The 72089-nt window shown below is 37.2% G+C and overlaps 5 protein-coding genes and 1 long non-coding RNA gene across 6 annotated transcripts; 4 read left to right on the forward strand and 2 right to left on the reverse strand.

Moving 5' to 3' along the window:
• Positions 1 to 7944: 7944 nt before the first annotated feature.
• LOC116128349 lies at positions 7945 to 10575 on the forward strand. The gene is made up of 3 exons (XR_004127748.1): positions 7945 to 8156; positions 8665 to 8803; positions 10536 to 10575. It is a non-coding gene; the product is annotated as an uncharacterized LOC116128349 (long non-coding RNA).
• Positions 10576 to 16826: 6251 nt separating this feature from the next.
• LOC116128413 (UDP-glycosyltransferase 43-like) lies at positions 16827 to 18726 on the forward strand. The gene has a single exon (XM_031414139.1). It carries the CDS (start codon positions 16901 to 16903, stop codon positions 18401 to 18403), a length of 1503 nt encoding a protein of 500 aa, XP_031269999.1. The 5' UTR covers positions 16827 to 16900; the 3' UTR covers positions 18404 to 18726.
• A 12365-nt stretch (positions 18727 to 31091) lies between these two features.
• Positions 31092 to 32417, forward strand: LOC116128327 (protein UNUSUAL FLORAL ORGANS-like). Its single transcript, XM_031414033.1, has one exon. The coding sequence runs from the start codon at positions 31092 to 31094 to the stop codon at positions 32415 to 32417; it is 1326 nt and encodes a 441-aa protein (XP_031269893.1).
• A 2785-nt stretch (positions 32418 to 35202) lies between these two features.
• Positions 35203 to 36528, forward strand: LOC116128329 (protein UNUSUAL FLORAL ORGANS-like). The gene has a single exon (XM_031414035.1). The coding sequence runs from the start codon at positions 35203 to 35205 to the stop codon at positions 36526 to 36528; it is 1326 nt and encodes a 441-aa protein (XP_031269895.1).
• A 1107-nt stretch (positions 36529 to 37635) lies between these two features.
• LOC116128379 (GTP-binding protein ERG) lies at positions 37636 to 42011 on the reverse strand. Its single transcript, XM_031414087.1, has 8 exons — positions 41452 to 42011; positions 40632 to 40721; positions 40040 to 40185; positions 39697 to 39855; positions 39532 to 39598; positions 38840 to 38947; positions 38595 to 38734; positions 37636 to 38091 (listed from the first exon to the last, which is right to left on the reverse strand). Exons 1-8 carry the CDS (start codon positions 41902 to 41904, stop codon positions 38007 to 38009), a joined length of 1248 nt encoding a protein of 415 aa, XP_031269947.1. The 5' UTR covers positions 41905 to 42011; the 3' UTR covers positions 37636 to 38006.
• A 3460-nt stretch (positions 42012 to 45471) lies between these two features.
• LOC116128389 (protein SUPPRESSOR OF FRI 4) lies at positions 45472 to 50296 on the reverse strand. The gene is made up of 7 exons (XM_031414098.1): positions 49954 to 50296; positions 48953 to 49053; positions 47990 to 48113; positions 47051 to 47466; positions 46668 to 46822; positions 46522 to 46575; positions 45472 to 45800 (listed from the first exon to the last, which is right to left on the reverse strand). Exons 1-7 carry the CDS (start codon positions 50145 to 50147, stop codon positions 45729 to 45731), a joined length of 1116 nt encoding a protein of 371 aa, XP_031269958.1. The 5' UTR covers positions 50148 to 50296; the 3' UTR covers positions 45472 to 45728.
• Positions 50297 to 72089: the final 21793 nt, after the last annotated feature.

Here is a 72089-nt window from a genome sequence, read left to right on the forward strand (position 1 = left end):
CCGCCGTCCTAGTCACAAAGTCGCCACCTGCAGAGAAAAATATAACACCCAATTTGTGCCACCTCCCCCAAACCAATTACAATATAATACCCTCAAACCTATTATCTTAATACTCAAGCCCAAAATCAACAGCCCACAAACTATCCACAAGCCCATTATTTCTTCAATCCATATACTCAAGCCCACAACCAACAACCCACACACTACAACTCACCACCGCAAGCCTATTAGACCTCTTTCCAACAACCTATAGCTCCTTCTACAACAATTCCTCCTCCGCCGTCCGCTCTTGCTGCTGATAATTGGTTCATGGACTCGGGTGCTTCTCACCATGTCATTGACCATCCTACTGCACTATGCAATGTGTCTCCCTATGTGGGCCCCCAACAACTCATTGTGGGTGATGGTGTTTCCCTTCCCATCACTCACATAGGTACAATCGAACCCAATCCTAGTTCTCCATATCGTCTTTCTAATGTTTTAGTTGTTCCCTCAATTGCTAAAAATTTATTATCTGTCTCTCAATTCACAAAAGACAATAACTATGTTTTTTTATTTTATCCTAACTATTTCTTTGTGATTTCTCTCCATACAGGTCAGACCCTCTTACACGGCAAATTTGATCGCAGACTATACCACATCTCGCCCTCAGAACTAGTGTCACCACCTTCAATTCTTACAGCTTCCTGCACCAGCCCAAGTAAATTAATCTATGGCATCATCGTGTAGGACATGCCGCTGCTAAAACTATAATTCGTCTATTGCATTCCACAAATAATGTTTCTTCCAAGGATCCTAAAATAAGTTGTACGGCCTGTGCTCTCAGTAAAAGCCACCGCCATCATCATCCTCCTACTCAATCAAGGGCTACTCGCCCACTTCAGGTAGTCCATTTTGATATTTAGGGCCCGTCTCTTGTAACATCTTTCAATAATTATAGATATTATGTATGTTTTATTGATGATTTTTCCCGATTTTCATGGTTTTATACCTTCACTAGTCGCACACAATTTCTTGATATTTTAATTTCTTTTCATAAATTTGTGGAGAATTAACTTCAACATAAGATACAGGCAATACAATGCGACGGTGCACCTGAGTTTCTTTCTTCAGGTTTTCGCGCTCACCTTATGGCGCATGCAATAGCAGATCCAGAAATTTCTATTAGGGTGGGCCAAAATAAAAATTAATTATACATTAATATTTTTGTCCATTAATATTTTTGTTAGGGTGGGCCAAAATCTAGAAATTATACATATTAGTATTTAAAAAAAAAAAAATTAAGGGTGGGCCAAAAGAGGCTGGATTCGCCCCTGGGCGTATGGGATACATCAGCGCATTTCATGTCCGTACACCCTATTCCAAAACGGAACAGCTGAATGCAAACATCGTCATATTGTCGAGACTGACCTTGCTCTCTTAACACAAGCTGGAATTCCCTTACACTTTTGGGAATTTGCATTTGAGACAACGATTTTTCTGATTAATTGATTTCCTTCCCCAGTCATCGGCAATATCACTCCTTGGCAGGCACTATTCCAACGCCCTCCTGACATTTCTCACTTAATAGTCTTTGGCTATGCAGTGTACCCATATCTCCAACCTTATGCTCTATACAAGTTGGCACCACGCTCTCAAGCATGCATTTTTCTTGGGTATTTTCCTGGTTATCGAGGCTATCGTTACCACTATCCCAGAAATCAAAAATTCTACATTGTTGCAGATGTTGTCTTTGATGAGACATCATTTCCTTTCAGCACTATGACATCATCCACACCAACCGCACCGGCCCCTACTTATGAAATCATGCTGCCTCTCCTTCCTCTGCTCGGTCAATGCTACAGTCTCATCTACTACTCCACCGACACAACCAGGCCCGCCAACTCCACCAAGTCCACATTTACCAAGTGAATCTCTCTCGGCCCCACCATCCTCAGCATCACCCCAAATGGATACCAACCTTTCACAACCTCAATCATCAACTGACCCAGAATTAGATCAGTCTCTACTTAGGCGTCCTTTATCCATAACCATCCCTTCCTCTGCTTTTGGCCACTCAATGGTTACCCGCCCAAAAGATGGTACTATATCTCACTAGACTCTCAGCCGTCAACATACCTACGCCTTAACAGTTTCAGCTCACCCATACACAAAGCCCTCATGTTGCACTCAAGCTTCTCATGACCCCAAGTGGCGTGCTGCTATGGCTGCAGAATATACAGCCTTGTTAAAAAATCGGACATGGGATCGTGTACCTCCTCCATCACATGCTCAACCAGTAGGATGCAAATGGGTGTATAAAGTAAAACTGCATGCAGACAGCTCTCTCGAACGGTACAAAGCCCGATTGGTAGTCGAGGGTTTCCATCGGCATCCAGGTATTGACTACACTGAAAATCTCAGTCCACTGGCCAAACCAGTCACCATTTGCACTGTCCTAGCCCTTGCTTATTCACGAGGATGTTAATTCACTAGCTTGATGTTTCCAATGCTTTTCTACATGGCCATCTGAACAATGAAGTTTTCATGGTACAACCTCAGGGGTTTGTAGACGCAACACGCCCCCATCATGTGTGTCGTCTCCAAGGATCACTTTCGGGCTCAAACAATCTCTTAGAGCCTGGTACCAAAGACTCAGTTTGTATCTTACAAGTCTCAAGTTCAAAATTTCTAGTGTAGACTCCTCACTGTTCATCCTTCACACTACTGAATACATTATCATCATTTTAGTCTATGTATATGACATCATTCTCACTGGATCACTTACAGCACCATTTTCCAATCTACTACAATCACTTCAACAAGAGTTCACTATCAAAGATCTAGGCCCTATCCATTATTTTCTTGGCATAGAAGTCCAACCCACCTCCGATGGACTTCTCCTACATCAAGCAAAATTCACTCATGAGATTTTGGTTCGTGCAAAGATGACAGAAGCTCGGGCTATTTCCACCCCCTACACCACGAATGAGCCTCTTTCTGTTCGACACGGTGAGCCACTTCCAGATCCCCGTTCTTTATCGGAGCATAGTTGGCACACTCCAATACTTAACACTAACTCGGCCAGACATTGCATACTCTGTTTACACTGCCTGTCAACTTCTCCATGCACCTACTACTTCACATTAGCAGTTTGTCAAGCGCATTCTACGCTACCTGGCTAAAGACTCCTTGCCTTGGTCTACGTCTTACTCGAAGTCTATCAACTGCTTTGCACGCCTTTTCTAATGCTAGTTGGGCAGGTGATCTTGATGATCGTAGATCGGTTGGTGCTTACTGTGTTTTTCTTAGTCGCAACCTTATCTCTTGGTGTTTCAGAAAACAACGCACAGTTGCTCGCTCAAGCACAAAGGCCAAGTACAAGTGCCTCGCTGACACCACAGCTGAACTCATGTGGATTGAATATCTCACGTGATCTCCATGCACTCCCTCCTCCTCCAGCTACGCTTTGGTGTGACATCTCTCGGCATTATACCTCACGGCAAATCTAGTTTTCCATGCTCGGACCAAACACATCGAGATTGACTATCATTTCATTTGAGAACGTCTAGCACAAGGACAACTCTCTGTTCACTTCATCTCTTCAGCTGATCAGTCAGCCGATATCTTTACTAAAGGTCTCTCGTCTACACGATTCAAGCTGTTAAGGTCCCAGCTGACAGTTTGTTCCACATCGTCAACTTGCGGGGGGATATTGACTGAGCTCAAAACTACCTAAAATGGAAGTGCAGATTTCTCTCCCCATAATCTTCAGAAGACCAGTTCAGCAGATTAATTCAAACCTGCAATCTGCATCCCACAATATCTGCAACTTTGATTGTACAAGATTACATTCTAAAGTGTATATAAACACAGTTATAATTAACACATAAAGTGAAAGGGAAAAATCATCAATACATTCATATTTCTTTCTGAATCTAACCTCTGTCTCTTCTTCCTTCCTTCATCTTTCATTCTGAATTTGTGCTTCCTTTTAGTTGTTTATTTTCTTTAATCGATCCTTAGCTCAAATTCATTTTAAGAACGACTGGCTTCCTCAAAAGTCCATATCCTGACAACGAAGACCCCTTTGTCCTCACAGAGTCTACTGTTTACGCCATCCAGCCCCTTGACGATGAAGCGTCTCAACCATGGATGGTCCAAGTCGAAGAGACAACTTCAGGAAAAGCCCAAATGAAGGATCCTCTCTCTGGATTTCGTTATAAAAGCTTGCCGAAGAAGTCTTTGAACTTGTTGGATTATCGAGTTAATGAAATAAGTAAATCTTACGTGTTTGAATCAGCTGTTATCCATAAAGGTAAAGCCAAAGTACTCTCTGATGATGACAACGATGGCAACGAAAGAGAGTCAAGAAAATCTTCTGTTGTTGCAAAACTGGTTATTTCTTCTTTTCTTGATGAGACTGATGATGGGTTTGCTGTTGTGGCGAAATTTATAGACAAAGGGCTATGTGTGTGGAGAAATGTAGACAAGAAATGGACTGAAATAGACAGTGCTGAGATTGAGTTTCCTGAGGTTCTTTTTGATATTGTTTATCGCAATCACAAGTTTTATACTTTTATCGGCACGGCTTCTACTGTAACTGTAGATACTATATCTTTGAATGTTGTGAAGGTTCCGTACCCAAAAGATCTGAAAATTTTGATGCTTCTATACTTGGTAGAGTCACCCAAGGATTTACTTTTGATTGCCTGGCACAAAGGTAGAACACTTACTGGGGATGACTGTATTTTGGTCTTCAAGCTTGATGAAGAGAATGGTGAGTGGGTACAGGTGACTGATGGGTTGGAGGATAGAGTTCTCTTTGTGAGTGGAAGAAGTTCATATTCGATTGTGGCTGAAGAGTTTTCTGGGTATAAAGGGAATTATATTTATTTCAGAAATTCATATCAGATTGTACCTAATTTGTCCGATGATGTTGACGATGAAACTCTTGATCCATATGATCTAGATGTTGGTATTTATAACTTAAAGGATCATTCTTATGAGATAATTGTAGATTTTCCTAACCCTTTCTGGCCTCCACCAGGTTGGGTACTTGGAAAGTGAGTGCCTGCTCAGGCTCAGCTGCAAATGTAAGTGTTTTTTGTTCGATTGGCTACGGTTTCAATTGAAAAATGCATGTTAATTTGTTCTATTTGATTCTCTTCTGTTGGTATAATGGATTCTGCATACCTGAAATTTTAATTCCAGGAGTTATGGAAGTTTTCTCTGAGCTTTATTTGGAAATGAATTCTAATGCAAGCTTTTGTCAATGGCCGAAATTCATAAAGGTGTTGCTCAAATTTATTCAAGAAGATTTTAAGAGTTAGATTAGTGTTGATGCTCGTTTTTGGCACCAACCAATTGTCACGTGGGTATTACTATTTGATGAATTAACACACGTGATAATGGATATATGAAGTGAAATAAATGCAAAGAAGACTTTTAAAGTGGTTCGGATGCTAAGGTAGCAAGTCCTACGTCCACAGATTTGTATTGATATTAGTGTGGGTCAGGTCGCGAAGCGGACTGACGTACATAAGAGTTATGAAAAGTAAGTGTTTTTTACAAGAGAGAGAGAGAGAGAGAGAGTTTTTTCATGTAAAGAATGGCCGAATCCCCTTAATGAAGGGGTCTTCTTCATTTTATATCAAACTGAAGCGTGTAATCATCATTAAATTCATGGGTTGGTGTGATTGTCAGGATATAATCCGGCTTTATGTCCCATTGCCCTCTTCCCAAGCTGACTTCGCACGATTTGCTGCAGGGAAACGGACGCGTGTGAGCTCCATATCATGTGGCAGGTCTGACGTGTGCGTGTTGCTCTGACGGGAGCAGGTCGCCCTTCACACGATTTTCCCACGTCAGCCCTTTATTTTCCCAGGCATAACAATTAGAAAAAGAATAAAATTTGTTAGTGAAAATCCGAAGGAGTAAAGTCTTTTAGAAATTCTCAAACATTCATTAAAAATCCAAAAAATAAAAAATATCAATAAATAGTTTTTAAAAGAGTGGTGTTATTTAAATGCCACCTAAATTCGTCGTCCTCCAAAAGCCCTTTTCCCAGAATCAATCTTAAGAACAACTGAATTCCTCAAAGGTCCAAATCCTAACGACGAAGACCCCTTTTGTCCTCACCGTGTCTACTGTTCACGCCATCCAACCCCTTGACAATGAAAATGTTGGGTTCAGGTTTTCCTCACGTGGAGGATGGTTTAAGCAAAATTGAGAAAGCCCATTTTTTGTTGAAACCATGGAGATTTCTCCACTAATTGTGACTATTTGTTTGTATTGCTAACTTTATAAGTCTAAAATCACCGTATATTAATTATTTAATCTCTCCGTTAACTAAGACTATTCGTATTATTACCATATAAGTGTTTGAATTGTGACAATTTTTATTATCTTCCTTTAAAATCATTTCAGTTCACTAGTTCATGGTTCGGAATTCCTCTTTCATTTCAGAGATAACCTTTTCTTTATTTTCTTGTTCTTCTAAGAGTTCTTCTTTGTGAATTTGCCAGCCATGGATCAGGTCATACCCGATTGGGCCAGTCTTCCTGAAGAGCTCCTTACTTTCACTGCAAAACGCCTCCACAAACGAATTTAAATGCTTTATTTTCGGGCCATTTGTCGCTCATTTCGATCTGCACTTCCTCCTCCCCCAAGGATCTTATTTCCACAGTCTATTTTGACGAGCATCGACTTCCTCAGAGGGCCAGAAATGGGTGATGACCTCATCGAGTTCGCTATTTACGCTATCCAACCCCTTAAAAAAATCTCTAATTGGCACGATGACACATCCCAGAGATGGTTAGTCAAAGTCGAAGAGACTGAACCTGGTAGACTTCAAATCATTGGTATCATATTCGGATGTCCTTTTGACAATTTGCCTGAGTTACCAAAGTATTTGAACTTGCTGCATTATCAGGTTACAGAAATAATCAAATCATACCAAAACTACGACAGTTCTCGCATATCCCAAAAGTGCAAGAAATCTCCCTCTTGTGGACCCAAATCTCTATTCTTATTCTGAAAGACGGAGTTTCACTACGTGTCTTGATGAAACTGATGAAGGGTTTGCTGCTATGTCGGCAGATGGAGGAAGGAAGCTTATTGTGTTGAGAAATGTTGACAATAAATGGACTTATATATATTGGAATTGAAAGATTTTTTTACTTAAAAAAGGTCATTCTGTTAAGAGAATTGCTGATTTTCCTAACCTTTTCTGGCCTCCAACACCTTGTAGGTTCGTGGACTTTGTTCGATTTGCTCCAATTTCAATTGGAAAAAAAGATATTTATTTGTTCTATTTGATTCTCTTCTGTTTGCATAATGGATTCTGCATACCTGAAAATTTAATTCCAGCACTTGTTGAAGTTTTCTCTTACCTTCATGCTTACGGTTCAATCAATACATACATGGCCGGACCCACGTTAAAATGAGTGGGGGCTAGTGACCCACTCAAATCTGTTTTTCGTTCATTTAATTTGATTTTTTACTTTTAACATTCTTGTATTTGTATTAATGTTTTGGCTTGATCCCCAATTTACTTCTATGTCGCCCCTGCCCCGAATACGTAATACTAATGCAAGCTTGTGTCAATGGCCAAAATCATGGTTTTAAAACCCAGCCCATTCCAGCCGGTTCAACTGGAAACCAATGGCTAGGCGAGGTTAGTTCATATAAAAAACCGAAAATAAAAATTGACCTGTGTTTATTTGCGGACCCGTGTTCACCCGCGGTTGAACCGATTTTTTTACGACGAATTGTTGATCCAACCTGTATAAACCCGGTCAAACTAAAGTAAAGTATAAAAAAATAATTAAAATTTTAAAATAATAAAATTAAAACTTTTCTCTACTCCCTTCCCAATTAAAACCCGCGGTTGAACCGATTTTTTTACGACGAATTGTTGATCTTTTCATTTTCAGCTTTTCTCTACTCCCTTCCCAATTTTATTCAACAAAACCCAACACCAGAGAGAAGAAAAATCAAAAACCCATTACCAAAAACGAAATCAGCTTCTACGATCTTGGCCTTCTTTGATTCTGATTTCAATAATCTTCAATCTTCAACTAATCTTCAATCTTCAGGCCTTTGACAACTTCTAAATCTCTAATTTTCCAGATTCGGTTTTGATAACTTCTTCGATCTTCGGCAGCTCCCACAAGGTATGTGTATCTCATTGTTGTTAACTTGTTATTGTTATTGTTCTTTGTAACTTTGATTTTTGTTTTGCTGTGAGATTGTTTGAGATAGAGTCATAGAGATTGTTTGATATTAAAGAGGTGAGTTTGAAACTTGATACTGAAGAGGTGATTGTTTGGTGTAAGATTGGTTGTGTTTGAAAATTTAAGTGTGTAAAAATGGTTGGTTTTATTGGTTATGTGCAGTGTGCAAAAACGGATTGCAGTGTGCATTTTGACACTCTGTTTTGCAGTGCAAAACTGGGTGTGCAAATGCACACAGTGTGCATTTTCACACCCAGTTTTGCAACTGGGTGTGCATTTTCACACTGATTTTTGCTCTTACTCCAGATCATTATGATGTTAAAATGTCTTGTCATCTTATTCTTTCTAAGCTTGCAGATAAATGTCCATCTGCTGTATTAGCAGGTTAGTGATGTAACTAATAGTACTTTCTGAATTTGGTTTTAATTTTCTGAGAGTCCCATTTCAGTGCTGGATTCATTGGTGGAACCTCTTCAAAAGACTATCAATTTTAAGCCAAGGCAAGATGCTGTCAAGCAAGAAGTAGATCGTAATGAAGACATGATTCGCAGTGCCCTTCGAGCAATTGCATCCTTGAATCGAATAAGGTTAGTTTTCATGTCCGTGAAGTAAGCGCATATTTCTATCCTTCCAAATAAGTCAAACATAAACTTGCCAATAAGATTGTATACTGCATTGCATGACTAAATATCAGTCTATTACAGTGATCTTAACCAAAAGTAGTTCGACTCGATAAGTTGACTGGACTGCTTTAAGCTGACTGGATCTACATTGACATATATTTTTTTCTGTATGTTTCTTGTTTTTGCATCGGAGGAGATTTCAGCCTTAAATTCAAGATCCTTATGAGTGAAATCTAGAAATCTCCAATGCTATGGGGCAAATATTATTCCATCCAGAATGAGTGACAAATATTTAAAAAAAAAAAAAAAAAATTGAGTGGAAACATTATAACCCCATTTGATGATTGATGTAGAAAGGGATCGAGATTGAGAATTTAGAATCTTAAAATTTTGCTTGAAGGAACAGCAGCGAGCTTATACAAAAAGACACGTGATGATTATGTCCGTGTATAGGGTCAAAAAATTGATTGCCTCCTCTTTTGCCACACCATAGTTTATACTTTATAACTTGGTATGTTGCATACTGGTAGTTTTAATTTTATTATATGTTTGTTTAGAGAAATTTTGATTATCAATGTTAAAAATTAAAATCTGTAAATTTTTTTAACTTTTTTTTGCTGATGTCATGATGATGTTAGCATGATATCATCATGCTGATGTCAGCATACTATATTGCGGTATGACTGGGTCGGACCGTTCGACCTGTCAAACCCATGACTTGGTTGCTTGGTCGGGTTGGCCCGCGGGTCGGCTTTTAATTGCTTTTGACTAGAGGTGGAACAAATGGGCCGGGTTAAGCGGGTCAACCCTAACCCGGCCCGTAATAAAGAGGGTTTAACCCGCCAGCAACCCCAGGGCAGACCGGGTTGTAAAATGGCAACCCGGGGGCCTGCGGGTTGCTATTTTGTCCTCTCTGCAGGAGGACCGCCAACCCGTCGGGTTGGTTGTTGCCAACGGCCAACCCACGGGTTGGCCGAAAATAAATTAAAAAAATTATAAAATTTATTTATTTTTTAAACTTACCATTTTACCCTTGAAATATAGCCGTTTTATAGCCGTTGGAGGGGTTTTTTTCGTCATTTTCTTTCCCCATTTTTTTCTATAAATTGGCCCTAAACTCTCATATTTTTCTCACAACTCAAATTCTCTCATATTCTCTAATCTCTATTCTCTCAATTATTCATTTATTCTCTTAATCTTTTTGTTATCAATTTGCTCTTATTTTAATTTTTATTAGTTTTTGTAATTTTCAATTCATATTTCCAATTTTCAAAATTCCAATTTCCATATTCCAATTCTCTTTCTTTAATTTTTATTTCTTCTACATCAATTTTTTTTTTCAACTACAATGGATTAATTTTTATTAGTTTTTGCAATTTTTAATTCATATTTCCAATTTTCAAAATTCCAATTTCCATATTCCAATTCTCTTTCTTTAATTTTTATTTCTTCTACATCAATTTTTTTTTTCAACTACAATGGATTAATTTTTATTAGTTTTTGCAATTTTTAATTTATATTTCCAATTTTCAAAATTCCAATTTCCATATTCCAATTCTCTTTCTTTAATTTTTATTTCTTCTACATCAATTTTTTTTTTCAACTATAATGGATAGATATTTCTCTCTCCTCAATTTCAATGATGAAGAAAAATATTATCCTAGTCCTAGTTCCGCTGATTTTACTATGAATGCAGGAGATTCAAATAGTCCCGATGTCCCAATCCCAGTCTCAGAATCCGATACACCTCAAAATATGCCATCGATTCCAACAGCTCCCGGTGGTTCTAGAAGTCGTCCTCGTAATCGTCGTCTTCATCTCAAGCTGAGGCGGGATCATCAACTGCCGTCGAAAGCGAAGACAGACACACATCAGACGTTTGGGCGCATTTCGACAAGTTTTACGAGATAGAAAATGACGTTCAAGTCAAGAAAGCAAGATGCAAATATTGTGCAAATGTTTATAAAGCTGATTCAGGTAATTTACTAGTACTTTAAAAAGACATGCTAATAACATATTAATCAACATGGAAATAGAGAAAGCAATCAAACTCAAATAACTAATATGATACTACTTGCGTTATAATTCTGATGTATATAGGGACCAGTTAGCTTTATATGATGCTGCATCTGATCAACCTATTAATATGGCAAAGATAAATATTTTGAAAGATTTATTCAAAATTCATTTTTTCCAGGATTTAAAGTTTTCTAAAACTGCAACTAGAAATGATTTATAAATTTTAAAAAAAATGAAATTAGAATTAAAAATAAATTTCATACTTGTCATATTATTATAGCTCTAACTGTCGATATTTGGAGTGGTAGAGCTAAACAAGATTATATTTGTGTACTAGTCTATTAGTGTGGCTCTACTGCCGATATTTGGAGTGGTAGAGCTAACAAGATTATATTTGTGTGACTAGTCTTATTTTATAATTTAAATTAATAAATCTTTATTAGGATTTAGATTAATGGATGTGGATCATAGTGGTTAGAATCTATAATAAAATTGTTGAAGTCTAAAGATTATGATATTATTGATGTGATAAGTTTAACTTTAGATAATGCAAGTTCTAATAGTAAAGCTATAGATTTTTTTCAAATAATTATCCTTTATATAACAATTTGAAGTTTTTTCACCAACGTTGTGCATGTCATGTTATTAATTTAATTGTGAAAAGTGGTATGAAAACATTAAAAAAATATTGATAGAATTGGGAATCTTTAGCTTGGATTACTAGTAGTAATAAAAATGCTGAATTTCAAGAAGCTTGTATAAAATCAAATATGTCTCCTAGAACTTTTCCATTAGATATGCCTATTAGATGGAATAGTACTTTTTAATGCTTGATTCATGTATACCTTATGCAATATAATTAGTTATTTTGTAGCAAATAATGAGGTTCTCATTATTTGGTAGAAAATGATTGGAAGATAGGTAAAGTATTTCATTCTTTCTCAAATGTTTTTACCAATCCACTTTACAACTTTCTAGTATGTTATCCTACTAGTCCTTGGTAATACATTAATATAAAAATTCCGACTTATTTACAAAAACAAAGACAATGAAATTTTACATGCACCATAAAGGCAATGGAAATTTTTTTTTGAAATATTGGGAACCCATTCCTTTTCTTTATTGTTTAGGTGCATATTTGCTCCTAGAATTAATTAGCACGTTTAGAAAATGGTTTTAAACAATTTAAGTGAAATTTACAAATCGAATCATATGTCAATCAAATAGAGAGGTAAAAAATAGTCTTTTCGAAGTAATCCAATAGAAAACAGGTATGGGAACCCGCATTCGCAAAGAGCGTAATATCTAGAGAAGCTGTATCAGAAGAAACAACAAATGAAGACTTATACTCTTGGAATGCACTGAATGCCGAAGAGGACCCGAATCCGAAGCACAACCTCCTCTTCAGAAGCACCACCACCAACACACACACACACAACTAATCTACAACTGTCCTCCATGGATGTCGCAGAGTAATGAACTTCACAATATTTGGCAACCTCCAAAATGTTTTCAACAGGTCACTTTGATATCTTGAGTATTGGAGAGCCAGAATGATTTTTTTCCGGTATTATCAAAACTTGCCTTGGATGTTTTCGCAGTTCCTGTCTCAACCGTCTCATCCGAATAAACATTTATGCAAGTGGAGGATTTTAAATGAAAAGAGGACTAAACTTGCTCCAAAAATGATTGAAGTCCTCACATGTCTTCGAGATTAGGAACGTCGCGCCATCAAATCAATACGAGATATTGACAATTCTTTAGTAGAATTTCATTTTGTAATATTATGATACAGAAAAGGAGGTCCTAGTGAACCACCCCCAAATTAGTTGTTTTGTAAAGTATTGTAAATTATGTCAATTATTGCACTCTTTTTCTTTACCAAGTTTTTCTCCCATTGGGTTTTACTTGGTGAGGTTTTTAACGAGACAATAATTGTTGTAATTTCTTATTTTATTTTTTGATAAATGAATAAGTCTAATTTTTCTTATATTACAATTTTATTGTATTAAAATTGAATTAATATTTGAAATGTAACCAAAAAAAAAAAATTTGAATTGAATTGAATTATTGATTTTTGAAAAGTTAACTAAAACAATTATATTTATAATTATTTATTTGAAAAGTTAAATTAAAAAAACAAAAAAAATCGGGCTAACCCGACCTGGACCGCACCTAACCCGACGGGTAAGGGTTGACGGCCAGACTGGACCAACCATTTTCTCCAAAATGGTAGGCCTAACCCGGCCTGCCTTTGTTGGCAGACGGGTTAGACCCAATCCGCACAACTTTTTACCCGTAGCGGGCCGGGCCGGACGGGTTTGTTTTCCACCTTAACTTTTGGCTAATAATAATTTACTAAGACCATTCCAAATGAAAAAAAAGAATTCCAGGAATCTGCCAAATGGTCGGTTTGTTGAATTCAAAAAAGAAAAAAAAAAATTCCAGGAACTGCCAAGTGGTCGGCTCCAACCAGCCTGTAAAGTCAAAGTACCTCTCTTTCCAAATATAAAATAACTTCTTTTATCTTCTTCTTCCTCACGTTCTTCTTAACCAAAAATCAGCCATGTAAACAATTACCAAAGCAGCCATGGAAACACCAGTCCCGACTGGACCAGTCTTCCTGACCACCTTCTCATCTCAATTGCAAAACTCCTCCGCACACGAATCGACCTCCTCCGTTTCGCGCCGTTTGTCGCTTGTTTCGGTGCACACTTCCTCCTCCCCCAAAAGTCCTGTTTCCTTCCAATTTTAACCGCCCCTGACTTCCTCAGGGCCCGAATCCTCACGGTAGACTCTTTTTCCCCTCTGAGTCCACCATTTACGCCATGGAGCCCCTTAACCGAAACCTCTCAAACATGGTTGATCAAAGTCGAAGAGTCGCAACCAGCAGAGTCCAGATCAAGGATCCGCTCTCCGGAATTCGTTTTAATAACTGTCCAAGAAGTTACCCAAGTCTTTGAACTGTTGGATTTACGAGTTAAGAAATAACTAAATCAATTAGACTTATATCTACCGGTTTCTTTGTACCCAGTACCCATACAAGGTATATCCAAAGGATTTTTCTGTCTCTGAAAAATGATTTTCACTTCTCATCTTGATGAGACTGATGAGATTCGCTGTTATGGCGAAATTCGGACGAAGAAGCCTGACGTGTGGAGAAACTTCGACAAGAAATGGACTAATATAGAAATGTACCTCGAGTCATTGGATATATTTTGGATATTATTTATCATAATCGCAAATTCTATGTTTTGTCTCCAGGGGTGTTACTAAAGTGTGGATTCAAAATCTTTGACTGTTAATGAAGTACCCAGCCCGCCAGAGGACTCGAATTCGCAGTTGATAATCTTGCTATGCTTGGTTGAGTCACTCAAGGATTTGCTTTTGATTGGGAAGTACAGAGAATCCGGAAAAATCATGATCATTTTAAGGTTTTCAAGCTTGACCAAGAAACATGTCAGTGGGCTCCGGTGGTGGATGAATTAGAGTTGGAGGATAGAATGGTGTTATGATCGAGACGGTTCATACTCTGTTTCCGCTAAAGAGTTCTCTGGATGTAAAGGGAATTGTTTTATTTCCTGGATGATTATCGTAACCCAAACTATAGTTACCCCGGAGCAGCGTCAGGATTTTTGACTTGAAAGATGGTCTCGTTAGAAAACTCTCAAATTTTCCAGAATTCTAACCTTTTCTGGCCTCCACCAATGTGGCTGTGGTCATCATCAGCCGGTTTTAGCCCAATTAATGTAAATGTTTCTTTTGTGTGATCGTTTAAATTTCAATTGAATCAAATAGTGAAATAAGCAAGCAATTTGTGTATCTTGGCTGTGTTACAGAGAGTTTTGGCCGTCATGCACCGCCGGTGATGTCCAAAGCCGCTTCATTATTTATAGACAACATATTTTTTCTCCCTCTTTTTCTTGTTTGTCCTGTTATTCTTTGCCAATTATGCCAGCCGGCGATGGACACGGTCGTTCACACCCGATTGTACAAGTCTTCCTCAACACATACTGCCTCCATTGCAAAACGCCCCAAACCCGATTCGACATTCTTCATTTTCGTGCTGTTCGTCGTTTTTTTCGATCTCCAATTCCTCCTCCTCCGGAACTCATATTTCCACCCTCTGTTTTCACCACCTCTGACTTCTTCCGAGGCCCAAATCTTAGCCATGTGACCAGTTTTTCCTCGTCGAGTCCACTGTTTACGCCATGGAGCCCATCGAGAAGAAAACCTGCCAGACATGTTTATCAGAGTTGAAAATCAGTCAGAATCAGGTAGAGTCCAAATCAAAGATCCCATCTCTGGATATCGCTTTAAATACTTGTCAAATTAACATCCTTGAACTTGCTGGAAATAACTAAATCATACATACTTATACCAGCTGCCACCATTAAAGGTAATGGAAAATACCCTTATGGCTATCGCATAAAAACATGGCAACATCCTCCTTCTGCAAAATTGATTTCTCCAAGAATCTTGATGAGACTAATGAAGGATATTCTGCTATGACAAGATATGACAAGGAAGAAACTGAGTTGTGAGAAATGTCGACAAAAAGGTGATTAGGCATGGACCTTACATATCCTGGTTTTTACAGATATTATTTATCCAAACAGAAGTTCTAGCTTTGATCACCACGGAAAATATCATAACTGTGGATTCTGAATCTTTACCATACTGACGGTAAGGTTAGGAAACTCTCAGATTCTCGGGCTATTCTGATTTTTTCGGCCTCCCACTTTGGTTGAATTAATCTTAATCATACATTTATTCGTATACCTTCGTGACTGGTCGGATGCATATGTATTAGACCAAAGTGGTTCAGTGATTAATTGGTCTGTTTGTTAAAGTAAAAAAAAAGAATTATATTGCAGGAATTTGCCAAATTGGTCGGCTTTGCGCCAGCCAGTGAAATCAAAAGCTACCACCACTTCCAATATTCTGTATTTAAATTAGGGGGCAGACTTTAACTAATTCAATAACCTATTAATTTTGAATTTTCCCTTTTTTTCCCGGTGAGGGCTACTGTTTGAACTAAATGTATTGTGAGAGCTCAGCCGCCGGCATGTTTGCAGTTTACTCCTGGTGGTTTTTACGGATAGTCTTGGCTGTCTTACATGCACCTACGTGAAGTCCAAAGCTGCTTCATTATTCTTAAGGAATCTCATTTAAACAGTCCGATGCCGAAATAATAAGAGATGATTGAACGTAAGAAACCAGATACAATAAATTATCACCGAATTATATCAAGTTCTAATATCGGATATATGAATACCATCTAGGGCTTTCAATATTTCATTAAAATAAAAGTAACAGAACTGCGTTCTTAGGGCTGAAACAACCATTAAACAGTTTCCGTTAAAAATCCTAATCTGAAAAGACAAAGGAAAGGAAAAGGAAATTAACACTTATCACAAACAGTACCCAAACATAAAAAAACTCGAAAAAACAACCCTAAAATCATCAAAATGTCCAAAAACCTTTTAAAATGACCCCAAAAGGCTAAAACATGAGTTTTGCTATTTTGGCCGTTTCGGAGTGCCCTATCAAAATTCATGGCATTCTGACAATGTTGCATCAACTCATGGGGCCTTGCATCACAACCTTCCTGAACAACTACTTGCCACCATTGCAAAACACCATCACCCACCAATCGACACTCTCTTTCTTCCTAACTAAAAAAATATTTATACGAGACAGTCTTATAATTTACTTAATTATGTGATGAGACCGTCCATAATAAAACAGAATATATCAACCTTCAAATAATAAAAAATTAAACTATACCACCTGTAATTAAATCAGATTAGTTTTAAATTCTTAGATTAAATATGTGAAATTTTTAATTAAATCCAAATTCTTGTCAACCAAGTTAAATTTTTAATTAAGTCTAAATTCTTGTCAATCAAGTAACTAATTTTATATAAATTTATCAAATTGTCACATTCATGCATCAATCAAATCATCATACACTTTTGCTCTTATATTAATTAGCCACGAGTGAATCAGTGATTAGCCTTCAGTCAAACTAATTAAGCCATGAACAAATTCCACGTTTTCCTCATCTGTACTCCCGAAATGGGCAATCTCATCCCACTCGTTCAGTTCGCCCGTCTATTAACAACTCGTGACCCTCGATTTTCCGCCACCGTTCTCATAATCACCGTCGAAGAACGCCACATAGTCAAGTCATACGTCAAATCACAAGCCACCTCCGCCGTTGATGATGATCGCATCACTTTCGTTTACCTCCCTACTGTGGATCCGCCCTCACCCGATCAGTACACCGGAACTCTGGGCTACCTCTCTCTCTTCATCGAGAAGCACAAGCCCCACGTCAGAAATGTGATCCTCGATCTCATGGAAGCTGGTTACTCTGACTCGATGAGTGACTCAGTCCGAGTTGCTGGGTTGTTTGTTGACATGTTTTGTACGTCCATGATTGAGGTCGCTCGCCAGCTCGGTGTTCCTTGCTATCTTTACTTCGCTTCTCCGGCGAGTTTTCTGGGATTTATGCTGAATTACCCAGCGCTAGAAGCCCAGCTGGCTACTGAGTTCGTTGACTCGGGTACTGAGTTGTTCGTCCCAAGAGACTCGTCAACTGAGTTCACGATACCGAGTTTTGCCAACCCATTACCTCATTTCGTGCTACCTTCATCTGTGTTGAGAAGAGGGCAAGGGCAAGATGGGTATTTATGGTATTTACGACATGCACGTAAGTATAAGGAAGTCAATGGTATTATTGTAAATACGTTTCAAGAACTTGAACCGTTTGCAATCCGGTCAATTTCTGGGAGTGGGACACCGCCGGTTTTTCCAATTGGACCGGTTCTTGACCTTGTTGGACCGGTTCAGTGGTACCCAGACCGGACTCATCAAGAATATATCATGAAATGGCTTGATGATCAACCTCCATCATCGGTAGTGTTCTTGTGCTTTGGGAGCATGGGAAGTCTTGGTGGACCCCAAGTCAAAGAGATTGCGATCGGGTTGGAGCGAACCCGGTTTCGGTTTTTATGGTCAATTCGTAAACCATCTACGGGTAAAGTAGACCTTCCTGACGAGTACGCGAACATCGAGGAGGTCTTACCCGACGGGTTTTTGGATCGGACGGTTGGGATTGGATTAGTATGTGGATGGGTTCCACAAGTGACAATTTTGGCTCATCAAGCGATCGGAGGGTTTGTCTCTCATTGCGGATGGAATTCGGTGTTAGAGAGTCTTTGGTACGGCGTACCAATCGCCACGTGGCCGCTTTACGCTGAGCAACAAATGAATGCATTTGAGTTGGTGAAGGAATTAGGATTAGCGGTGGAGGTTAGATTGGATTCCAGGAAGGAGTTTACCAATCTGGTGTCAGGGAATGAATTAGGGAGAGCGTTGAAACGCTTGATGGACGGTGGTGATGAGGCGAGGCGAAAGGTTAAAGAGATGAAGGAGAAAGCTAGGATGAGCGTGATGGAAAATGGATCATCATACAATTCATTAGGATCGTTGATTCAGGAATTGGTGGACCTACTGGTCATCGAGCTTTTTAAGTAATGAAATGGACTTAGTCTTGGGTTGGGCTTACTTAAAGAACAGAAATTGAATTTCGGGCCGAATAGTAATAAACAATGGCCCACACATGATGTATCAATGACTAGGGAAAAAAATATAGAATATCAAGGGGCACCATGTCATTTATACGACCCACCAACGCATTTGCACCACCTATTAATATTTTCTTTTTTTCTGAATAATCTATGTGGCAACAATGTATTGGTCGATGGTATGGGTACCCTGCAGTACTATAGATATTTGTTATGATTGAATGACATAATATGTCGGGATACTTTTTTGTTGAAATTTATGTTTTTATAGTAATATTAATCGAACTAGTAAACAACGGAAAACCTTTTATACTTTATTTATTAAAAAAAAAAAAAAAAAAGTCTTATATGCAACTAATACATATAACCGACTAATGAAGGCACTAAACGTTTCATAATCCATCAATAAGGGCATGCAGAGGCGGATCCACCCCCAGGATAGGCCGGTCCCATCCTCAGGTTTAAAAAAAAATATATTAATAAATCGGCCGACAAAAATTTGTTATTAATATATATGTTTCGTTTTCTATTTTATCTGTTTTAAATATATATATTCTTCACTTCAATTTAATTTATTTTATAATTAAATTATATATTTTTTTTAAAGTTTTTTATTTTAATGTAAAAAAAAAAGACATAATCTTGTAAGTCTATTTTATGTTTTATGTTTCAAATAAACATACTTTCTCAAATTAAAACCTTAACTATATTTTAAAAGACAATATTCTTCACCCTTCACCTACCACTTTCCTATATTTCAAACGGCACCGTTTAGATATTTAAAATTATTTAAAAAATTTGAGTACTATTTATGTTTATAACAAGAAAATTTCCTATTTTTTTTATTAATTCATATTAAAATCAAACGTAATGTTAACTTAATTTAAATTTTGGTTGATTTTAGCTTATCAAAGTCATAAAAATTGATATAATAACCTTTGGAAGCCAAAAATTAAAAGAGGGTTTTGCTCAAGGTTTACTTAACACATTTACTTAAAATTTTATTTCTCATATATTTATTCAAGTGAGAAAATATTATGTTATTACATTATTACTCTCCCTCAGCAAAAATTCTACATCCGCCACTACTGAGATAATGCAATGTTAATAAACATATCATATACGGATTTTCTCATTAACAAATTTTATGTACATTCGTTGCACGAAATTTTTTTTTCATTATTGTAATATATAGTACACGAATTTTCTTCTCATGTTTTCTCACTTCTGATCATGCGAATTTATTTACAGATTATGATTATCAAAGAAAATTTATGGATGTAAAATGTAAATACCCCGGACCCAAAAAAATAAAATCATTTTATTTATTTTATTTTTTATTTTTAAAAGACTGTAAGGTTACCTAAAAACACTTATGGTGCGTTTGGTTTAGTATTTTGGGTAGGATTTGAGGATAGTCTTGGATGTTGGATAGGTTATGATTACGAAAATATGATTTTCTGAATATGTGTTTGGTAGAGTATTTTGACCTTGATATTTGTGTGAATATTTGATTAATATATTTGTTTATAAATGATTATTAATATAATATTTTTTGTATTTTGTTAAAATAATGTATATATATATATATATATAACTTATCACCTCACATTTAATAATAAAATATTTTATTGGTAATTCTGTTACCCGTATATATTAAAAAACAAAAAAACCATATTAATTTCAAGTAGTAATCCAACTGTTTAAAAATATCACATTAAACATATAGACAAAAATACTAATCAACCCTTACAATCATATTACAACGTATACTCCATTAACAACTATGACATGGTCCACTGTGCTACCCACAGGCTTCGTTATGTATCCGTACAGTCATCATGTTGTCTATAATACTGTTGCGGTTGACTCGATCCTTCTCCATTTGGCATATTCTGCCCGTTTTGATGATCACAATATGCTTGCTCATTACCCTACTATTATTGGTTTGTTCGAAGATACGGTCGTCCATATTGTACATTCTTATAAAATTATGAAGTACACAACATGCTGACAATCTTCCCTTGTTTGTCAACGGATAATTGTTCATTCCATTTAGAATACGGAACCGTTTTTTCAAAACACCAAAGGTTCTCCGATAACATTGCGGAGTGAAGCATGGCTGTAATTAAACAACTCTTGTGGCCCTTCGGTTAGCGGTGATCAGAAATATGGGAAGCCACTTGCCTATGAGGGGCGAGGAACCCATCCTATTTGCATAACCCGCATCAACCAAATGTTTCCGTATAAAACAGACATTTATTTGAATTACAGGGCCTCAACAGTGGATGTAATACGCTATAATACGTCAAGAAAATATTATACCTGGTGGAGGATATGGGAATCCGAATTAGGATCATCAATAATTGAATTTAAAACTCTTGAATCATGCGGCTGATCCTTCCCATCCAGTAACGACATAAGTGAAATCATGTTAAAGTCGCATACAGCATATATTCTGTGACATCGATCCTTTGCGATTCCGATACCTAATGGCAAATTCACGTGGAACCGAAGCGTATACATGTGTGCCATCTATGGCTCCAATCAGTCCTATCATGAAAATGAGTCATTCACAAAATAACCTACAAACAAATTAATAATACAATGAACTTAACTATCTACTAATACCAACATAATGAACCAGTACCTTAAAGAAAGGGTATATTTTCTTGTTGGTGATATTTCCCATGGAACATATTGAAGTCAGGTGGGTCTGATAAACTCGTCTTCAACTCACATATAGCATCGCAAACTGGTAACTGTCTAGAAATCGTCTCACCCGAATTTTGGAAATCCTCCATCATCGTTCTGATTGTCTCATTTTTTCCAACGATTGTTAGAAATATCATAACTTGTTCTTCTAAACTCGTCCTCCGTGTTGGTTGCAATTTGCCTTGATCGGACAAAAATTCACATAACAATGTAAAACAGTCTCTGTCCAGCGGGCACTTGTCATAGATATGTCCGGATGACCGTTGAGTACTTCCAACATGTACTGATGACAGTAATACAGATGTTGTCGTGGTTGAGGTCGACTTGTTCTAAACCGGCAACACCGCATAGTGCAATGGCTATATCTGTTAGTATTTCTTCTTCGTCCCTCTCATCTGTAGCACGTTGTCTTCTTCTGTACGCTAGACGACGCCATTTAAACTACACATTTGCAAAACATTATCAACAATAATAGTGTTGTACTACTTTGAAAAATATAACAGTCAATATTAATTGTAATGACAATCTAAAACAGTGTTTACACATTATATATCACATAAATAAGTTCATACAGTAGCGTTATAAATTGTAATTGTAATGACAACTGCCCACTGATGATCCAAAATTGTTGCCAAACAATTATGAAATATAGTGTCATCTCGAATTATGAAAAAGTTTTGTGAATCAGTTAGCCTTTTCGTCCAGTGGGAGTTTCACAATATCTCCGCCACCCTGGATTTTCATACAAGTACGTGACAGTCGGCATAAAAAAATGTGTCGGTACTTGCATGGCCGTCATGATGTCAATACAATTGCTCATGAGAAAGGATCGATGGAGCACTGGTGTTCGCTTCTTCCCTCTCATCTCTAGGACGATCGGAAGCCCTGGATCCCATTGTCCGCTTTTCCGCAGCTCATCCCTCAAGCTAAAAAGGCATCCGCAATTGTATGTCCGGGCCTTCTATGCCTTCCGATTTCTCGCTCCTCCATGACCAGATGTGTTTTTGGCCGTTTTTCCCTGTCAAAACGATCAGGATCAGGTTCAAAGTCGCTATCATCCATAGAACCGAGCCGGGATTGGAATAACTGGAGGGCTCCACCTGTTGGGATGTAGATGTGTACGCATATCTTCCAAGTGGCAGTTTGCTTCTCAAATTTATTTCATAAAGTTCCTGTGTGGGGAAGTCCCTTGTGGTAAAATTGTTGCGCCAGTGGGTTTTGCTGACAAGTTAAACGAATAATATATTAATATTTAGCAGTCCGAAAAAATGCGTATATTTACAATGACGTTGAATAATCATAGTTAAAAAATATGATAATTTACCTTGACATATCTTTGCCAAACCTCAACGGGACACGTTGGACTTTGTGACTCCTGATCCCACCCGAATCCTGTGTGTTGCAGCAATTTCCGCCATGCTTGATAAAGTTTTCGAGGCGAAAGAACTTAGGGCTAATTGTGTCACGTTGAGTCTCCTGCCAGCCAATGATGATATGTCGTCCAACTTTCTGGTAATCAGCTGTTTTTATTGCTGTACCATGTGAATTTTCGCCCGCTCAGATAACAGGACCCGAAATCTGGGTATCTCAGCAGACCAAGCCACAGAATCACCATCTAAGGACAGTACGGTGAGGGACAACCAACATTGGGGCACCATACGAATCACCAAGCACATTACACAATATAATAATCAAAGTTAACGTAATCAACTAAAACCATTATAAAGTATACCTCGTTCGATCCGACACTGCTTGAAGAAGTCAATGAGGGGAAGATAAAGACACTGTCGACCAACAGGGTATGACGAACTCCAACTCTAGAAAAAGGTCGAAACTTTCGCCTCGTTGCAAGTAATAATCAATCCTGCGACGTCGAGATAAATTATGCTGACATTTATGCATATGAGGTAATTCTGGGTACGATAAAGAACGACGTCAAATCTAAAAAAAAATAATCAATTAGTGAAACCGGAATAAATATTTCAGAACCAAATACAAACGCATTATTAAAGTCCAAATTCAAAGGATTAATGAAAGAAAAAAACAATACTAATACAATTATTTCCAAAAAAAAATTGAAAAAAATAGCGGCTCGGTGTCTTGAAAACAAATAGATACGGAAACTTACAAACTTGATTTGGATACGTCGTGAGTCTTTTCCTTCTCTGAGTCAGATAAACATCCAAATACAATTAAATGGATCCGTTGTACACAAGATAAAAAGCTGTCAAAAAAACAAAAAACCCAATTAAAACAATCCTGTGCCATTGCCGAATAAAATAAAAACCGAATTAACAATTTATGCCAATAGCTAATCAAATAAAAACTGAATTAAAACAAAATCCCAAATAAAACAGAATTGCCCAAAAAAAAACCCAATTAAAAGCCGAAAAAACCCAATTGCTTTAATAAATATAAGGTGGGTTTGGGTTTGTTTATAGTGGACACATTTTCCACAAAACAAAGCATGTTATTTTGAAGAAAAAAATGAGTTTCAAAATGCAGTGAGGGTGCTTTACAGTCGTGGTGGTGCGTGGTGCTTGGGTGGGCTTGCTTGGGGTCGGGTGGTGCGTGGTGGCTTGGGTGGGTGTGTGGGGTAGATCGGGGTCGTGGTGGTGCGTGGTGGCTCGGGTGGTTGTGCGTAGTGGCTGGGTGGGTGGGTGGGTGTGTGGTGGGTGGCTGGCTGGGTGGCTGGGTTGGGGTCGTGGTGGTGCGTGGTGGCTTGGGTGGGCTGTGTGGGGTAGATCGGCTGCGTGGTGGCTCGGGGTGGCTGCGTGGTGGCTCGGGGTGGCTGGGTTGGGGTGCGTGTGGTGCGTGGTGGCTCGGGTGGGCTGGGTTGGGTCGTGTGGTGGTGCGTGGTGGCTTGGGTGGGCTTGTGTGGGGTAGATCGGTGCGTGGTGGCTCGGGGTGGCTGCGTGGTGGCTGGGTGGGCTGGGTTGGGTGCGTGGGTGCGTGGGTGGCTCGGTGGGGCTGGGTTGGGGTCGTGGTGGTGCGTGGGGGCTTGGGTGGGGTTGTGTGGGGTAGATCGGCTGGTGGTGGCTGGTGGGCTGGGTTGGGGTGCGTGGTGGCTGGGTGGTGGGTTGGGGTCGTGGTGGCTCGGGTGGGCTGGGTTGGGGTAGATCTCGGGCGTGGTGGCTCGGGTGGGGGTGTGGGGTAGAGATCGGGTCGTTGTGGTGCGTGGAGGCTCGGGGGGGGCTGGTTTTCGGGTTGACGGTGGGTTCACGTGGGTTAGAATGTGAGTTTGTGACAGAGGGCATTGGGGGTTCACGGTGCTGGTACTGGAAACTAGAAAGGGAGATGGTGGTAATGAAACTGGGAAGTGAAGCACGAACTGCGTAATGGATTATCAGACAAATGAAATGGTGGTGATGGATATTGAGAAAGTGAAGCACTAAAACGGTAATGTGAATTGAGAACTGAAGCACGGAGAAGAAAGTGAAATGGTGAGGAGCAGTGAATTGAGAACTGAAGCACGGAGAAGAAAGTGAATGGTGAGGATGCAGTGAAAAAAAAAAAAAAGAAAAAATAAATGTAACGGTCAAAATGTCAGGATTGTGTCAGGATTCTATTATCAGGGTTGGATTCTTCAAGTAATAAAACAAACACAATTCAAAAATCCGGTCTAAAATACAGATAAAAAAGTTAGCCAAACACGCATTAGAAACCTAGATGATGAAAGGCCATAATTTTTATTCAGAATCTAAAGAAGAGTAATGGAAAGAGAAATGGGTGAAGTCGTCATTGGAACTGAAATAGAGCGAAGAAAGCAATAAGATCCATTAACATGGGACGAGCCGAACTAAATGGATGAACAGGGGGAATTACCGATAAAGAAAGAAGAAGACAAAAGGAAAAGAAGCATGCAAAAAAGAAGAGAGAAGAGAGAGGTTGCTTGAAGCAAGAAACAAATTTCCAAATCTGGGTCAGTAAACTTTTTGCTATTTATGGAGGTTTCTTGAAGGAGGACATGAATTTCCAAATCTGAACACTTTCACTTTTTCCATTTTGCAAAATTCTGAAAGACAATGATAATACCAGAGAAGATTGACATGAACAAGAGAGGGTGATAGGTGGGAGTGAGAGCTAACTCTGACTAAGATTTTGCTTCCCTTAACAAAACCAAACAAAAGCCAAGAGAGTTAGATACATAAAGAGAATAAAAATTACTCACAGAAAAGAGAAAGTTAAAGTTTAAGTCAGAGAGATGATGAAGAAGAAGAAGAAGAGAGAGTCTTATTATTATAATTTTCACGCCAAAGGGTTGAACAAGGAAGGTGCACAAAAACATGGAGAGCCATTTCTGAGAATGGATTGGACGTATGAAGATCTGACAAAATGTTTCTGTCACTATTCAATACTACAGTAAGATAAGAGAGATGATGTCTCGAAACCCTAGCTACCTGATTCATCCATAACTCTTATTTCCCCCAAATTAACCACAGACATTTTATAATAACATATGGATCACTTGATAAATATTTACATTAACTGTTGTCATGGTTCATTACATCAATGTTGTTATGGTTCAACAATAATGTAAGAAGGTTTTTGTTGTAATACACTAACACTACTACTATGTAAAATCTATAAAACCAAAACTTAGAACTTATAATATGAATATTTATATAATAGAATTATAGCCACAGCCCATATAATATATATTATTAACATGATAAATAGTTTTCAAAGCTGATATATATGATTAATTTTGATGAAAATAAAAAGATAATAGTGAGTGATATATATATATTTTAAATGTTTGCAATGAAATTTTTCCGTCAAAATTAATCATATATTATATTATATATGATAAATAGGTTTCTAATACCCTCTCTTATATTCGGTGTGCACAGCCAGGGTCTAAACCTATTATCTTTTAATTTCTAACACGCCGATTGTTGACTTTATCATCTTTTACACCTTCCTCATGCTCGGTGTGCATAGTCAAGATCTAAACCTATCATCTTTTAGATCTTCTAACATGCCAAGTGTGGACCCGATCATCTTTTACACCTTCTAACACACGTTCCCTCTTGCTCAACGTGCATATGGTACCATGATAGATGAGCTTTGATAGAATTAACTTTCTAAAGCTAGCTCAAGAGGAGTAGTTCAACTATATATATACACTATAACAATTTATCAAATTGATAATGTGGAATAAATGTAACTTCTAATTATACTATGATTTATCAAACCACAAATATGATCAGTAAACTAACAAGTGTTACTAATTTTAATTAGAAGATTTCCCTCACATGAACATAATATCGTGACAGTTAATCTTAATTAAATATATAAGCAATAAATTGTTCTATTATAATATAATGAGAGGCAGTAAAAGGAACCATGAGTTGAAGTTCACAGATTGAGTTATGTACTTGAGAGAATCTGAAACTATATATTATATATATAAATATATTTCATTCTTTTCTACCGTAGAACCTCTCTATAGTTATAATATTAGGATTAATTAAATTTATTACTATAAGGAAGTTATAATTTAATAAAGATGTAGTTATAATAATTTTTTTTTTATTCAATTTTTTTTTTTTATTTTGTAATTCATGTTATAATAGTATTATGATTTCTATTCATATTCTAATAGTAGTAGGATTTAAAGTCATTGTTTTAGTAGCATTAGGATAGTACGAAAATGGATATCAAAGAGTTGTTGCAGAATTGAGTGATTAGATTCAACAAATTTACTACACTAATCAAATGGATATTAATGTATTCTTCAATCATCTAAATGAGTAACAAGTCATGTATGTTTTAACTGAAGAAGAAAAAAACATTACTAGAATTAGACAAGAAGATGAGAAGATAATCCTGAGGATGATAGTACAGAAATACGAAAAGTTTCGTGTCAAGAAACTCTAAACATACTTGAGAAGTTATAAATCTTTTAGTTTCAATAAGAAGGTGTCCATGTTGACGACTTATTATGAATCCGCAAAATAAAAGATATGATAACAACTCTATAGTATAAATCATTGTCAAACAACTTTAGATGAATATTTTATTTTATCTTAAATCTTTAATGTAATATAGTATATATTTTTGTAATATATATAAATAATTATTACTATATAGAGGCAAGTTCCTTAAGACGGGACCTAGAAAAATTATATCTTATTACAATAAGAAATTTATTATTATTTATTACTGGCTCAAGTTAGGAATATAATTTTTTATAATTAGATAGAGGTTATTCCTACATAGAATATCACTATAGACAAGTTCTACTATATATATAATTAGTATTATGTAGATACAAATTTTTTAAGATGAGACTTAAAAAAATTATAACTTATTCTAATATGAAATTTACTTTTATTTATTACTGGTTTAAGTTAGTAACATAATTTTGTATGACTACCTAATTCGCAATTCGTAAAGGTTCCTATATAAAATATTAGTAGAGAAATGTTATACTGTAAAATGTTTCGGGAAGGAATTATTAATTAATCTTTAAATGGTTTTACACATTAAAAAATCACTATGCACTTTGGGTCAGCTATGATGGACTTTAAAGTTTGATAAAACATCTCAACTTTTGAACTGACCACTTTTAAGCTAAACCTTAGGTTCTGCAAAATCATTTCAAAATATTAAATTAAATTCACACTTCAATTAAGTTGATTCCCTCGTTCACAATTTGACAAAAGTTTTCTGACTCCACAAACATGATTAAAATGCTTACAGAGGTTGACTACTTACTGATCAATCTCATCACATGAACTACTATTATTTGCCCTTATTTTATTTATTTATATTTAATGTCTACTTCCATAGGAACTGACGGAACAGAAGTAAATTAAGCTACATATTCAAATTTGTGACATTTTTACAAAAATAAATCATGAAAAATTACCCTTAAATCTAAAATTTGAATATTTAGTGTCAACATAATAGTTATGAATAGTCATCAACTTCCCAAAAGGGTAGAAGAATAAGACCTATTATGAGACATACAATGCATTACAAACGTATAAATATTACATTTCAACTAGATTATTAGAAAGAAAAGAACTTAAACCAAAATAATTAATAGCATGATGATATATTTATACCAAACTTCTACCCTAAGCACACACAATGGAGCTGTCGACAGCCAAGTTTATGTAAACTTATGAATATTTACCCTCACTTATTTTTATACAATATGTCAAATTAAATGATTAAAATATTCTTGAAGGTTAACTTTTTTTTAGATGAAGATAGAGTTTTAGAGTCATTTCTGATGATTTCCTGCAAAAATGCCTTGTATTTGAGTATTATTTGAATCTAAAATGTAGAATCTGAAAATTTCACATTTTCAGGGAGAGAGTATTAGTTAAATCTCAAAGGCAGATATCGGTTTCAAGGGATTTTAGAAGCACAAAATCACTAATGTTTTTATATAATTAATAACATAAAATATTACATTTGTAACAATTACGTTTAAACTAGTGGCAGATATAGAATACAAATTATATCTGAATGTGTTTAGTATAATCAAAAGCGCGCATATCTACAAACTCTGAAACTCAAAAAGCAGCAATTATGAGAAAGATTTGATTCAAGTTGAAGGTAATAAGAAAAATATCATGCCTAGGGTTTGATGAAAAAGAAAGCAAGGTACTATATAATATAGGTAATTGTGTGCTTTAATATAATGATACGACTTAAGAGAAAATTTGATATACTTTATAAATTGGTAAAAAATTACTTGATTATTTTATATATGATGATTCAAGTTTGTTAAAGTCCAATACTGTATCAATACATCAATGTGAATTCTGTGAATACACGGTATAAAACTTATAAACCAAAAACATAAAACTTTTATAAAATGTACAATTGTCCAATATTGTATAATAATCAAAACTTCAATCATTCAAACTTTTAACGAATCAAAATACTTTTAGAGGGTGTTTGATTGGGGGTTATATGAGATTATTGGGGCTATGTCATCTTATATTATTTTATTATTATATTTGGTTGTCAAGTAATATAAAATTCTGATAATTTTTAAATACCAACAGTAGTTACTGTTAGTAATATTGGAGGTAATCTGATTATTTCCAATTTTTTAAATATTGTAAGATTACTAAGGTAATCTTTTTTTCTGTTACAATTTTATCCTTTACTAAAATATTAGGACAATAATACCCTTATTTTTAAATTAATTTACATGAATATGAGTTCTACTATTTCACCCAAATTAATTAACTTTTTGAAAAAAATTACTCTTGAATTCAAAACAAATTGCATCCCACCCAAGCCACCACCCCCACCCACCTGCCACCGCCGACGGCTAGCCACCACTGCCGCCAGAACGACGCATCAAAGGCCAGAAATGGTTGCTGTGAGCTGATATGGCCATTTTCGGCCAGATATCTGGCAGAAAATGGCCAGATCGTGATAGATCTGACCGTCAATGGCCAGATCTATGGCCGTTAACGACCTCGTTTTTCGGCCAAATTTGTCACGATCTGGCTCTGGCTGGAAATGACCATACAGTGCACAGAGGCCATTTCCTGCATTCCGTGCGCCGCTAGGTTGTCGGCAACAGGCGGTGGTTGTCGGCGGCCGACAGTGGCTTGGTTGGGGGGGTGCTTTGTTGATTTTTCAAACTTTTATTATGGGATTGTTTTTGCTAAGTTTTTAAATATAGGGGGTTATAATAATCCAAATAATAATCTAAATAACAATATATAATAATAATATTTAATTAGAGGACAATTCAGTAATTTCAATAACATACTCACTAATTTATTTCTCCTAACCAAACGTATTAATAAAACTTACCCATCAATTTATTCAAACTAATTAAACACATTTTCCTAAATATTCATAGTAATCTTTAAGTAATCTAACTTTCCAATAATCCATTTCTAGTAATCCAACATTCTCTGAACCAAACGCACCCTTAGGATATATTTTTTATACTCTTCTCAATTTTAATGCATATGTGTGAGAGATAATTGCATTTACCCTCCAGGGTTTGGGTTGTGTATTGTTCAAATCTTGCAATTTAAACTATTAGGATAAACCTCCATAACTCTATAGACATTAACCCTTATAAGAGTTGAATAGATAATTCATTCATATATGTTAAAGAAAAAACCGATGATTCACTTATTTTGTGTAAAAAACATTGTTTAAGGGTTAAAATTGATCAACGATTGTTAGTTTGATGAGGGTATTTTCTATTGTTTGAAAGGTTAAAACCTTTACAAATATTGAACCAAAAGCCGAGATGGGTTAAGTTTTTCTCTCATTGGAAATCCAATTTTTATCATTTTTATTAAATATCAATATAATTAGAAGTTTATATCCAGCTCAAGTATGAGTCAGATTATTAAAACATAAAAAAAAGACTTGTTCAGATTTTGTTGCGATGACTCGAAATGACCGGCAGATTAAACATTTGTTCTTGTGAGAGTGTGCTAAAGATGGGAGAAGGAAGATTCAAGAATTAATGAATATTATATTTATATAATCAGAATCAGAAGAAAGGACACTCGTGGCTGATACTTTTCTTTTGAACTCTATCTCTTCTCTCTCTCTCTCTCTCTCTCTCTCTCCATAAGCTACATAATTGTCTCACTTTGCATCCTGTCCTCCTCTCTTCCTCGGCCTTGACAAGAAAACGCTGATTTGATAGATGAATCCATCACAGTCCGCTGCCTTCTTCTAGCTCAGCTTCTCCTTCACAAAAGGAAACCAACAAAATCAATTAAAAATCCAAAAAAAAAAAAAAATTGTCCCAAGTGTCTTGACGTTCCTGTATAAATACATATACATATATCCTCCACCAAACACAAAATAAAACCCTAAAAACACACACCTCTTCTTCAACCTAGCCATGAAACTTTCAAAATGACCTAAAAAATTTGTCTTTCTTTCTTTCTGTTGAGTTTCAAGCAAGTTTAATGGAAGCTTTTAACCCTTCTATGGCGTTACCCTTCTCCTACACTTTCACTAGTGGTAGCAGCACCGGTTCTAATACCGGCCACTTCGCCATAACCAGTCTCTGGATGGACGCCAGGATTTGGAGTAAGCTTCCGCAGAGGCTACTCGATCGCGTGCTCGCTTTTCTTCCACCACCGGCGTTCTTTAGAACCCGTGCCGTGTGTAAAAGATGGTATGGGCTCTTGTTTTCCAATAGCTTTCTTGAACTTTACATCCAGGTTTCACCTCAGCACAACTGGTTCCTTTTCTTCAAACACAAAACCGCCAAGAGCTTCTTCTACAGAAGCAATACAAATGGCGGTGGCAATGGTGATGACAATAGAGCCACTACTCTTGAAGGGTATCTCTTTGATCCACATGAGATTGCGTGGTATAGAGTTTCTTTTGCCTTTCTCCCTTCCGGGTTCTCTCCAGCGTGCTCTTCTGGAGGACTCCTTTGTTGGGTTTCCGACGAGGCCGGTGCCAAAAGTCTCATTCTTTGCAACCCACTCACCGGTTCGCTCAGCCAGTTGCCTCCCACGTTAAGGCCACGTCTCTTCCCTTCAATTGGGGTGAAAGTTAGCCGGACTTCCATTGATGTGGCGGTTGCGGGAGACGACTTGATCTCTCCGTATGCAGTAAAGAACTTGTCCACCGAAAGCTTTCACATCGACGCAGGCGGGTTTTACTCTCTCTGGGGAACCACTTCGTCTCTTCCACGCCTCTGTAACCTCGAATCCGGCCGCATGGTTCATGTTAATGGAAAATTTTACTGCATGAATTACGGTCCTTTCAGTGTGCTTGCGTATGACGTTTCTGTGAATTCTTGGTTCAACATTCAAGCTCCAATGAGGAGGTTTCTGCGTTCGCCGAGCCTGCTGGAGAGCCGGGGGAAACTGATCCTCGTGGCGGCGGTGGAGAAGAGCAAGCTGAATGTGCCAAAGAGCCTGCGGCTGTGGTCCCTGCAGGGCTGCGGCTCGACGTGGGTCGAAATCGAGAGGATGCCGCAGCAACTTTATGCTCAGTTTGCGGAGATGGAAAGCAGCAACGGATTCGATACCGTTGGCCATGGGGATTTCATTGTGCTTGTGATTAAAGGGTCCAGTAGGGCCTTACTGTTTGATATTTCTATGAAGAGGTGGCAGTGGGTGCCTCCGTGTCCTTATCTCCACGGTGGCTGCGGCGGCAACGGTGGTTATGGAGGGGAAGGTGAGTTGCATGCCTTTGCTTATGAGCCGAGACTCGCAACTCCAGTGACTGGACTGCTTGATCAGTTGGCACTTCCATTTCAGTCCTTTGGTGGTTAATTAATAATTAATTAGTAGATTAAATTATGTTTAATTTCGACAGCCAAGTTTATGTAAACTTATGAATATTTACCCTCACTTATTTTTATACAATATGTCAAATTAAATGATTAAAATATTCTTGAAGGTTAACTTTTTTTAAGATGAAGATAGAGTTTTAGAGTCATTTCTGATGATTTCCTGCAAAAATGCCATGTATTTGAGTAGTAGTTGAATCTCGAAGGTAGAATCTGAAAATTTCACATTTCCAGGGAGAGAGTATTAGTTAAATCTCAAAGGCAGATATCGGTTTCAAGGGATTTTAGAAGCACAAAATCACTAATGTTTTTATATAATTAATAACATAAAATATTACATTTGTAACAATTACGTTTAAACTAGTGTCAGATATAGAATACAAATTATATCTGAATGTGTTTAGTATAATCAAAAGCGCGCATATCTACAAACTCTGAAACTCAAAAAGCAGCAATTATGAGAAAGATTTGATTCAAGTTGAAGGTAATAAGAAAAATATCATGCCTAGGGTTTGATGAAAAAGAAAGCAAGATACAATATAATATTAATATAATGATACGACTTAAGAGAAAATTTGATTTACTGTATAAATTGGTAAAAAATTACTTGATTATTTTATATATGATGATTCAAGTCTTGTTAAAGTCCAATACTGTATCAATACATCAACGTGAATTCTGCGAATACACGGTATAAAACTTATAAACCAAAAACATAGAACTTTTATATAATATACAATTGTCCAATATTGCATAATAATCAAAACTTCAATCATTCAAACTTTTAGCGAATCAAAATACTTTTAGAGGGTGTTTGGTTGGGGGTTATGTGAGATTACTAGGGTTATGTCATTTTATATTACTTAATTATTACGTTTGGTTGTCAAATAATATAAGATTTCGATAATCTTCAAATACTAATAGTAGTTACTTTTAGTAATATTGGAGGAAATCTGATTACCTCAATTTTTTTCGGTATTGCAAGGTAATCTTTTTTTTATTATAATTTTATCCTTTACTAAAATATTAGGATAATAATACCCTTATTTTTAAATTAATTTACATGAATATGACTTTTATTATTTTACCAAAATTAATTAAATTTTTTGAAAAAATTACTCTTGAATTCAAAATAAATTGTAGCCCACCCAAGCCACCACCCCCACAAACCTGCCACCACCGATAGCTAGCCGTCGGAACGGTGCATCAAAGGCCGAAAGTGGCTGCTGTGCGCTGATATGGCCATTTTCGGCCAGATATCGGGCCGAAAATGGCCAGAGCTATGGCCGTTAATGACCTCCCTTTTTGGTCAAATTTGTCACGATCTGGCTCTGGCCGGAAATGGCCATACGGTGCACGGAGGCCATTTCCTACATTCCGTGCGCCGTTAGGTTGTCGGCTGCCAGCAGAAAGCGATGGTTGCTAGCGACCGACAGTGGCTAGATTGGGGGGGTACATTGTTGATTTTCTAAACTTTTATTATGGGATTGTCTTTGCTAAGTTTTTAAATGTAGAGGGGTTATATAATAATCTAAATAACAGTATTAAATAATAATATTTAATTAGAGGATAATTCAATAATTTAAATAACATATCCAATGATTTATTCCTCCCAATCAAACATATTAATAAAACATACTCATCAATTTATTCAAACTAATCAAACAAATTTTCCTAAAGATTCCCAATAATCTTTAGGTAATATAACTTTCCAATAATCTAATATTTCTAGTAATTCAACATTCTCTGAACCAAACGCACCTTTAGGATATATTTTTTATACTCTTTTCAATTTTAATGCATATGTGTGAGAGATAATTGCATTTACCCTCTAGGGTTTGGGTTGTGTATTGTTCAAATCTTGCAATTTAAACTATTAGGATAAACCTCCATAACTCTATAGACATTAACCCATATAAGAGTTGAATAGATAATTCATTCATATATGTAAAGAAAAAACCGATAATTCACTTATTCTGTGTAAAAAACATTGTTTAAGGGTTAAAATTGATCAACGATTGTTAGTTTGATGAGGGTATTTTCTATTGTTTGAAAGGTTAAAACCTTTACAGATATTGAACCAAAAGCCGAGATGGGTTAAGTTTTTCTCTCATTGGAAATCCAATTTTTATCATTTTTATTAAGTATCAATATAATTAGAAGTTTATATCCAGCTCAAGTATGAGTCAGATTATTAAAACATAAAAAAAAGACTTGTTCAGATTTTGTTGCGATGACTCGAAATGACCGGCAGATTAAACATTTGTTCTTGTGAGAGTGTGCTAAAGATGGGAGAAGGAAGATTCAAGAATTAATGAATATTATATTTATATAATCAGAATCAGAAGAAAGGACACTCGTGGCTGATACTTTTCTTTTGAACTCTATCTCTTCTCTCTCTCTCTCTCTCTCTCTCTCTCCATAAGCTACATAATTGTCTCACTTTGCATCCTGTCCTCCTCTCTTCCTCGGCCTTGACAAGAAAACGCTGATTTGATAGATGAATCCATCACAGTCCGCTGCCTTCTTCTAGCTCAGCTTCTCCTTCACAAAAGGAAACCAACAAAATCAATTAAAAATCCAAAAAAAAAAAAAAATTGTCCCAAGTGTCTTGACGTTCCTGTATAAATACATATACATATATCCTCCACCAAACACAAAATAAAACCCTAAAAACACACACCTCTTCTTCAACCTAGCCATGAAACTTTCAAAATGACCTAAAAAATTTGTCTTTCTTTCTTTCTGTTGAGTTTCAAGCAAGTTTAATGGAAGCTTTTAACCCTTCTATGGCGTTACCCTTCTCCTACACTTTCACTAGTGGTAGCAGCACCGGTTCTAATACCGGCCACTTCGCCATAACCAGTCTCTGGATGGACGCCAGGATTTGGAGTAAGCTTCCGCAGAGGCTACTCGATCGCGTGCTCGCTTTTCTTCCACCACCGGCGTTCTTTAGAACCCGTGCCGTGTGTAAAAGATGGTATGGGCTCTTGTTTTCCAATAGCTTTCTTGAACTTTACATCCAGGTTTCACCTCAGCACAACTGGTTCCTTTTCTTCAAACACAAAACCGCCAAGAGCTTCTTCTACAGAAGCAATACAAATGGCGGTGGCAATGGTGATGACAATAGAGCCACTACTCTTGAAGGGTATCTCTTTGATCCACATGAGATTGCGTGGTATAGAGTTTCTTTTGCCTTTCTCCCTTCCGGGTTCTCTCCAGCGTGCTCTTCTGGAGGACTCCTTTGTTGGGTTTCCGACGAGGCCGGTGCCAAAAGTCTCATTCTTTGCAACCCACTCACCGGTTCGCTCAGCCAGTTGCCTCCCACGTTAAGGCCACGTCTCTTCCCTTCAATTGGGGTGAAAGTTAGCCGGACTTCCATTGATGTGGCGGTTGCGGGAGACGACTTGATCTCTCCGTATGCAGTAAAGAACTTGTCCACCGAAAGCTTTCACATCGACGCAGGCGGGTTTTACTCTCTCTGGGGAACCACTTCGTCTCTTCCACGCCTCTGTAACCTCGAATCCGGCCGCATGGTTCATGTTAATGGAAAATTTTACTGCATGAATTACGGTCCTTTCAGTGTGCTTGCGTATGACGTTTCTGTGAATTCTTGGTTCAACATTCAAGCTCCAATGAGGAGGTTTCTGCGTTCGCCGAGCCTGCTGGAGAGCCGGGGGAAACTGATCCTCGTGGCGGCGGTGGAGAAGAGCAAGCTGAATGTGCCAAAGAGCCTGCGGCTGTGGTCCCTGCAGGGCTGCGGCTCGACGTGGGTCGAAATCGAGAGGATGCCGCAGCAACTTTATGCTCAGTTTGCGGAGATGGAAAGCAGCAACGGATTCGATACCGTTGGCCATGGGGATTTCATTGTGCTTGTGATTAAAGGGTCCAGTAGGGCCTTACTGTTTGATATTTCTATGAAGAGGTGGCAGTGGGTGCCTCCGTGTCCTTATCTCCACGGTGGCTGCGGCGGCAACGGTGGTTATGGAGGGGAAGGTGAGTTGCATGGCTTTGCTTATGAGCCGAGACTCGCAACTCCAGTGACTGGACTGCTTGATCAGTTGGCACTTCCATTTCAGTCCTTTGGTGGTTAATTAATAATTAATTAGTAGATTAAATTATGTTTAATTTAGAATTAATTAATTAATTTCTAGTTGAAATTAATTAATTGTGGTGGTTGTAGCTTTTTTTGTTTTTTAAATTTTGTGTGGTTGCTCTTGTTTCCTTTTGTACTCAGCCTTTGTTATCTATGATACTAGAGTTCCTTTTTTTTTTTTTTTTAATTTAATGTTGTTATCTCAAATATAATATGATATTCCAATATCCACAATATTAAGAAATTTTGTTATAAATCCAGTGAGGATATGTTGGAATGAATTTATTTTCTTCTTTAAAAAAAATATATAATATAAATATATACACTTGTATATTATAAGGTCAAATTTATGGACATGTTAATATAACTTTTAATGATTTTATAAACATGATAATATGATTAGTAACAAGAATAATTATTCAAAACTTTTAGGCAATAAACATTATTATTATTTTCTTAAAGATCAGTTTACATACATCTCGACTAATTCTCGAGAGTAATTAACTCGACTAATCTTTGGATAAGACTAACACTTAAATTGCAGATGCTCAGATGATGAATTAAATATAAGACCGTGCATATATCCACATTATCCCCAGTTTGCCCTAATAATCTAAGTTACCCACGAATGGGTGTCACTCAACATTATCCTATCTCATTAGTATAGAATAAAAATGATCAAATGACTACTATAAATAGGCCAAAAGTTAGTAGCATTATTCAAAATCCTTATTTTAATTTATAGTAGCATTATTCAAAACTTCTATTTCATTATACAACCCACATATTACTATGTATATCACAAATCATGTTGCAAATGAGAACTAGTTTTTAAGGCTTGATCATAACTATACAAACACATTGTAAGTGAAAATCGTTTACGTGAAATCCAAAAAATTTCGTGCAAACTTGCCTAAACCTAAAATAGACAATATCCTCGGCTAGACGAGAATGTATCCCAATGTATCGATTAAGCGGTTAATTTAAAATATATCCACAATTAAAGAGGTTTTTTAATGCTTTTGCAAGGGATTTAATAATTTTTCTAATAATCAAGAGAGGAAGAAAGAATTTGGGTTGTAAATATCAGATAGTTATTTTGGTAACAAATTAATATAATATTTCTCATGAATAAGGTCATCCCAGTTGTACATGAATACAGAATATGTAAATATCAGAGTGGATCCAGATAAAAAAGGGTAAGCAATCCATCTTAACAAAATTTTGCAAGATAAACATAATCCAGAAGAAAACAATCGGGGATTTTCTCTGAAGATACGGAGCTCTTCGATCATTTGTTACCCCGATAACCATTGCCAGTGAAAGCTCCTATTCTAGATGCTTTTTCATAAGGAAACAAAATGAGAAGATCACGGGTACAAGTGTACCTTATGGGGCTCTGTATATATACACATCCAGATGGTACAGTTGGAGATAAGAGCATTTCTTGATGATTGATTATATTTGTTGAGCACATCACTTGAGTCTGACCTGGAGAATTAGATGTACTTGTCTCTTGAAGATGGACCGTAGCTCTTCATTAGCTTCGATGCCGATTCTCCTGTATTGACAAATAGCATGCATCTCCTTCAAGTGAGATTTAACTTCATAAAATTATTTGAAAATAGATGCTTCTTAGCATTCTGAAAATCAAAATAGCAAGGAAACTTGGAAACAAAATGACAAGAGTACATCAATATACAGTTCTGAACTATAATTGGAGTAAAGCCTGAAGAAGAATATATCAAACACCTAGACATTCTGCTTCTCGACATTAACAGCTGCACACAAGACCGCCAAGACCTAATTCTAGTTATTGAGACAAGTCTATAGCATATCGATTGAAGAAAATAGCAATTTTGTCAGATTCATTCAAGGTCCAAATCATATATTTTTTTTTTTTTTTTCAGCTAGAATTCCCAATAATAATTAAGAAATTGAGGACTGATAAAAGATATATTCACATTAAGATAATAAACAGGTAGTCTGTTACTCGAAAATCAGAATAGTCGTCAGCAAAATTATGAAGTCATAAAATTAGAAAATGAAGATTGAGCACATTACCCAATTTTAGAGCCGTTCTTCCCCACAAGAATCTTTCGCTGGCTTAGCTTGTTGGTAATAAGGTGCTGTTCGATCCTGAGAGAACCATCTCGCAAGTCCTTCCAGTCTATCAACCGATGTTCAAGACCATAGGGGATTTCCTGCAATGAAACAGACCCCTAATTTAGTGGCTTAAAAAAATTCCCCTGCAGCTCTCCACCTCTCATTCATAAAGGTATTTGCTCCAGAAGGAGAATCTGCTCTACCTGATGTATGTGGTCCAATAACCTTTCCCGTACAACTTCCAATGAAATGTTCTTCATAACTTCTTCACTCATAGTTAGTGGATCTTCAGACCAAGGTCTTTGAACTGCCTAAGTATAAAAAGCCATTGAAGAGCCAGAGTGAGAAGCATGACTTTGAGTAAAATAAAATAAAAACCATGACATCATCAACTTAGTTTAGGTTTTCCAAAGAGATTAACCCACTTCATACTTTAGATAAAAGTGGCAAAGAATAGATCTATAAAATTCAAATTAATAATGAATTCATTTCCTTTAACAAACATTTCTAATACGTTACGAATTAAAAATGTCCCCCGAGTACTTGAAAAAAGAGAAATAAGAGAATACAGGAAAGAAATTATTTATCCAGAAAATTGATACTCATTGAACAACTCTTTTTGATAGGAAACAGTAAAAATCGTAATAATGAAAGAAGAGGAAAGTTCTCATAGCATGACAGCAAATTCCAAAATGTGTTCATTTTAGAACGTTATAAACTAGACAAAGATACAGAAAAAGTTTTAAAGAAACTGCATTATATTGACCAGCTAGACCTTTACTGTATTGGAACTTCAGAATATTTAGACCACAAAATCCCACATTAAAGAAATTTTCTACAAACATAACACATGCACACACGTATCACAAATGTGAAATAACAATGATGAACATGCCTGATCAGTCAAATATTGGGAAAGATCTTTTATTCCAGCACCCTTCAGTCCGGAGGTCATGAAAATCCTGGAACATAAATGATACAAATAAGTGACCATAATATTTATCCCTGCTCAACATTTTAAAACGGGAACAGAACCTTTTATGTCCAACAGTAACCCTACCTTTCATACCCAGGAAGATCTTTGAATTGCTCAGCAACTTTTAGTAAGTCTTTTTTCTTTGCAACTAAATCAACCTTATTCATACATAAAATCCGCTTCTGTTTTGCATGAGCTTGGGCACCCATACGGTCAATTAATTTTACAACCCTTGAATCAGGCCTATATGCATGAAAATAAAAATGCTCATGTGATCAGTGATCAAAGTGAGAAAAAAAAAAACCATAGAATTTACAGGAAAATTAAGCCAGAAGAAAAAAAGCATTACTCAAACCAAAGAGCTGGCAATAAGGAAAATTGCAAGGAAATTTAAATCAATAAAACTAAATTGCAACAGATCACTCACTTGGTGAGATGTCTATGGACATCAAAAACAACCATGAGCACCTCAAATAGATCAACTGAGCTCCAAGCACTTTCCAAGCGAACCTTTATATCTTTGTAAGGAAGCCCACTTTTCTTCAACATAAGTCCCGGGGTATCGAAAAAGCACTATAGCACATAGATGTAATTAATACAATACGTTCCCAGACAGCAGAAACAAAAATTATGAGAAAACGTAATTCCATCACGTATTAGCTTGTTCTGAACCATTAAAATGACAGAGAAATCAAATATTTGAATATTCTAACTCAATTCAGAGTGCTTCAAGAGGGAGAAAGTGAAAAGATTGAAGAGTAATCTTTTGTTTATCTTATTAAAAGATCAAACAACTGAAGTACTAGAAGTTCTGTTTCTCCTCGATCTGAAAAAATATGTAACACTACATGGATTCCTTTTTGTTTTAAAAAAAAAAAACCTGATCTTCATAATTTAACCAAACTACAGATATTTTACCCATATTTGATGATATCCATTGTCTCACAATAAAATACAGACAAGCAACACAACTCAAATAAAAGGTGAACCAAATAAATTAGTATAATAGACAAACGTACAATTTGGGCATTCCCCTTGGTCATTACTCCTAACACTTCATGAGTTGTTGTGTTTGTCTTCCGTGAAACAGCGGCGACCTTTGTCCCCACCTATAACAAGCGTAATCAATGTATAACATATCATCACAAATCGTCATCAAATGAAAATGCTGATCATAAAGACTCCACTACAACTCTTAATAATACTAATTCTAACAATCTATACAAAACATGTTATATGCAAGGACAAGAGGAAGCATCTTTACTGAAAACCAAAATCCCAACTAAACGCATTTTCATACATATAGCTCAAACTATAACACAAACTTTAATTCTCCAACAACCAATCATCCAAAAACTAGCACCAAAACCAAATTTCACGAAATCCTTATCAGCATATTATAAAATTCAACAAACCACAAATCCAAAACAGCAAAAGAAACAAACAAGAAAGCAAATCATGTAACTAGAAAGCACAGACTTTCCAGAATTAAACAAAATAGTACATATCAGCACATGACATTGTCAAACAAATCGTCTGGTCATAAAAGGTTCCAGTCAAAACTCTTAATAATCCTAACTCTAAAAGTCAATACAAAATATGTATATGCAAGCACACAGGGGGAGCATCTCTACCCAAATTCAATACTCCCAATCAAATTAATTTCACTACATGGTACTCAAACTACAATACACTTAAAAACTCAGAACAGCCAATCACTCAAAAACCAGTACAAAAATCAAAATTTCACAACCCCACTTCACCAAATTAAAAAACTAAACAAACGCACTACTAAAAAACAACAAAACATAAAAACCAATAAACAAGAACAACACAAACCATGAAATTAGTAAGAGCAGATTTTCCGGCATTAGGAGCTCCAATAATCCCAACAGAGAGTGACCTCTGATCCTCCTCTTTAACCTCTTCATCTTCTTCCTCTTCTCTCACTAAAGCAGCCTCAAGTAGAGCCCTAGCAAGAGTTCTATTCTTCCTCTCATCTTCATCTTCCTGAAAAATTCTAACTTTCGCCTTCTGGGTACCTTTCCCAAACACTACTTTATCAGCTCTCTCCCTGAACTTCTCATCCCAAGTGGGTTCTTTCTTCTCAGCGCTGTGGGTATCGTCCAGGCTCGGTATTGCATAATCGGAACTGTCAAAAACTGAATCACCTTCAGTTTCATTGAGCGTTTGCTGAGGCTGGGCGGTGTAGAGGCGGTGGAGAAAGGTGGGGTTTCGGTGGGGTTTTGTTGGGAAGGTTGAGAGTGTTCTTAAAGCTCTCAAAGCTTTCATTTGAAAGGGTTTTATGCTTGTTGCAGGAGGTCAATTGGGATGAAGATGAACGTCAATTCAGCGAGAGAAGGGAGGGTTTTGGGGTTTAGAGAAAAAAAAATTGCAGACAGAGAGATGGGCTCGGGTTGGGGCTTTACGGGTGGGTTTTAAGGGCTTGTTTGGTTTAAACAAAAATGCGAATGAAAATACTTTTCAAGGGAAATTACGAAAAGATCCTCAAAAGCAAAGAAGGTATTAAATAAAAAATCGTTTGTTTTAAAAATTAAAAAATAATTAAATCATGTAACCATCTCAATACTTCACCAATAAAAAAAATTAATTTTTTTTTTTAAAGATAAAAATAATCATAAAATTATTTAAGACAACTTTATTAGAACAAAAATAATCTGATAATGTTTAAACTACGTATATCGTTTTTTTTCGTAAACATTAGACTCTTTAATATTTTTCATTACCGATGATAAAAGGGTTTTAGGCTTTAAGGTATGATTTTATGATTATTTTAATCTTTTTAAACAAAATTTTGATAATTTTGTCTTTTAAAATATCAGGACGATTGTTAATAAATATAGTTTTTTTCTTTAATATAAATTTTTTTCCATCAGATTAAGTTTTAACAATAAATGTTTCAACTTAATACAACAAATTTTTACCATTTATTTAGTGCAATTCAATAGACTCGAGGGAAAAATTAAAGAACTAGTCACATTTAGTATTAAGTTATCAACTTTTAAATTATTAGATTATATTGGATCAATTGTTATTAACTTAAAGATGAGATTTATGTTACAATTTTTTGATGGATAGAGCAACATTGAATATTGTGTATGTTATGAATAATTACCACTGGATTAATTCTCTTAGAGACTAGAGCAGTAACCCACGGCCACAACACCACTAAAATCGAGATACTCAAATGGGAAATCGAATTTGAGAACATGTGTCTATACACACTATCTTTAATTTGTCTAAACCATCGGGTTATCTATGAATGAGTGCCTTGATCTTCTTCATCATCTGTAGGATCTATTTCGAAACTACAATTTCTTGATACATATTTTCCACATAATCCAGGGTTCCCATCAAAGGAGCTGTGAGGAAATGTATCAAATTGTGTTCCTGGTGGTATAAGACCTATGAGAAGGTTGTGGGAGACATTGAAAAAGGAAAGCGCTGCAAGGCTTGCTAAGTTTCGAGTAATTGTTCCGGCCAAACGACTTACGCATACCCAAGGTTTGTCAAAACGACAAGTTGGTATCCAAAAGGTTTTGAAACGATAAATAGATACCTTCCGTCATGTTTTGTTAGTGATTTTCGTTTGATAATAGTGAAAAGACTAAAATGCCCTTGAAAGTTTAATATTTTAGTTTTTTATAAATTTATAAAAAACCCCCTATGTTTGCTAATTTGACTAAATACCCCAATATATAAATTTTTTATAAAATAACAAAAACACCCCCGCCACCGCCATCGCCACCGCAGTGCCAGATTCCGGCCACCACTACCGGAATCTAGCCGAAAAATTGCGTTACGACGCAGACCCATTAGATCTATGTCATAACGCGTAGATTTGGCATTTTCCGGCAAGATCCGTGGCTGATCTGGCCAGAAAAGGCCAGATCTGGCCGTCGAGGTCGGAATCTTGCCAGAAAATTGTTTTATGACACAGACCCATCGGATCTGTGTCGTAACACGTCTATCTGGCATTTTCTGGCCAGATCTGTGGAGGATCTAGCCAGAAAAGGCCAGATCTGGTCGTCAAGGCCGAAAAAGGCCAGACGTAGATCTGGCCTTTTCTGGCTAGATCCTCCACAGCCGAAAAAGGTCAGATGTAGATCTAGCCTTTTCCGGTCAGATCCGTGGCGAATCTGACCGGAAAAGGCCAGATCGACGCGTTACGACACAGATCCGACGAGTCTGTGTCGTAACACAATTTTCGGGCCAGATTCCGGCAGTGGTGTGGAATCTGGACTGCGATAGGGGTGGCGGTGGCGGGGTGTTTTTGTTATTTTATAAAATTTTTATATATTGGGGTATTTAGTCAAATTAACAAACGTAGGGGTTTTTTTAGAAATTTATAAAAAACTAAAATATTAAACTTTCAAGGGCATTTTAGTCTTTTCACTATCATCAAACAAAAATCACTAACAGAACATGACGGCAGGTACCTATTTGTCGTTTTAAAACCTTTTGGATACCAACTTGTCATTTCGAAAAAACTTGGGTATGTATAAGTCGTTCTCCGTAATTGTTCCCGAGAACCTGTTGTTAGAGAGGTCTAATGATTCCAATGCTGTCAGGTTGGCAAAAGATTAAGGGATGCGACCAAAGAAATATTTTGATGGAAACTGTCCTGTAAATCGATTGTGAGAGACGTCAATGATGGGTAATCTAGGAAACTCAAAATTTGTTTCAGGTTCCCTGATTACACCATAAAATCTGTTGGATTGCAAAATGAGAACCTTTAAATTTGTAAGAGTTCTTAACCAAGAGGAAAAGGTATCAGTGAGTTGGTTATCTCCAGCATTCTCGTAAAATGATCTCGGAATTCATGTTGATTCCCAATACCAACATTGTTAGTTTAAAAGTGAAATTGCCCAAACATTGTGGAAGCACACCACTCAACTTATTGGAAGCCACATCAAGAGCTCGAAGATGCCTGTCACGTTGTCGTTTGAAACTAGGTGGTGAAAAATAGCGACGGATGGAACTGGGAGTGAACCTTGTAAATTATTGTACCTAAGGTTTTGGTACATAGAAGAGCAACAGATTGTTAGTGAAATGTGAGAAAGGTTCAAGGATCTCAATGTATATATGTCCACATTTTATGATCATCCTGGTGACATTTTACACACACCTCAACTATTCCCCAGACATTGGAATTATCAATCAGATAAAAACTCTAATGATCACTCCTATTAGTAACCGTAGAGACTCGAATTCAAGAGAAACAATAAACCTTCAAGTTCTACAAGAATTTTTGTCTAAATCCACGGTGCCACTCAAGTTATTTGAATCGCTGTTTATTTTCCAGTTACCCAATATTTTCACCGATTTCTAGTCCTTCAAGTTCTACAAGAATTGAGATACTTTTATAAGGCAAGTTGCAAATATTGATGATAAATTAACAATGGCCATAATGGAAACCATGGATGAACAGAGGGTGATGAGATTGTCGGCCTTTTGTTGGCACGCGTGGCGATGAAAAACCGACGACTTTGATCGGCGTTGACTAATTTAAATATTTTTAAGATTTAAATTTTTTATATTTAATTATATATAAGAAGATTATTGTTATTAACCATGATTTATAAATTAGCAAATGGACAAATGGGTTGCCTGCGAGTGTACTTTACCCAAAAACAAAAAAAAATACTTATACGGAATCCTTTTTTCCTGTTAGTCATTTAGAAAGAGTTTTTAACCACCAAACAAGCCCTTTCACGGCAATCCCTGTATTTATTATTTTTAATAATTTGTGAATTCTTCTAAAATTAGAACCAAAATTATATCATAACAGGTTTATGAATTCATAAACAAATAAATTAAAGAAGAAAAAGATGTAACTCTTGAGAACATGATTAACAACCAATGGCTCTTTTTATCTATCTTTCTTGCAATAACAACAATAATAGTAATAATAATAATAACAAAAAATACAACACATCTAAATTCTGCGCTTTTGTAAGACCCCGATAAAGAATGAATGACGACTAAAATCTATCGACGCTCCTCTTCTTCGAAATTTCTATTCCATTATACACAGAAGCTTATCTATTCATCCACCGATCCAACAAGGGTTCATAGCCTCACGTCCAGTTGCTCTAAAACGCCATTCTGCCAGCAAGCCTGCTTTCCGATATCCTTCTGTCTATTGCTGCATCGATTGAGCTCATCTGAAACGCAAACACACATAACATGATCAGAGAGGAACTGTGGCCCAATTGATAGGAATGACCAGATATCTTAAAGCTTGGTCCTATGCAAGAGATACCAAACTCTGCGAAAGAAGCTGACCTGGGCCAAGTCTGAATTCACTGTTCGATCATATAAATAAATTGTAACGATGCTACAAATGGAAATTTCTGTGGGATGTGATCTTGTTCGACCCAAACCCCCCAAACGTTTTGGGAATCAAGCATAGGGAGAATGAATTAAAACAGAATTAATCCAAATTTTAAGAGGGCAAGTACATAAGCTATTTTTCTTATAATTAAGTAGAGTGTTAGAACGAAGAATCCTCAATTCATTTCCAGCAAGCTTTGTGAAAATTATAACTACTAAGTACCAGCAAAAATAATGCAAATACCTACTTGAATCTTTTGACGCCCACAACAGTTGGAGGCATTGCGTGCAAACCGGAGCATGGCAGTTTAAAATAAACAACATGCCCATTATCCAATAGTTGGAGCAAAAAAGAATTGACTAAAGGTTCATATTTCTTTGCAAAATGTGTTTATTTTTGTAAGGAAGAAAACATAAAAACTGGAATTCATATAGGAAATACCTCTCTAAATAGGTAACAATGCGTAATCTGAAAGCACGAAACATAAAGCCTATCCATCTGGTTAGATGTACAAACCAACTCCATAGATTAAAAAGGTAGTTATCACTTACCTGGCTAGTTTCATCATGCACCTGATACTTTGCTAAGGACATTCTTCTCTCCTCCTGTATACATTTCAAATTATAACCAGGATTAACAAGTCTGCAATAACATTAGAAACAGCCATATAAAAATGTGCATCTTCAGAACAACTAACCATGGACATTGCCTCATCATCCCAAACAAGATAGACCTCATTAACGGCTGGCTGAGTAGGAGGACCTTTATTTGCTATTACAGGGGGTGGTCCAATTGAAGGACCACCAGTGTTGGGGCCGGAGGCATAAGAATGTGAATTGGATAATGTCCCACCTGCAAAGATGACAAAATGTACAAATAATATCAGATAAAATCAACTAAATTACTTTATGATGGGACAGATGCTGTGCTTTTTGGAAACAGCATTGCAATTGCAAGGATAAAAAACATCGAAAAAGTTGATATTTAGAATGGATTTGATAACAACAATCCTAAATTTAAGACAGTAAAACAGTCCTATTAAGCTACTGTTGAAATACTAGTTGTTGTAGAGACAATTACCTTGCATGCTTGGGACATGATAGCTGCTGGTCATAGTTGAGTTGGCACCTGAATGCGCATCAATTGAGCCTTTAATTTCTGCTGAAGAGCTAACTGGAACAGTAGTTGATGGAATGGGAGCAGAAAATGGTGAACTTTGAGTAGGTGTATTGTTATTAACAACAGGGAACAAGGGTTGAGATACGGCAACAGGTTGCGTGGACAAGGGCATTCCAGGAGGAATTACTTGTGATGGCTGAAGTGCAGAAGTACTTGATGGTAGAGGAGGCCTTACATTTTGCACAGGAAACAAAGGCTGTTGGCCATAACCTGCTGGAGCAGGAGGCATTGAAACAGCCGGATGCTGTGGATACCAAGGCTGTGGGCGAGGAGGCACTGGCCAACCAGCAGGAGGCACTGGTACTGCAGAACTGTAGCTGTAGCCCAACAAGCAAGAAAAATGATACATTAATCATTATTTCTGTAACACACAGAATGAGCAAGTGAAACATTCCTGTTTTTCCTAGGAGCTCAAACAAGGAAAAAGAAAATATAGATCCTGCAGTGGCAGATAATTGCAAAAAGCTGTCTCAAATTTCTTTGAATCAAAATATTTACACCAAATTTAGTTGGCTGTTTCCAGCTAAAATCCCCCTCTCCCAAAAAAACAAAAAAAAAGGTATATATTCATCTCCTTCACATATACATACACACACACACACACACTCGGTCCTTGGACCATAACCTGGAGGGCTAAACACTGTGTAATGACCTTCACACGCAAAGGAGACACATGCACCAATACTTATTCTAGGGAAAATATATCCTTTAAAGAACCCTTTTTTTTTTTTACAAAAAAAAAAAAATTGCATTTGAGACACTTACATCACCTTAAGCTGTTTGTGTTTGAGCAAGAATATAGAAAAAGGAAAAAGTATACATATGTAACAGAAAACATACATTGGCCGCATCGCCCCTAAAGTTGATTGAGGAGGATAGCCGACACCCAATTGTCCAGGCACCATTCCAGCTAGCTGAGTGTAAGGAGTGTCGACTTTGGCGACTTTGGATGGAGCCTCTTCTTCTGCAGGAAAACTAATATTTGTTAGAAAGAGAAGCTTTGTTTAACAAATAACTTTCACATGCAGCATCTCCAAACTTTACTACAGCAGAATTTTACCCAGCACCACTCTGAGAAGACACTTAAAACACCAGAGCAAGTACTTCTCTATCACTTTTATCATAAACTAGAATCAAATCAATATATATTTTATTTTGCAAGGAAATGGGGGAAAAGTATATATATTAAAGTTGAGATATAGAAGATGAGGAATACTCTAAAAGACAGCTTGTTTAGTTTGTAGTTTCAAAAATGTTTTAATATAAATAGAGCGGACAGGAGGAATATAAATAAACTATGCAAAAAATTAACTAACAACTAAAAAAAAAAGGCATTGAGAGCATGTGTATGTTTGAGAGAGAGAGAGAAGAAATAAATAAATAAAGAAATAAAGAAACAAAAGCAGTAAATTCGGATGAGTCACAAGAAAAACCAAGCACCATGGATGATCTAGTGGTCAAACAACTTATAAAAACTTTTTCCTTCCTGCTAACTTCTAAACTACAACAAGACCATAACAATAGTTGAACAACAAATACAATAATACAGGCCAGCACAATCTATTATGTCTTCTTACAGGAAAGATGTTACACCAGACTTACAGAGTGCTCAAGAGTTCAAAACAAAACCTAATGAATAACAATATTCATTGGTCAAGTGCTTCAATTCAAAATTCCTAGCATAATAGAACATCTCCAAAAGCAAAAGAAAGAAATAAGATAATTTTTTCAGACAAATCAAATCATAATGACACAAAAACAATTCAGAAAACTTAACAAATAACACATTTACAGGTTCTTCACCTTCTTCTCCATAGTGAGCAGCTAATACGTCCGGTGGAATTCCTTGCATTCCATATATTTCAATATCAGTTGACTCTCTTCCAGCTTTCGCATTGGGAACTCTGTTACAGTAATTATCATTTCCAAGACAATCATAAGAATTCAAACATATCTTATATAGAAACAGCATAAAAGCTCTAAGAACAAAAAAATTAAAACAACTGATATCTTCTTTTCATTTCAGGGACCAACCAGACAAGTTTCAAATTCACTTATTTCTCTCTAATCAATAAAAAAAAAAAAAAAATTAAAAAAAAAAAAAATCAACCCAAAAATTCTATAGAATAAAAATTAATGCATAATTTTCATTCAATACAGGTAGAATTCAATCATGGTTTCAATACAGGTACCCTTTATTACTAATCTCCTTCCTACAAATTATATGAAACTTAAGAGCATCTGAAAAATTTTAAAGGCCATCTGTATCCTTATCCATAATGTCAATAGAACTTTTAACAATTTTGAAACCAGTGAAGTGAAGTTAAGTTTGCTTGTACCTCAGCAAGCCGAGCAATTTCCCACAAATACAGTAAACCTTCCAGTAGATTTCTATAAAGTTTTACAAGCCCATATTTCATCAAGTCAAGCCGTTCCCATAAATTTCACAAAACTTCAAATTAGATTTCAAGAGAACATTAGCAAAACAGAATAAACACATACAAATTTCACTTTTTTGAAAAGCTTTCACAAATTACGAAACCAGTGAAATCAATTTTTCTAGTATTTCAGCAAGCCAGCCAATGCCTAAAAATTTCACGAAGATTTCATCAAAATCTTAAATAAATTTCAAAACCAGTTAAGTTTACCTCAATTTTCGCAATCATTCCGTACAAATTCCAGCAAAAAATATATAGATTTTAAACCGTGCTTCTATTAAAACCAAACACTAGAGCCAGGCAAATAAAATTAAACTAAAAAATAATTAGATTGAAAAAAAAAAAAAAAGGAGAGAGAAAGATTACTTGGTGACGGACTCTTTGTGGACCTGGAGGACGTGAATGGCCATGCCACCGGCGGTAGAGAGCTTCTTGTGGCAGACGTGGCACTTGAAGTGCTTAGCCTTCTGGTGCTGAACTAGAATCTTCTCGTCGTCGAATTCTCGGTCGCAGTAATAGCACCACACCTTCGACGCTACTCTCTTCTTCTTCTTCCCCATTCTCGTTATTATTATTATTCTTTCCCCAAAAAATCCAAATCGAAATCGAATCGAATCTGAGTGATCTCAGATTCTAGGGTTTCTCAGCTCTGAGCTTTGCTGCGTCGCTGGGGTTTGTGTGATCTAATGAATGAACGAGATTTTGTTTTAATTTGTTCTCTCCTACTGAATGTCGAATGAGAACGGGAATAGGAGTTGTCACTCGTGTCTGAGTGTCTCACGTGTACCGATTGCCACGTCGGATGCTAAAGGGTCCCATATTATTGAAGGGTAAAATTCCTTGGCTCCCCTGAATTTTGTCACGTTTCCCAATGTCGGGAAAATAACAATTTTGTACCTTAGGTTTGACTAAGTTACTTTAGTCTTGTAGAACCTTTTAGTAACACTTTGATCCATGTCAGTTACATTTTGGTCCTTGTCATTAGTAGCGGGCTAAAACATTACTAAAAATTTCTACAAGTGTACTTAAGGCATTAAAACCATCTATCTTGGTGATGGTAATTATTAATTAAATAAAAAAAATTAATATAGATATATAATGATAGTTGGTAGAGCCGTTGGCACGACACGACATGAAAAAAAGTACTGCACGGCCTGACACGAAAATGGTCGTGCTGTGGGTCTTTAAAAAAAGCCTGTGGGCTGGCACGGCAACACACGGAAAAAAATAAAATTAAAAATTAAAAATTAATAAAATTAATAGTTATTTTTTAAAAGTGCTATTGAAGCCATTATGTGTATGAAAGATTGGGTGGCGGCAGATTTCAAGCTTCAAAATCGTGTTGTTAAAGATATATTTGAAAATTTTAAGAATTAATTTAAAAATAAATGAAAATGAAGATGTATAATAATTCTTAATCTTAATTTCTAAGTTTGTATTTGTAATTTATAATTATAACTTATAAGTAATAAAAAATGTTGAAATTCAATTAATATTTCTATGTCTCATTATTTTATTATATTTCTTAGTGATTATATATTTTTAATTAATATAAATACAAAATATCACTAAACATAACATATAAAATATTTTAAAAATAATTATTAATAGTAAATCAAAATTACCATTATTTATAAATATTAAAATTAAATATTTTTACAAAGCACGTGGGCCGGCCCATGGCACGATATTAATGGGCCGTGCCGTAGGCCTTCAAATTTTGTGGGCCGGCACGACACGAGAGGGCACAAAACTGTGCATGCCTTGGTACGGTAAGACGTACGGCACGATAGGCCTTGAATTTTTAGGCCCGACATGGCCCACCGCCACCTCTAATAGTTGGTATTGTTTCATTGGATGGTCTCATTTTTACAGCAAGACGTGATGGTAATATTAGCCACTAAAGCCTACTACTTGTCATGAGGGGAAAAAAAACTTCATTGTAACCCACGAACATAAAAATAATCATCCAATAACAGGTTAGCGTACAATTTTGTACATCCTCCCATTTAAGACCAGTTATTCGAGAAAATAACAATTTTGTCAGTTTGAACCAGGTGAATTTGAGTTTAGTAGATTTTTTAGTAATGTTTTGATCTTTGTTTGTGAGTTGAAAAATCTCATGAATCAAAACGTTACTAAAAACATCTACTAAACTCAAGTGTAATTATCCTTAACATATTCACATCTTATAATTTGACAATTATATGTACATCCTCGCATTTAAGACCCTCTCATTGCTTGTGAATGGAAGAGGGATTATGTACAATATTGGGACAAAAAAAAAAAAAAAATTGTACTTCAAAAATCATATAAAGCTAGCAAGCAAACTTATACACACCTTCACTAATTCTCAGAAGAAGCTATCCCACAGCGACCCACCATCATGGCCGCTCAGGTAAATCATGGGCAATGCCTAGCTAGGTATTGAACATGGGACTGTAGATTCTATGCATTTACAGCCCCCTTGGATCACCCTTACCACTGGGCTAGCCATGGGTGGGTAACAACACAATTTGATTTCTCTTATTTGCTAATCCATAATGCTCCGGACATAAGTTTACATGAAATTTTGCACCAAACGAGTGTCACTAAGTAAACACAACCACGTAGCATATTAACAAATATTTTGCGAATGAAAAGTTGTCCATCAAATATGGACGGGCGTCTAAGTTATTGGATGGACATTCATTTAAATGAACTTCCATCCATGCGAAAATAACAATGGACGGACATCCATCAGAATGGATGCACGTCCATAGTTTAAATTAAAAAAAAATTAAAACAAAAATAATGGACGTCAGTCATAATAATGGACGGGGTCCCTATAAAAAAAAAATTAAATAGTTTCTTACCATTGCACTCTAAGTATGCAATATTGGTGAAATTATGGCTGATGAATCTTGGCAGTAAAAACTGATGCCCCTGTAAGTGCGATACAAAATCAAATTAAATCCTAAAAATTGGGTTGTTGTCTCGAGATTGCTAATTAGTTTTCTTCTTTGAGGAAGCCATTCTTGCTGCTGAAGTTTGGAAAATTTAAGGTGGAAAATAATATAATATCTGACATTTTTAAACTATTAATAGGGACGCCCATCATATATATGGACGGGTGTCCATTATTTTTGTTTGATTTCACGTCATCTACTTCTCAAGTTTTAGCCAGTGAAGCTTCATCATCAGTAGGCAACCATTTTGATGCCGTCCACCACGCCCTTGATTTTCTTGGGGTAGGAGCCACATGAAGTTAAGAAAGAATAAAAAGCAAAAAAGGTTCGTTTCAAGGAATTAGCAAAAGAAGACCTTAATATTGATGCACTTCATGATAAGTGATAAACAATAGAGGTAAACGAGAAATGATTTGTTTTAGTTGGTGATAGTACATCAGTGTTTTTTTTTTTTTTTTTTTTTTTTTTTTCTTCTAATAAGGACATTCGTTCTATATTATGGAGGACGTTATTATTTTTTTTAAAAAAATTTTAATTTAACCTAGAGGGTGTCTATTCTATGTGACACGTCCATTATTATTTTCGCATGAACGAGAACACATTTAAAATGAACAGCCGTCCAATAATTATGGACGTTCCATATTTGATGGACGAGACGTTCATTTATAGAAAATTTGTTAATATGCTACGTGATTACATCTACTTAGGTGACACATCGTTCGGTGTAAAAATTTCAGTGTAAAACTTCGGTGTCGGTACATTATTGTTTGCCATTATACTTAGCAAATTGTTGGCGTTTTTGTTACAATTCCATGCTCATGCCAACCTACACCCAACCCTTTCACAAAGAACATCCATGGTTGCAACTCTTCCTTTAACAATCTAATTAGCAACAACATTTGGATTTTCTCTTATAATAATCTCTGCTGTATCTGCTCCATTTGTTCCCACCAACTCCGGCCATCAGGTCTTCCCTGTCTCTGAAGTTAACAACCATATATTCTGTTTCTATAGACTCTCTAGTTTTATTTTATTACTAACAATAAGCAATATTATAAACATAAAATTGTACTTACCGTGACAAAACAATTCTACTCCAGACATGGATATCTTTTGTTTGAGAATTTTTTTTGCATGCAAATACAATGGCTTGAGTGTTCTACAATGGCACAGTTGTTGAAGAGCTTTGGCTTTTTGCACTGAAACGAGAACTACGTTGTGCCTATTCCATTTTCGCATGCTTGGTGCTTTACTCTCGACTTTCTCTTATATTCAGGAAGTTGCTCCTTAATGGCCGCTGATAATGCAGAAAGTTAGCAGTTACTTTGCTAAGTGTGCCATGCAAGTGGTACTCTTTACTATTTTACATTGTTCATGTACTGAAACCATTCAAAAGAAAGATAATCTCTCAGAAGTATTTCTTTCTAGTCTCACTATTTCAGGTAAGTTTTTCTCGAAAGTCTGCAGTTACTTTGATAAGTGTCATGCCAGTGATTCTTCTTTTCGAGAAAGACTTACCCGGAACAGTCTCACTGCTTCACATTGTAGACGTGTTGGACCCGTTCAAAAGAAAGACGGTCTCTTAGAATTATCTCTCTTTAGTCTCACTATTTTAGGTAAGGTTTTCTCGAAGGTCTGTAGTTACTTTGATAAGTGTCATACAATTGGTACTCTTCTTTTCCAGAAAAAACTTGCAGAAAGTTCATAAACTTGTTGTACATTTCTATTAAACTATTTCTAGATATGGGATTTCTGATTTCTACACTATCTGTTTCTGACTCTACAACTGTGGCTAACAATGTCTGGGATGTGGAGGAGATTTTGTGAAGAGGCTCGATGGCGTAAAGAGTTGACTCCACCATGTGTAGGGGGTGAAATTTTTTAGATATTTTGATGATAGACGAAATAAGTGAGGACTAAATTTAAATTTTTTAGATATTTTGATGAACAGTGATATTCAATGAAAAGAAAAACGGGGAAGAAGAAGAAAAGAAAAGAGAGAAAAGGAGAGAAAGAAAAGAGAGGAGAGAAAGAAGAAGAAGAGAATGAGAGGAAGAAGGAAAGAAAGAATAGAAAAAAAAAGGGAGAGAAAGATGAAACCAAGAATAGAGGGAGAGAGGAGATAGGAGACCGACGGAGGTGGCTGCAAAAGGGGCCGCCGGCGAGCAAAACTCCGGTGATCGGAGAGTGGAGGAAGATCAAGCAAATGGGAGGTTAGTAAAGCTTGATATTTCTTCTTTTTGGTGATTTATGATTCAGAACTCTCTTTGGATTATTTTGTCTATGATTTGATATAAATTCATGAAAACAAAACTCAAATAGAGAGATTGATTTTAATAATTTGGTGTGGGTAGAACATAGAAGTTGTTTCTAAACAAAAATGGGTTAAAGATATGATTTTTGATGTAAGGATTTACTGTACAGAAATCTGACCATCTGGAACTCCGAAAATTGTCTATATGTTTTGGGTTTTTGTTTGAAACTGAATTTTGGATATGTTATTGTAGACTTCTTAAGGAGTGTTTAGAAATTTATTTTACGTAAAAACTCAGAAGGATTGAATTTTATATGGATTTTTGAAGTTGCCTTGTGATGTTCTGGAATTTTCGTTTTCTGCAGAACATTTATTTTGGAAACTGATTTGATGCATCTATTCTTATCCAAATTGAGTGATTTTAAATTCTGGTGAATCCTATATGTGTCTAGTTTAATTCTGCAGAGTTTCAGGACGTTTGGATTAAGGGCTGAATTGTTATGAATTTTTCAAGTCAGTAACCCCAATTCTGGAAATAGGGGACAGATTTGAATGAGTTGAAAGGAAATTGTGTTTTAAATAGTTATTGATTCTGGAATGACTTGAGAAAATTATGGGAACAACTTATGTGTCTCTAGAATGCCCTGTTAAAATTATGGCTTAAAATGATAAATAGAATTTTTAAGAAAAATCTGAGAGCAACCGATGTCCGATTATGAGACAGTTTTGTTAAAGCAGAAGTTAAGTTAATCTTTTGGTGTGTGAAGTGTCCAATGATTTTAATATTGAGGTGTTACCTTATGGGGACTTATGTATGGAGGATTTATTGAATTTTGTACATAGGGAGGCAAGCAGGGGCATTATTAGAAGATTTCAATCATTTTTCGGCTTAAGGATCGAGCTTCAAACTGTGAGTGGTTTTAATAAAAAACTTTCCTTAAAAATTTCAGATCTATGCTTGTATGTATGCCATTTTTGTATTTTGATTAGGTTTGAGCAAAATGTGAAGCTTGCTTGGTTTATTTTTTTTCTTTGCATGTTTTCGGACAGATTCTAGAGTGGTTGTTTTGAGTTTTAAAGGGAATGAACTTTGCTCGCTAATTAAACTCGCATGCATTTGGCTGTTTCAATAAACTGAGATGGTGGCTGGATATTTTGGGTTGCATGCACTCGGCTGGACTGCATTTTGAGAGGTGCTTGAGTTATGTATTTGGACTAAAAGTTGGTTGGTTAAATACACTTGTATGCTTCTAGTTAGACTGTCTTTGAGAAATTGATTTCCATGGTGTTTTAAAGTGCTGGGAGTTAAGGTATTTTGGCTGTTAAAATGTTAAAGAAAAGTCTCAGATTTGTGAGGTTAGTAATAATTTTCAATCTGGGTTAAACCGTCAGTTTTTGAAACATGTTTAGAAAATTATAGTTTCACCCCTATATGTGACTTTTGAATATTATGTCATATATGTATGATTTATAAGCACATACGAAATATGCTATTGACTTACATGTTACTTTAGACTATGCATGAGTATGTTGTGGTGCTAAAACCACCCTACGAAAGTACTCATCCCCCAGAGATATGATATTGGCTCTGCCCGAGCGATGCAGGATTCTGCCAGGTATGATAGATTCAGTGGCTCTGCCCGTGCGATGATAGATTTTATTGGCTTGCCTGGGTGTTGAGTGGTCCGCCAGGTATGACAGATTTTATGGCTCTGCCTGGGGTTGAGTGGTCAGTCAGGTATGACAGTTTCAGTGGCTCTGTCCGCACGATGATAGATTGCCGGGTATGACAGGTACGTCCCTCTCTGCCTGCGTGTGGGACGCCCACCAGGTATGACAGATTTTCCCCAGGGTACTAGTTGAGTAGAGTTTTTACAGGTGATTGAGAGATGGTTTGGTATGTATATCATTTATGAAAATGGGAACTTATAAATGTAAAATTATCCGTATAGGAACTGTTTCTTAGAAATGATGTTTTAGAGAAACATGAATATTTATTGTTACCATAATAGTGTTCAGAAAGAAATTGCCATGAGAGTTTCAACATGTGTTATGAAAGATAGCTTTTATTATAAATGTGTATACAGGAATGAAATTTTATAAGCATGAGTGGTTTATGTTATATTGAAAGTGTTATTTCATACAACCATTCCCACTCACTGAGCATTTCTAGCTCACCCCTCGTTTTCAAATGTTTTTCTTCTCTCCCCCCCCCCCCCCCCCCCCCCCCCCCCCCCCCCGGTCTAGTAGGTGATCGTGTAAAGGAGGGAATTTCACTCAAGGTTGGGCCACACACTTCATTTCACCATATATTCTATAGTTGTATTTGTTTTCCGCTGCAAAGTTTATGTTTCCTTCATATGTATTTATTATTGTTGGATTATTAAATATATGGAAAAATCTGATACCATAAATTTCATTTTGTGAAAATTTCAATTACATTTGTTTACATGCAAATGACGTTACATTTTTATGATGTTTTATTTATAAACATGTTTTATAGTTTTCTCACATGGCACGTCTCGATCACCTGAGTCTCATGAGTGCATCCGGAGCCTATGGGATAAGGAGGGTCGAGACGGGTCGTGTCACTAAGTTTTGGAGGAAAAACTGTGGAACAAAATGAGCGACAAATGGCTCGAAACCGAAGGATGTCGATTCTGGTGTGCAAATGTTTCGCAATGGAGGGTAGTAGGAGATCGGAAAGACTGGTCCAATCGGGTGATAATATTTCCATGGCCGTCGTTATAAAGGGCCAACGTTAGTGACCATTCCAATACTCAATGGTAAAATAAACACAAACAGTTACACAGCCAACTAAACTCTTTGGAAATTGACAGTCTAATAAAGAAAACAAAGTAAAGAACATTTATTTGAATTCTAATGAACCATTAACCTTAAACTTTAGACTTGGGCAAGCCTTAGAAGATCTGCCCTGACAATATCTGGTCATACCAAAACAAGTACAAGATGTATAATTTTATTAAGCTACGAAACATGCCAACGACCATTTAGTTTTATTGCTAATTAATTAACCCATATGGGGTGGTTCTATCACCAATCCATGCTCCTTATCAACCCACACTCGAACCCTATTACATAGAAAATCCATGGTCACAATTGTCCCTTCTTTAACAATCTCAGCACGAACCGTAGGATTTTCTCTCTCAATTATCTCTGTAGCCTTTTCTCCATCTGTTCCCACCAACTCCGGCCATGAGCTCTTGCCTCTCCCTGAAGTTAACAACCATAAACAAATTCGCATATCATAATTTTGGCTTCGATTATCAAAAATTAAAAAACAAAATTAAATATATACCTATATATATGCAAGTAATTACCCTGACAATAAATTTCCATAATCTATATGTTGTGCTTGTGAATTTTCCCTTGTGGTTTGAGAGTAAAAGGAAGAGATGGAGATGAGACTTTTATACATAGGATGGAGAGTTGCGTGCATGGCGTGAGTGTTGTTAACTGGACACGTTTAAAGAGGAGCCAGTGGCCACTTCCATTTGTCGAAGCTCTTTAATTTGCCTTTTTGCACCGACCGAGAAATTCAGGGTTGGATTTTACTGCACTTTTGCAGCTTGTTTTTTATTGCGGGGGAATACAGTGTGCTGGTGAATACTGCTATTGTAAACTCAAATCAGAATAAAATCCTGATCCAATCAATAAACACTTACAAAGAGGGGCGGAGCCAGAAAAATTTTTCGGGGGAAGCCAAAATGTAGTTTTCAATGAATAATGGGGCCAAAATGTTAAAAACTACATTTATCGGGTCTAAAAAAACTTGGAGTGACCAAACTACAAACCTGACTATAGGGACTAAATTGATAAAATTCGATATAAAATTTTATAATTTTTGTGAGTACAAATGTACATATGAGTAATCAGCATAGAGGAATTGAGGTAGTGTAAATTAATATACATTTTCTATTGGAATTGAAACAATTAGAACAAAAAAACAATTACATCAATAAGCTGCAACAAGACAAACATTTTTTTTTAGTAATAAGGTATCTAGGTCAACTTATCCGCATATGAGAATTCAAGGAATTGAACAAACCTATTTAACTATCAGACCGACCTAGAAACTTAAAAGAACATAGCAAACATTTAACTTAAGCAAAAACCCTACTTAATCCAACCAAGCTGGTGGAGGAAACAAAAGGTCATAATAGCCTGGAAAATCAGAGAGTTTCCCATCTTTACTATCTTTTAAATCAAAAATATTTTCTCCAGGATAATAATATTTATCATTATAAGTAATACTATACATATAACATTTTTATATAATATTTTTCATACAATATTATATAACAAAATATGATTAATTGATTTAAAATTAATATTAAACTTTTATCCAATCATTTTTTATCATATAATGTTATATGAATACTATTATATAAGAATATTGCACGTGTAATATTATTCTTTTATTATCCCAGCTATATCTTGTAAAATACACACAATTTCCTTTACATCCGGGGTACTCTTTAGTCGAAACAGAATATGAACTGCTTATGTTACTCCATTTCTTGTCTACGTTTCTCCGCATACCCAGTTTACTTTCGCGGCTATAACCAGCCATGATAGCAAGCTCATCCTCATTCTCATCGAGAAAGGAAGAAACTGCCACTTTTGTAACGGCGGGTGGTTTCATACACGATTCAAGTGAGTGGGTTCGACTTCTTTCCTTAACACGATAATCCAACCAGTTGAAAGAATTCGGTAACAATTTGGAAAAAGTTTCTGGAACGAAATCCGGATTGCGGAGAGATGGGATCCATGATTCGGAATCTCCCTAGAAATGCTTCTTCAACTCTGACCAGCCATGTTTGGTAGGTTTCGTTGAGGGGCTGGATGGCGCAAACATTGGACTTCGTGAGGTAAAGTGTGAACGAAATAGAGAAGCAACAGGAACAAAATAATAATAGTTAAACAAAACAAACAGTAAACAAAGAATGTAATACGCGCGATTTACCCTGGTTCACCCAATGTAGGCTACGTCCAGCTGAGTCAATATTATTGCAATATGCCTCACTTCTCTCGTTTACAATGAATGAATTGTTCTCACACCCATAACAAGAGAAAAGTATGTTTATATACTAGGTTTAAGAGATTAAACCTAGTTTTACAAGAATTCCTATCCTAAGCCCAACCCAAAAAGGAATTAATAACTTAAAAGGAATCCTACAGCGTTAACATGGAAAGCCCAAAACCGCCTACGGGCTCGGGGGCGCTGCCCCCGCGACCCCCGCCCGCTCACCGGGAGCGGGGCACCCCCCGCTGTCCGGGCTGCGGGACCCCCGAGTGCGTCTCCGTTACCCATTAATGCTGAAGTAGTCGACAACTCCAACAAAGTGGTCATCATCGTCGGATTCAGGCCCTGGAGAAAGTTAGTTGTGTTCAGGATTGATTGCGGAAATAGGCGTAGCTTTAGAGGAGGAGGAAGAATGGATCGAAATGAATGACAGACAGCACGACAGCGGAGGAATATCGATCCATGAGCCCTCGATCAACTTTGGCTTTAGGGTCATTTTATATCATTTTCATTAAAAATTTGTGTAAAAGTAAACAATGGAGTCCCTTTATGGTGTTGTGTAAGGTCCACCGACCCACAGCAATGGGCCCATTAGATAATATGGCTTGCTAGTGGTAAGGAAGTTTTGGCCCATTGGATAATTGATAATGTACTTGTAAGGTTACCGGGCCCATTGGTGCAACGTCACTGACAGTAACATAGGTATCCATATCCTTCCTTTAGAAAAGTTTTTCAAAATACACTTATCAAATGAATTTACAATTTTAAGGGCAAATATGGGTCATTTTATCAACTATTGCGAAGAGTTAATTAAATTAATTCTCCAAAATCCCTCTTAGGTTTCGCAAATAAAAAAAATTATTGTTAAGTTGTAGATGTTAAAATAACCAATAGAGGACAATTATATATATATTAACTCATAATAGTGTAAATTTTAATAACTTACAAATAATTTATTGACGACAAATAATTTTTGTTATTACTGTTCTATCTATAAGAGATTATTTAGGTGAAGTAAATTGGACCAAAATTAAGATTACTATATAATATTAAAATATCACACTCTGAATCGGTATTACATTACCCTTATATACTTGTTGAATATTACTCCATCTGTTTTATATTAAGTGATGTTTTAACGCCTTGCACATTTTTAAGAAACAATTTCTCTCTTTATACTAACTCTTTCACTGAAATTATAGTGGGAAAATTTTGATTCTGCTATCACTCTTCACTTGAATTTGAAAAAGAAAGTGAGAAGAGATAAGGGACAAAGATAGAGAAAGAGAGAGAGAAGACGAGGGCAGAGAAAAAGTGGAATAGAGGAATAAGGGAATTCGTTGGAAAAGAGAGAGAGAGTTGAGTAGTCAAATAACTTTTATTTGATAAAAATACTCTTATAAATGTCAATTACTATGAAATGTTAAAATATTTCGTTATAAAGATTACTTGATTTTTTATTATCTCTTAAACCGGGGGAAGTTATTAAAGACTTTTGAAGTTTACATTTAATTAAAGGCTATCAAGTTTTGAAATGTTAACTAAATAGCCATATTATTGATTAAGGGTAATTAGTGCTAATTAGGATTATGTAATCTTTTCAAAATTATCTTATTTCCACAAATCCGAAATTGTTGCAAATAAACCCAAAAACCTCTTCTTCCTCCGCCATTAACGCATCTCTACCTGCATCTTCTTCTCTTCTTCTTGGCGTCGTCAACATCTTCTTCTTCCTCTGCATCTTCTTCTTCTTCCTGTACACTTCTTCTTCCTCATTCCTCTACATCTTCTTCTTCCGCATCTCTACCGCCATTAACACTTTCTCTTCCTCCACCATTAACATCTTCTCCGGCAAAGATCCCCTCCTCCTCCTCCTGACATTCGCCTAAGTATGTGTATCTCCTTTTTACATTTTATATTTAGATTTACAAAGATTTAATATGGATGGGGTTTGGGTTATGATTTTGATTTAGTTTGTTAGGTTGTTGGTTGTGTTTGATGTATGGTTTAAAGGAGTGAAATTTTGTGAAAATTAGTTCTGGGTATTTATTTCTGGGTAGTATGGATCGATTGTAGGTGGAGATGACTGAAAATGGTTTCTGGGCACGATGGATCGCTTAAGCGATCCGGTGTATCGCTTAACGATCCGGTAGGTCTGGTAATGCAGCAGATAGATCGCTTAAGCGATCAGGTATGTGGCATAAGATCGCTTAAGCGATCGGGTTAAAGTCTGTTGTATGGGAGCAGATCGCTTACCGCGATCAGTATGGCATAAGATGCTTAAGCGATCAAGGTTATTTATACTTAATCGCTTAAGCGATCAGGTGTATCGCTTAAGCGATCCAGTAATAACCATGATCGTTCAAGCGATACATCGACCAAATATGCGAGGTGCAGATTCTTTTTAAACTATTTAACCCTTAGTACAGCATTTAAGAATATTGTTTTTTCTGCATTACAGGTAGTTGGCTATTATTATACATGGAAAATTGTTTTGGGTGTTGAATATTTTGGTGAGTGGGTGGAGGAAGAAAGTAGGTGGAAGTGGATTGGGAAGAGCAAAGAAGTTACACCAATTGCTTGTACACAGAGGTTAGTTTTGATGAGTTGATTGATGAAATAATTAGAAGAGGTAATTTGAGTTCTCGCGTAGTGATATAGTTGTGAGGTATGTTTTAAGCAGAGCTCCTGAAAATTATAAGGTACCTCCTGCTGTTTAAAGTCGATGAAAGTGTGAACTTATTTATGATTGATATGGCCGATAGTGGTTCGAGGCCGATTTAAGGTTTCTTATGTAGAAAAACCGTTGGAAGTTGTTCCAAGGAAGGGGATAACGAGGATGTGGCGAGATTTGCCTGGTTGTAATTTGAACACGAGCCATTGATTTGTTAGCTGAAAAATCAAGAGTAGACGGTCATTGGGTGGTGAGGAGGACACTATAGAAGAGGTTGGTGATGGGGGCAGAATGAAATGTTGAGGAGGAGGACCCCGTAGATGTTCCCACAGATGTAGAGATTCCTTTAAATACAGATTATGCAGAAGGCGTATGTGTGAGGAAGAGAACACTATGGTCGTTTATGCAAGTTCAAGGGGGCAATTGGAGGTAGTAGTGGATCAGCTCATGTCTTTACGGATGGATCGGACTTGCGCTAGGGTATTTATTTGACAACAAAGAGGAAGTGGTGAGGAAGCAAAACTTGTTGCTGTGAAAGGTAATTTTGAGTTCATCACACCAAAAAGTCAATTCATGCTGTGACGGTTGCATGTCGTGACCGAAACTGCAAGTGGCGGGTTATTGTAGAAGGTTGGCGGAGCGGAAAGTTTTATTCTTAGCACATATACCCTGAGCACACATGTGGTTTGGGACATATTTCAGGTGAGCATCGACAAGCGTCCGCTGATGTTATTGGACAATTTGTCAAAGTCGGTTCGTCGAAGGGAAAGGTCCATCTCCTAAAGACTTCAGAGACTTGTGCGCACAGAGTTGGGATGTGTTGTTAGTTACTGGAAATGCTGGAAAGGTAGACAACATGCACAAGATTTTGTGAGGGGCACGCCGGAGCACGGTACTCCATATTAGAAGCGTACCGTTATATGCTTGAGTTGACAACACAAGGTAGCAAGACGGCTTTGAAGTGGGACGAAATATGATGTTTAAATATTTTTTTGTTGCTTATGGTGCTGCTATAAGGGTTTTGTAAACATAGAAAGGTGTTGGCTGTTGATGTTGCTTTCTAACGGGAAAGTATGGAGGTACTTTTTGGTGGCCACTGCACAGGACAGCGGAATCACACATATCCTGTTGCATGGTGTGTGTTTGACTCTGAGATGACGAGTCGTGGATTGGTTTTTTCAGCATTTACGTACGATAGTGCCGACGTGACGAGTTGTGCATAATCCGATAGGCACAACTCTATAAAGGGATTCCCACTATTTACCGTCAAGCACATCACGGATTCTTTATGAGGCACCTTGGTGAGAACATAAAACAAAAGTTTAAGTGTTGCTGGCCTCCTTCAGACATACTACATGGCAGCAAAAGCTTACCGGGTTGTTGAGTTCGAGGAACACTTCCGCAAATCATCAAGGATTTAGAGTTGCTAAGTATCTTGAGCATGATGTTGGTTTCGAGAGATGGAGTAGAGCTTACTTTCCGGAAGAAGGTTTATGTCATGACCACGAACATAGCTGAGTCCATAAATTCGAAGTTTTTAATAGAAAGAGAGTTTCCAATAGTTGCACTTTTTGATTCAATCCAAAGGAACTGTCGCGGTGGTTCCATGAGCGTCGTATGGAGTCAGATAATTTTACTACAACCCTTGTTCCGTCACTGAAAAAATATTGCGAGAACATATGGACTGTCAAATGCACGGTTTGCCTATCCTCTTAATGCTCAAGAGTTTACTGTGCGCGGCTATGCCGGATGCCCTAGTTAACCTTGTTACAAAAACTTGCAGCTGTAAAGTGCTTGACATTCAACATTTACCTTGTCCTCATGCACTAGCAGCACTGAAACACCAACGGAAGCCGGATTTTGGTTCAAGAATTTACATGAACTTTGCTCCCCTTTCTATATGACAGATCACTACATGCTAGCATATTCAGAAACGATATATCCGGTGCCTCCAGAAGAGCAGTGGGTAGTGCCGCCAGAGGTGGCTGACATTATCCTCCGCCGCCATTGAAGAAGACGCCAAAGGGGAGAAAAAGGTTAAGCGTATTCCATCAGCCTTTGAGGTTCCCCGGAAGATGAATAAGTGCTCAATTTGCAAGCACCCTGGTCACAAGAGAAGCAGTTGCCAGAAGTAATTAGGGTCGATTCGAAGAAGGATGAAATTATTGATGTTTTAAATTTTATTGTTCCCTTTAATAAAATATCCTTTATATTGTGTATTCTTATTACATGGTCTAAATATTTGTTGGTGATTTTAGTTGGAATTAGGCTGTCAAATTGAGGAAAAAGTATGAATTAATACGTGTTGGTAATTTTAGTTTGTCAAAATTCAGGAGAAAAGATGCAAATGTATATTGCCCACGATCGCTTAAGCGACAAGTATCGCTTAAGCGACAAAGTGTTTTCGCAGATGGATCGCTTAAGCGATAAAGGATCGCTTTAAGCGATCCTTCACCTGGACTGATTGATTGCCCAGGTGCATGATCGCTTACGATAAGGATCGCTTAAAGCGATCCTTCACCTGACTGATTGATTCTGCCCAGGTGCATATCGCTTAAGCGATAAAGGATGCTTTAAGCGATCCTTCACCTGGACTGATTGATTCTGCCCAGGTGCATGATCGCTTAAGAGATCCCAGATCGTATCGACAGGGAAAAAGGCATATTCGCTTACAATATCACTGATCGCTTAAGCGATCATGACAGGGCAGATCTGCTTCTGCCAATCACATGATCGGTTAAGCGATCCATTGTATCGCTTAACCATTCTTCTGCAAATGGTTTTAAAATTTAACAGATACACCCCCACCTACCCACGGCCACCGGAGCCGGAATCTGACCGGGGAAGGGCGTTTCGATGCACGTGGTCGATCTGGCCGATAGGGCCTCTATATGGGCTTTTCCGGCCAGATCGACCACGATGTGGCCGGAAAAGGGCCCACATCCGCCAGAACTGGCCGTAAGAACGGAAAAATCCAGAGTTGCCGTCTGTGACAGCCAAATATATGGCCGTCTTTGTCGGTCAACGACGGCCAATGTTGGCCGTCGTTGACCGGCAAAGTCGGACATTTCATTGAAAGTCCATGACGGAAGATGTGGCCTTTTCCGGCCACATCGAAGGTGGATAGGGCCGGAAAAGGTCACAACTGGCCATTACCGGCCATTTCCGTCGTTCGTTGCTGTCGGCGGTAGCCAGAATCGGGAATTTGGGTGGGTGGGGGTGTTTTTTGTATTTTTGAACCTTTTCTTGGTATTAATGAAATTAATTCACTTAATGGGTCGAAAATTAATTAAAATATACTGATATTTCCTAAATAATTAAGCAAACAAATATAAAATTACTGAACTACGTGTAAGGAACTATATTGATATAAATGTATAAACGGAACAAGTGCTCTGAACGAATCGAAACCCTTAAGCGATCTTTTTGATGTAAAGGAACTATATGTTTGATATAAATGTAATAACGGAACAAGTGCTCTGAACGAATCGTAAACCCTTAAGCGATCTTTTTGACGTGTAAAGGAACTATATGTTTGATATAAATGTAATAACGGAACAAGTGCTCTGAACGAATCGAAAACCCTTAAGCGATCTTTCTGACGTGTAAAGGAACTATATTTTGATATAAATGTATAACGGAACAATTGCTCTGAACGAATCGTAAACCTTACGCATCTTTCTGACGTGTAAGGAACTATATGTTTGATATAATGTAATAACGGAACAAGTGCTCTGAACGAATCGTAACCCTTAAGCGTCTTTCTGACGTGTAAAGGAACTATTGTTTGATATAAATGTAATACGGAACAAGTGCTCTGACCGAATCGTAAACCCTTAAGCGATCTTTTTGACGTGTAAGGAACTATATGTTTGATATAAATGTAATAACGAACAAGTGCTCTGAGAATCGTAAACCCTTAAGCGATCTTTTTGACGTGTAAAGGAACTATATGTTTGATATAAATGTAATAACGGAACAAGTGCTCTGAACGAATCGTAACCCTTAGCGATCTTTTTGACGTGTAAAGGAACTATATGTTTGATATAATGTAATAACGGAACAAGTGCTCTGACGAATCGTAAACCCTTAAGCGATCTTTCTGACGTGTAAAGGAATATAATATTGATATAAATGTATAACGCATGATCGCTTAAGCGATTTAGATCGCTTAAGCGATCCTTTCCGAGGCAGAGACATCTGCTATGATCGCTTAAGCGACCACCTATATCGCTTAAGCGATTATTACTAAAAGCCGCATGATCGCTTAAGCGATTTATGATCGCTTAAGCGATCCTTTCCGAGGCAGAATGACATCTGCTATGATCGCTAAGCGACCACCTGTATCGCTTAAGCGATTATTACTAAAAGACCCATGATCGCTTAAGCGATTTCTGATCGCTTAAGCGATCCTTTCCGAGGCAGAATGCCATCTACCCAGACTATGATCGCTTAAGCGACCACCTGTATCGCTTAAGCGATTATTACTAAATACGATGATCGCGTAAGCGATTTCTGATCGCTTAAGCGATCCTTTCCGAGCAGAATGCCATCTGCCCAGACTATGATCGCTTAAGCGACCACCTGTATCGCTTAAGCGATAATTGCTAAAAGACTCATGATCTCTTAAGCGATTTATGATCGCTTAAGCGATCTTTTCCGAGGCAGAATGACATCTGCCCAGGCTATGATCGCTTAAGCGACCTCTCGATCGCTTAAGCGATTATTACTAAAATACGAATGATCGCTTAAGCGACCTCTCGTGTCGCTTAAGCGATTATTACAAAAGACATTGATCTTTTATGGACAAACCATACATAGTAAATTGAAACTGCTGATGAATTATCTTATATGGACAAACAAAAATATCCCAATATCAGATCAAATTCTTTACAATGATATCTACAACAAATTCAAGATATATCTACAAGGGCGGCTAATATGGTGCCTCGGTTGACTTTCTGTGGAGATTGACCATTCCATCTTAGTGACCTGCAGTGAAAACACCATAATATGAGAAAGGCATGAATTAGAAAATACCCAGCCAATGAGAACAATTAAATAAGCAGTTCTGAAGTACACATCAAACACACCTTGAAAATGAACAGTATATACACCCTTATTGATAATTTAACAGGTTCACATAACTCAACTCAAAAAACCCAAGTATGAACATCAACATCACATAAACTACACAATTCGCGTCCAACTTTCATACCCTTTGATTGGGTTCGGTCACTCAAAACGGATCCTCTGCCCATGAAGCAGTCGACAGCCCAGCGCTCCCGACATCTATCATTGTTTCGTCATTCAAGCTGTCCATCGGGCTGTTGGTCATTCGAACTGAATAAATTTCAGGGCATATGCCCCACATTCAGCGCTACAATAGGAAGAAGACATTACCATTATAATAAACTTATAGAACAATTGTATTATGTAAGTTATTTTAAACAAAATTTACCTTGACTCATTTATTGGGCAGGTAGACGCTGAATTCGCCACTTTCCGGTTAGTACCTGATCACCCAACTGCCCAAACATCCCGCTGTCACGCAACACCGCGGGAACAACCTGGACAGTGGCTCCAACTCGACCTCCACTGCTTCTCACAAATGGTTGGGTTGCGTCAAGGATCTTCAGACACCCCTCCTCTAGATGCGCAGCGACTGCTATCCAGTGCATCTGTTTGACGAGGATGATGCAGTACACTCTTTTAACAAAGGCCCAACCGTGGCCATATTTGGGCCGATCCCCCCTTACGTACTGCATAATCCTATCATCAAACCGAATCATCAGGGATGCAATCCGACTCTGGTGCAGCCAATCGTTTTCGCTTGGTCCTTTTGCTACACCACTAGCAACGGCATTTTTAATTAAAGACCGATATGCCGAAACAAGCGTTTGCCCAAACGCCACATCGGTGATAGCACAGTCAGGATACAACAGATCACCATCACTAGTCTGTCGTAGCCTCACAGCGCCAATATCTCATCGATGTGCTACATCACATAAAACAACAAGATAATTATGGAAAACAGGAAAAAATAAGGAAAATTAGTGAACATAACTCACCGAGTCCTCAAGCCACGTCCCCACGTCAACAACTTCTTAACCATTCCCGGGGATAATCCCCTGTCTTACACTTTATATGGCCATCAATTCCCGATCCATTGTAATAGCAAAAAGAGTTTTTTCCTTTCCTCTATTGGCCTATACAATCGACATTTGAGTCCAATTTCCCTTCCCCACTTCCTCCCCCTTCCTCCAATTTTACATCCCCGCTTCCTCGCCTCCCAACTCCCCCTCCTCCATTATCACCCGCCCACTTCCCCCACCACCTCCTCAACCTCCATTATCACCGCCCCACTTCCACCACCAACCTCCTCAACCTCCTCCCTTTCTGGTTGTTCCTCCATTTGTTTCTTCATTTTCTTCTTCTTTACCTGTGTCACTACCATGTAAGGCGATTTCACAAACTTGCTCTTTCGGCTCTCTCTTTTCAACCGTTTGCACTTCAACCGCCTTTAATTCTCCACCAACTTCCTCCTCCATTGTACCAACTTCGCCCTCCATTCTAGCTACTTTCCCTCCCACCTTATCCACTTTCTTCTCCACCCTTTTCATTGTTTCTTCCATCTTCTCAGCTTTGCTAAACGGCTGTTGTAAACACTCCAAACACCGTTGATGAGGTCAACAACCTCATTCTCCCTACGCCGATGTTCGGCAAACGTACTTTTTGTACCGGTTTGCTGAGGCATACGAACCTCTTCCTCCCTCTTCTCCTCCTCATCCTCGGCCCCCCGAGCTTCATTATCCTCAGCATCAACACATTGTCAAGCAATGGCCCTGCCACTGCCATCACATGCGTGACCCTTTTAGTCCCGCATCAGGCGGTCTATCTGTTCATCCCTTTCATCCTCCATTGCTTTGAAAGTATTGACATAGTCCTCTTCCGCTTCATCCCCAATAGGGGTCAAAAAGGGACGGACGACTCCCTGCAATAAGAAAAAAAATCAATCAGATGAGCAAAATAAAAACCAACTGCATTCAAAAGCTTAATCCTTCAATCTTACCCCAGCTGCTTGAATCTCAATCTCTAATTGGCCTTCCCAATGGTTACAGCTCTCGACATGCCACCGCACCTCCTAGGAAATCGCTGTTGCACATTCACATTCTTGCTCCTCCCCCCCCCTTGGCGAAGACAGGATGGCCTCGTACATCCAAGCCTACTTTGTAAAAAACATCCATGTCATTATTCAACACACATATTATAAAATAATAATAGAGCTATTATATTTTACCTGCATTGCCCATGGGAAGCCAAACAAATTATACGTGCTTGGTTTAGCCTTCCCGCCCCATTCGGCATGCTTTAACGCCATGTCTGGTTTTTTCAGGCTCTTGATGGTTCGCTCAAATGATATCCGTCCCCACGTATAGAATTAAAGAACTCCAAGTCGCTTACAAACGACACAATCTTTCTCAATAGCTTTTGTTGAGTCACCAGCCAATAAGATAGAATGCAAAAACAATATCAGCACACTTTTATCTTCTCTGCATCACTAAACCGAACTGTAGATAGCCTCTTCTCTAAAACTTTTCCTGTATAGACTTTGCCCCTTTCAAAACCTTTTTACAAAGTTTATGGCTCCCGCACTCTTCCTTACTGCGTCTGCCTCCGCCTTAGTTGGCACTTTCCCGCATCCTAACCCGTCACCAACGCATACTCCATCATACCAACCGTAGTGGCTTTCCCTCCACCACGAACCACATTTCATTTTTTTTCTTGCTTTTTACTGAGTGCATCAACATGTAATGCACTCCCTGCCCCCAAAATGACTTTTTCCACTTTTTTCCAATTCTTAAAACTGACCGAAACAAGTGTCACCAAAATCTCTTTCACCATGCCTCATTCTAGCTAAAATGGCCCTTATTCTGTCAAAAACCTCCCAGCTCGACCTCACCGTCACCCTTGCAGGGAAGTAGGGTACCTTCTCACTTATAGCCCAACTCGTACTCTCTACAGCTTCGGTCCGCACAATCTGCACAATCGATATAAATAATGTCATCAACAAAAATAACCAAACCACCTGTATCTCTTAAGCGATCGGTCGCTTAAGAGATCTTTACTGTCTCATGCAAGATCGCTTAAGCGATTTAAATCGCTTAAGCGATCAAAAGTTACTGAGAATCTCTTAATCTGTGATTCTGCCCAGACCTAAGATCGCTTAAGCCACCAAAGTAAACACTCATGATCTCTTAACGATCATTGCTGCGATCATGATAAACCGAATAATCGCTTAAGCGATACTAATGATCGCTTAAGCGAAATTACAAGCACATCCCAAACTACGTACCCTATCTTCGCCGGCCTTCTCCTCGTCGCCTGGATCCTCCGGCGACTCCTCCTCTGCCCTGATTTATCGCCGGAATCCCACTCCTGGCCTGCTTCTCTCGGAATCCTCCTTCTGGCCTGAAGTCTCGCCTGCCTCCTCGTCTTCAGACCCCTGTGCTGGTTCTTCACTCTCTTCTTGTGCCGCCGGCGTCTCCTCTACGTGTGGACCACCTTCAATGGTCAGATGATCGACCGGAGCAGCCATTGAACTGCTTGAGCCACCGGAATCTAGGATTCGAGTGGCGTTGGGTTGTCGTCGTCATTGTGAGTGTCAGCCATGGTTTTGGATTGAATTTGGTGGAAAATTTGTAGTTTGGATTGGAAATATGGGCTGTATCGCCGGAACAGCGCAGATTCTGTTTATAGTTGAAGAATCGTTCTATGGTTCAACAAATCGATCGAAAATCGCGACTATATCGCCGAAAATCGCACTGTATTCGGTTTAGGGTTCAAGAAATTGATTTAGGGTGCAAATCAATTGGTGTTGATCGAAAAAATCGCGTCTCCTTTCGTTCAAGAAATCGCGTTTTCAACTGATGAATTTCGATTAAGCGACGTGAATAGAGTGTGGGGCTTGTTTTGCGAAATTTCAAATTTTGAAAACTTTCATTATTTCTGATTCGGCCCACATATGTTTTAATCTTTTCATTTTAACCCATTTTACGTGTTTAATTAATCCTAACTATGCCACGTCATCTTCTCTAAATTATAAAATATTTTATGAACAGTATCAAGGCCATTTTCTTAAATGCAGACTTGGGGGGACCGGGCAGCTAAATTTTCTCCTCTTAAACCAAACAAACAAAGTATTTCGTAATAAAAGATTACTTGATATTTTATTATCTCTTAAACCAAAATATTTCGTAATAAATAATTACTATGATATTTTATTATCTTCTAAAGCAAACGAACAAAGTAACATGGATTAAAAGATAGATTACGGAATAATCTTCTTTCGGCCATAACCAAACGCTCTAGAAGCTACTTTACAGTTTACATATGTATGGTAAATAATAAATATGGGTCATTTTATCACCTATTTTGAAATTTAAACGTTAAAAACAACACTTGTCACTAAGGTAGGCGATGTGCATTTTGATAATATTTTTAATTTTATATTTTCAAGATAGTGCTCATTACTCAAAGCATAAAGTGAGGTCAATTAGGGCCGGCTATTGCGCACTG

Source organism: Pistacia vera, unplaced genomic scaffold (genome assembly GCF_008641045.1).
Source record: "Pistacia vera cultivar Batoury unplaced genomic scaffold, PisVer_v2 Contig2, whole genome shotgun sequence".
Classification (NCBI taxonomy): domain Eukaryota; kingdom Viridiplantae; phylum Streptophyta; class Magnoliopsida; order Sapindales; family Anacardiaceae; genus Pistacia; species Pistacia vera.

Bases quoted from the DNA above. Each gene is read 5' to 3' on its own strand.
- LOC116128327 (XM_031414033.1), top strand. From the start codon at position 31,092: ATGGAAGCTTTTAACCCTTCTATGGCGTTACCCTTCTCCTACACTTTC.
- LOC116128379 (XM_031414087.1), bottom strand. From the start codon at position 41,904: ATGAAAGCTTTGAGAGCTTTAAGAACACTCTCAACCTTCCCAACAAAA. The intron at 40,722-41,451 runs GTTTGTGTTGTT...CGCTTGTTATAG, and splicing joins CTGCTCTTACTAATTTCATG to GTGGGGACAAAGGTCGCCGC. The intron at 39,599-39,696 runs GTAGGGTTACTG...TTTATGTTCCAG, and splicing joins GATCTTCCTGGGTATGAAAG to GATTTTCATGACCTCCGGAC.
- LOC116128413 (XM_031414139.1), top strand. From the start codon at position 16,901: ATGAACAAATTCCACGTTTTCCTCATCTGTACTCCCGAAATGGGCAAT.
- LOC116128329 (XM_031414035.1), top strand. From the start codon at position 35,203: ATGGAAGCTTTTAACCCTTCTATGGCGTTACCCTTCTCCTACACTTTC.
- LOC116128389 (XM_031414098.1), bottom strand. From the start codon at position 50,147: ATGGGGAAGAAGAAGAAGAGAGTAGCGTCGAAGGTGTGGTGCTATTAC. The intron at 46,576-46,667 runs GTTAGTTGTTCT...AAATGTATACAG, and splicing joins ATGATGAGGCAATGTCCATG to GAGGAGAGAAGAATGTCCTT. The intron at 45,801-46,521 runs GTAAGTGATAAC...TTTGCGTTTCAG, and splicing joins TGCATGATGAAACTAGCCAG to ATGAGCTCAATCGATGCAGC.